This window comes from Lissotriton helveticus, chromosome 3_1 (genome assembly GCF_964261635.1).
Source record: "Lissotriton helveticus chromosome 3_1, aLisHel1.1, whole genome shotgun sequence".
In the NCBI taxonomy this organism is placed as follows: Eukaryota; Metazoa; Chordata; class Amphibia; order Caudata; family Salamandridae; genus Lissotriton; species Lissotriton helveticus.
Window position 1 is genome coordinate 1,757,762,852 of NC_136061.1, and position 72,089 is coordinate 1,757,834,940.

General features: G+C 46.6%; 1 protein-coding gene across 1 annotated transcript; it reads left to right on the forward strand.

Annotated features, from left to right (window-relative positions):
- Nucleotides 1-4,930: 4,930 nt before the first annotated feature.
- Nucleotides 4,931-47,704, forward strand: E2F2 (E2F transcription factor 2). The gene is made up of 7 exons (XM_078682582.1): nt 4,931-5,802; nt 17,657-17,765; nt 18,917-19,136; nt 20,092-20,250; nt 26,171-26,285; nt 38,251-38,407; nt 45,982-47,704. Exons 1-7 carry the CDS (start codon nt 5,560-5,562, stop codon nt 46,284-46,286), a joined length of 1,308 nt encoding a protein of 435 aa, XP_078538708.1. The 5' UTR covers nt 4,931-5,559; the 3' UTR covers nt 46,287-47,704.
- The last annotated feature ends 24,385 nt before the right edge of the window (nt 47,705-72,089 follow it).

Consider the following 72,089-nt stretch of genomic DNA (forward strand, 5'->3'; position numbering starts at 1 on the left):
GCTGGAGGATAAGGTCCTTGATTATGGAGTCATAGAATCGTATTTCAGAGGATTCCCTATTCTCCCTTCATCCGGGCAGCAAGAAAGCTATGCGATCCAAATTCTTGCTATTAATTTTATCAAAGCCTGAGAGGGATGAGCAGATTTGAAGTAAATTTGTCCAGTTCAAAATATCCCAAGGACTACGTGAACTATATTTTGGCTGGAAAATTAGCGCGGGAGGCAAAGCAGTTGATGTGCCTGTCTCAATTTTTGTTTTGCTATGCCCCTGTGCATTACTGGAGATGGAGGAAGAAGCCATGAGAGGCAGTAATGTTTTTTTTGCTTGAGTGGAGCTCTTCTTTGTGTCCATTTTACGAAGCTGGCGCAAGTTGACGGAAGTAGGCTGTCCACGTAGGAGACTGGGCAGGGCTGGTCCATTTTCCTGAAGCGTGCCTGAGGATTAGATTAATTTGCATATAGCCAAGTTCTGAGCTGGGATGGTGCAGTGAGCTAAAAAACGGTGATGGATCAAGCCCTGATCTTTGGACTGGGTAAGAGTGGTCTGCTTAATTCAGGCACTCTGTTCATCACCACCCCCTTTTCTGAATCATTTTGTCCACCATAAGCGTGGAAGGGTATACTCAGATGTGAGTCCCTTGCTCATTGCACCATCAGGATTCAAGCAAGCCGGGCCGACGACGCCTGAAATGGCAGAAACCGGTCCCCTGAAGCTTGTTTCCTTCCCAGTATAAGAATTGGCTTGGTAGTTTGGTTTGCCCTGTTCCCATCATGCACTGGGACAGGAACAGATTAATTTGCATATAGCCAAGTTCTGAGCTGGGATGGTGCAGTGAGCTAAAAAACAGTGATGGATCAAGCCCTGATCTTTGGACTGGGTAAGAGTGGTCTGCTTAATTCAGGCACTCTGTTCATCACCACCCCCTTTTCTGAATCATTTTGTCCACCATAAGCGTGGAAGGGTATACTCAGATGTGAGTCCCTTGCTCATTGCACCATCAGGATTCAAGCAAGCCGGGCCGACGACGCCTGAAATGGCAGAAACCGGTCCCCTGAAGCTTGTTTCCTTCCCAGTATAAGAATTGGCTTGGTAGTTTGGTTTGCCCTGTTCCCATCATGCACTGGGACAGGAACAGATTAATTTGCATATAGCCAAGTTCTGAGCTGGGATGGTGCAGTGAGCTAAAAAATGGTGATGGATCAAGCCCTGATCTTTGGACTGGGTAAGAGTGGTCTGCTTAATTCAGGCACTCTGTTCATCACCACCCCCTTTTCTGAATCATTTTGTCCACCATAAGCGTGGAAGGGTATACTCAGATGTGAGTCCCTTGCTCATTGCACCATCAGGATTCAAGCAAGCCGGGCCGACGACGCCTGAAATGGCAGAAACCGGTCCCCTGAAGCTTGTTTCCTTCCCAGTATAAGAATTGGCTTGGTAGTTTGGTTTGCCCTGTTCCCATCATGCACTGGGACAGGAACAGATTAATTTGCATATAGCCAAGTTCTGAGCTGGGATGGTGCAGTGAGCTAAAAAACGGTGATGGATCAAGCCCTGATCTTTGGACTGGGTAAGAGTGGTCTGCTTAATTCAGGCACTCTGTTCATCACCACCCCCTTTTCTGAATCATTTTGTCCACCATAAGCGTGGAAGGGTATACTCAGATGTGAGTCCCTTGCTCATTGCACCATCAGGATTCAAGCAAGCCGGGCCGACGACGCCTGAAATGGCAGAAACCGGTCCCCTGAAGCTTGTTTCCTTCCCAGTATAAGAATTGGCTTGGTAGTTTGGTTTGCCCTGTTCCCATCATGCACTGGGACAGGAACAGATTAATTTGCATATAGCCAAGTTCTGAGCTGGGATGGTGCAGTGAGCTAAAAAACGGTGATGGATCAAGCCCTGATCTTTGGACTGGGTAAGAGTGGTCTGCTTAATTCAGGCACTCTGTTCATCACCACCCCCTTTTCTGAATCCTGAGGATTAGAGTGCAGCAGGTTCTGACCATATCCTGCCTGTTGGGTCTCCCCAAGCTGTGCAAGTGAGGAGCAGTCACCTCCCCAGGAATCGCGATGCCTCACAGAGCTGGTGTCATGGGACGTGTCCTGGTTTGAAGCTGTTTGAGATGTAGTGGGGAGACGATTTCCTGAGTGCTGATTTCTAGTTTTCGGATTGTACTCTCAGTTTGGCAGATACTTGGGGGCAGTGGGGATAACTGGTCATTAGGCTATTTATCCAGGTTTTTTGCAGATTTAATTGCCTGTTCTTTGGGTGGCAATGTAGAGGGTTCCTCTCTCATCTGTTTTGAGACACATAGCTTAATAGATGCTTCTGGGTTCAGGTCATGGTTGGTTGTTCCCTATGTACTCCTGAGTTCATGCAGGCCAAGACTCTGCATGTCTTGGTTTCTTGATGCTTGTCTAGCCGTGAAGTTATCTGCATTGATCTGTGTGCCATATTGTAACAATGACCTCTGCTGATCCGCTTGATAGATGTCAATTTGACCAGGCTGCAGCTACAATACTGGGTTCTTTCTGCTGCATAGGTCGGTGTCCTTGTTATCAAAGAGTTCGGTTTTGCCATTTTTGCTTCAATTGCCAAAATATATGACGTCATTGTCTTCAGAACTGATATTTGTATATCTAGCTTGTCTGTGTTCATTGTTGTTGCTGTTGTGAAAGCTGTCAGTAGACTGTAGAGGGTGTTCCTTGGCTGTTCCGTTTCTCAGTGCGGCTCTGCACCTTGAGCTCACTCTGTAAGTTGGAATACGGGCTTCTACATGTGGACCTCAAGAGTGCGGGTGTGGTCTGAGATAGATGAGTGCCGCTCCAGTCTGGCCCCCTATCGCTCGTCTTCCCAATTTGATTCTACGCCTCAGACCCACTTTGTTCATCGGAGGCCAGGATTTTGTTTATAGATAGCAGGGATGGTGGCGAGATTTGGTGCCATGCTTGGTCAGCCTGAGTGTTTTTTTATCTGCCAGGCGGTTTCTCTTCTGGCGTTGTCTGTGCTTCTGTGCTGCTCCTCTCATGAACTAGTACTGTGTCTGTGGGTCCGCTGTGTCTTTCCTGATCTGGTGCTGTGATTAAGCACCTTAGTACAGGCTTGGGGTTAGTGGAAAATGCTCCCTTATGTGGGGGGCTGTCCCCTGGATGATTTAGCTGAGAGGCTGATTTGTGCTGTAGTTCTCCCATCCAGAGGTTGATTGATTCAGGAGTATTTATTAGCTTAATCTCTGGGGATAGCGGGTATCCTCGATTTTGTTGGCGCCTGGGAAAAGAGGACTCCAAGCCATTAAAGACATTTGCAGCCTCTAGGTCAGGCAGAGATCCCTAGAAAAATGAAACAGATTACTACTTTCAATTTCCAGGTGCTGTCTGATTGCGCTGTCACTTAGAGATCTTATGACTGGGCGGTCTACAATTTCCTCTAAGTAGTCACTCTCCGTACAGTCAGTGCCACAAAATCAGTAACGCTAACAACATCCAACTAAAAGTCTAAATGGACCCAGAGGCAAAAAGACAGACTTGAAGACCAAATGTAGCTTGAGTGCTTTGCAACACAACTGGGAAATGGACAGAGTAGATTGGTATGACATCAGAGGGCCTGCAATATGAACTGGACAGAGGATAATCTTGAAGAGAAAATGTTGATCTTTTCTTATATATATGTTTTTCAACCCGCAGTAGTTTCTTGTCAAGGGCGGGGGAGTGTCACTCCATGCCCCCTCCCGCTGCAAGCCACACAATAAAAAATAAAATGGCAATGAAAAGATTGATTTGCTATTTTATTTTTACCGGCGCAACATGAACTGCCACTGCGCCAGCCCCAAGCCCGGAGACATGCTGGATGTGTGAAGACTTTAGCAGGGCTGATTGGATGCTCCAAAGTGCTCATGCCACTTGGCCGTCTGTTTTGTGTTGGCCAAAGTGACATGCGCACTTTGAAGCTTTCCACCCAGCTTTTCTTAAGAGAGCTTGGTAGAGACCAAGCACAGGCCTCCTGGGCTTGAAGGAGCGCACAGTCGCTCACTCCATCCAATCCAGGTGCTTCTCTCATTCTGTGTAGCAGTATGAGTGCAGCATCTGGATTGGTTACGGGAGCTCTTCATGCATCGTCGTAGGAGGGAGAGGGAGAAGAACACCAATGATGAGTGCTGTTTTTATTTTATTTGATATGTGAAATGCATGTGTGTATTGGTTGTGTTTTATTTTGTAGTTAGTGTTATGTTTTTATTTGGGCTTTTGGAGGGAGTATTTTATTTTGGGCTTTTGGAGAATGGTTGGTTTACTTTGGAGTTTGGACAGAGGTTTTTTTTAATTTTGTGTTTTGGGAAGTGTTGAAGCACTTCTGCTTCACTCACCGTACCACTTTCAGAGGATACCAACTGCTCGTTTTCAACCCAGAATGCGTTTCTCGTTGGTTTAGTTTTTCCCCCAACAATTCCTTAACCATCGAAGCACATTTAAGTTAAGGGGCGATTTACTTGAGTTGAAATTTGTCTCATTTGCCATTCGTGCGCATTTTCTGAATTACATCTATTTCAAGTTCGAAACTAAATAAACATCGCAGAGACTATAAACTAATTAAAAATTTCTGAAATGAGTGTTGTCTAAAAATATAACAAACGTCCACAATGTAAAACGGACTAGCATTCACTAGCCCTTTAATTCGCCCACCCACTTTTATTCATGCCCTGTGCATTAAGTTATAACCTCCCCCAGTTCCCTTAGATCGCCCTCCTTTACGTGGCCCTCCCCCAACACCACCCTATCCCTTTTAATGTGCACTATGCCTTTAAGGGCAAACGAACCATCTGTAGCTGTTTTGTTTCCCTTCGCCCCTGGGCGGGGCCTGCCGACTTTTCCCTTTAGGCTTCACAGCCAATCAGCGGCCTCCCATTTCCGCGGGAGATCCGAATTTCGCGGCACGCAAGTTTGGCGCTAAAAAAAAGAACAAGAAGGAGGAAGAGGAGCAATCGAGCGGCCCAAGTCTGGGCCAGAATCCACGTCCATCCGGGACAGAGCGAGCCTTCTACCGCCACCTACGTGTTCCTCCGCCCCGACGGGACCCCCCCAGCTCCGGAAATACCCGTCTGACCCAGCGGCGAAATTCAGGGGGGCGGCCAGGGCAGTGCTAGGGGGGGTCCCGGCCGGGGGAGTAGGGATCGTGGCACAGTGCTTCAGAGCCTAGTCTCAGGGTCGTCCGTGGGGGTCGAGGGGTCTTGCAAGAGTAGCTACACCTAGCGTTGGAGTGAGGGGGCTGCTGTATTGTTGGGGTGCTGCTTGTGTGCGTTGGAGCCGCTGCCTGCTAAGATTGCGTGCATACTGCTCCTCCTGTGAATAACTAGTTGCTGCTGTTTGCTAGGGGTTCCTGGCTGGTGGTTGGTTTGGGGGCGCTGCTGTAGGGTATCAGCTAGTAGGTTTCCGATTTAATGTCAGTGTGCCACGTCTGGGAGCAGGGCGCGGCTTAGTAGGGGGGGTGACTGCGTAGGGAGAGTGCTACTTAGTTGCAGGGGTGCGGTCCCGGAGGGTATCTTTCTGATCGCGTACCCCCTCCCCGCCATGTTGAAGGTACCCCGGGGGGTGTCCCCCGCTCCGGGACGGGTGCTTGTCTCTGCCCAGCCGCAGAAAGTACTGTCCTTCGTGGGCCCAGATCTCTCCAGCCCGCAGCTGAGGCCCGGCACCTACTTCACCCAGATCTACCCACAGCCGCCAGCGGGGACGACTTTGGGGGGCTGCCTTTACACCACCCCCAACGGGCCCGAGCTGAAGCCGCTGAGACCCGCCTCCCTGGGGAGGCTGCCGGTAAGAACCCCCGGTCCTAGGGGCGTGATTGAAGGTGTGGGGAGGGTATTTATTTTGGGGTGTCCTGTGGGAACTAGGGGTGCAAGGGTGGTGGGCGACAGCCCGGCGCTTCTGTGAGCTTTACCCGCGGGAATGTTGCTAAGTTTTGATACATACAAGTAAGGGGGGTTGTGGCACGATGGTCTTTGAAGTGGTGTGCACAAACAAATGACAGCTGGGTGTACAGAGTGATGTGTGGTGCACAGGTGTGACGCCCATTTGCACCCACACAAGCCAGAGTGATTACACTGCTTCCGGGTGGGGTGGGGGGATTCTCACTGTTGCATGGGTGCTTCAGTCTTCAGAAAGGGAGGGGTTGTGCTGTTTTATTGGCACAGCGTGTGAAAAGGGCCCATGGCAGAATACGTCCTTGAATGGAAGGCAGCGGGTCACTGGGTTATAATTGCAGGGGAAAAGTTTAAAGGTGCGGTGAGCCCTTTTGAAGTCTACCTAAAGCGGGGGCAGTGTCAAACGGATGACAGTTCTGGAGTGGATGATAATGAACGTGCACGACTGGTGTAGGGCCTACATGTCATACACCGAAAGCTGCACGGAGTTGGTGAAGGGGTCCTTGGGTGGTGACGTGACTTTAGTTGTTCTTTTAGCGTGCCCTGGCCTGCCACAGCAGCAGATATTGTATTCTGGTGTAGTCGGTGTGAGGGGCCGGCCTTGGTGGTGCTATCAGTTTTTCACGTGAAGTGGCTGGCAAGGTTCTTGACATTACATAGCCTGTCTGGGTGTCGTTTTCCTTTCAGATATCTGTTGTGGTGTTTTACCAGTCGCTTTAGTTCGTCGGGTTGTTGTGGAAGAGGGCAGATTGTTTTGTGTGGTGGCTGCTGACGCCTGACTGAGGCCATCTTGAATCTGGGAAGTCCCTTTGTCGCTGGCAGGCCTTTGCGTGAGGTTGGCACGGGTGCACTTGTTTTGCAGTCAGCTGTGGGGTGTGTCGTCAGCTTGTCTGCGCGATACCGGCCCCACCCATACCAGGGGCACAGCGGTTAGAGGGTGGTCGGCGTGGGACTGTAGCCTTAACTGCAGCAGTCAGTGTGTGGCCTTGACCGGTTGCAGAAGATTGTAGTGGGTGGTCGCGTACGCCTGGGAGGAGGTGGGTTGCTGCATGTTTAGGGTTGGTAGTGGGTTCACTGATATCGACGGGTATTTTCCGGATATAGTCTGCAGACTGACAGGTACTTGTGGTAGAGCTGCATTAGCAACAGGAAGTGAGGTGTGGACTAGATATGTTAATGGTTTTACATGTTGGGTGTGGCAGGGTGTGGACACAGCTGGAGGACACTGGGTGGATATAGCTGTCATACTGGCTCATCCCGGACTGTTGGACATGGCTGTAGAAGGGGCGGAGTCAGTCACTGCAGACTGACAAGTAGGAGTTTGCAGACTTTGCAGTGCTGGAGCATTGCTTGATGTGGGTGCACTAATGCAGTGGCTGGTGCAAGCTTACAGCTAGGAGATTGAGTGACGCAGGGGTGACACTCTATTAAGCCTGGATGGGGGGTTGTCTACAGGCAGCAGGTGAGTTATTGAGACTGTTGTTGGCCAGTTTAGCACTTGTAAACCAGAGTTAAGATGCAAGGTACGTTTGGCAGGAGCCGACTGGAAGGCTGATGTGCTTGCCAGACTGGTTTGTGGGACTGTCCTTGAATGGCGCAGTGTAGCACCTGAGAGCGGTCATTACAGATGTTGATGGGCTTGCTGGTGGATGCATGGTCTGGATGCTTGCGGTGACATGGTGGTAAACATTGTAGAGAACTTTCTAGGGGTTGTTAGTGGTGGTGGTGGTGAATTCGAGAGGTGGTGCTCAGGAAAGCAGCACCCACCTGAAGCAGAGCAGCTGCGGCCTAGCAGAAACACATGCAGGGCGACTGAGCAAACACATCCTACACCTAAGACAGATCCATGACATACATAGCAGGCTCCTACCCAGCTGAGTCCATTCCATCTTGTTACCCTTTATCTAATAGGACTCCAGTATACACAACCAAGTAGTGTCGACAGACCAGCTGACGCTGGATTCCGGAAGTGTTTCAGGTCTGTACAATTGTTGGGAAGGTGCTATGCAAACTCCATGTTATAAAAGTGGTTGTATGCAGTCGATCGCTTTTGGTACACGCTTATCGCAAGGCTTCTTTGAAATGTGACCATCTAGAAGTTGTGGTGGCACACAGTTTCTGGTAATTACCCGAATGAAGTTGTTTGCGGTCAGTCTGGGGTGTTTGCAGATTGTAGCAATCTCCAGACTGGACGTGGAGGCGGTGGTTGCAGCTTTGGTGGCCACTGAGAGTCCCCTGCTCTGTGGTTTGGGTGTGATTAAAGGAGTTGGTGAAATCGGTAATGTGGTCCATTGTTTGGTTAGAGCGTGATATAGATAACTCTGTATGCAGGGCTACTGGAGTTATGCGGTAGGATATGCAAAAGTATGCGGCAAGGACAGGCAAAGTATGCGGCACGTTTTGTGATGGAATTGCCTCGCTTTTGTCATTTTGACGCTGCTGCAGCCTTGCAGTAGCTTGGGGGTTTCAAGCGTTAATTGCATTGTACTCTTTTATTCCGAGGCCCTGGCGCGAGAGCTCCTAACAGTGCGACCCCACTGGGATAGCTACCGGTACTGACGTCACTTTTTTGTCCACAGAAGTGGCGTGGGGTGTAATAGACATGACTCGATGCCCTTTTCTGTGTCTATGCGTCCTATGTAAAACACAGATGTTTACTCAAGTCGTAAGCAAGAATAAGTTGTAGCTCTGCGGGCAGCATGACCAGCTTAATTGCTTCAGCAAATGGTGTCCTAGGTTATGGGGGAGGGTGAACAACCCCTGCTCTTGTCCCCACCGACGCCCCCACTCCCCTGGGAAGACAGCTGACACCTGTTCACACCCCTTGCTTATGTGTCCTTTGTTTGCGTTGGGAATGCGTCGGTGGTAGGTGCAGGGTGGCCCTAGAGCTGTAATAACTTTTTATTCTGCCCAGCTGTGATTAGTCCGATGGCAATGGGGAGTTCCTGGGAATTGAAAGCGGTTGACCAAAGTAGGTCGGTGCAGGAACTGAGTTCGAAGTGCATCTTGTTAAGCTGATAAGTTATCGTATGCTTTTACTGTAAACCTATTGGCTCTCGAGTCCCGTGGGTTAAAAACTGTGCCTGCAGCTCCCTTCCCGTTAGTCCTGACCCCTGCCCCTACCTTTGTTCATGCTGATCAAGCAAACCTGGCCGAAAGGCAGCAGTGTTGTGCGGAATCCTAGGAAAGGTTGGAGGGTTAGCTTATTTCTAAGAGCGAAAGTGAATTCTTACTGCATCATGGTTGTGTTGTGTGTTATTTTATTGGCCACGTGCAGCACTTTCCTAAACTGGTTGGGTATATGGCATGTCGTTTTCCTTCCATTATGTATTACATGGGTACTGCATAGATGGGCACTGCCCATGGTCATATAACCAATACCATATTCCATCAGGTGCGTGCGCAGACATAGCAACTTGCCTCACTTCAAGTAGTTTACTAGTCTGGGGGCATTTCCATTCGCTGTAGCTTTTAAGAATTCTTCAGCCCTCGGATTGTATCCCCTTTCTTATGAAAATGTGGATCACTTGGCTGTTGGTGTTGTGTACTGCTGTCACAAGGAATTCCTAATGTTTTTGAGAAGGTATTTCTTGTGCTTTGACTCGGTAGGTAGCACATTTAGAGATGGACTCTATGACAAACACTGAAAACAAAGGCTTGAACAACAATATAAAATCCTGACTGCTGCATTGCAAATGTCACCCACCCTGAAGCCAGAGCACAGACTCCAACAATCTGGGCTATGTAAGCAGCCCCACACAACACTGCACAAAACAGTTGCTCCCCATCCCGAGGTTTTCGAAGGCCCGACAAACTGACTAAAACAGCTGACATGGTTGAAGCATGGGTCAAATGGCCCTCGCCCCACTAAAATACATTTCCCCCAAAGACCATCCGTGAAGCACTTTTAGTCTTCGACTGCAGGTGAGACAAAACTCAACACCAACTACTTTTAATATATTAGGGGCGCTCTGCCCACAGTTCCTCGCCCGAACCTCCATAGAACGAAAATGGAAAATGTGGCTAGGGGGGGGTCAAGTAACTTGTGCCATCCATAAACTCATAACCTCGGGGCTTACTAGCTTTGTACTCCCGAGAATAAAATGCAGCCTTATGACAAAGGCGTTGCAGACTTCTTGCGTCAATGCCAGTACAGACTTGGCACACTAAGTGTGCTATATAGAAAGCGGCCCGGCGAACGACAGATTGCACATCACAGGCCACACTTGTCTGAAGTGGCACTTTGACCTAAGTCGCCCAGCTGCATGCAGCCTCTGCTGAGGAGCAGGTACATACAGGACCAGTGCAAGCTTCCCTGACACAGTAGCTGCAGTGCTAGAAGCGTCGGCCCTGCACGCCTCCTGACGCAGCAGTAATGGCAGCCAGCCCCCTCCAGAGCCCCTTCCCCGGCTGCTCGCACGAGACCCGGCTTTGTTCCTCTTGTAAAGCTTCCCAGTGCCGGGCCCGGGGTGGCAGCTGTCGTGTGGCGGGGCCTCGCCCAGCGGGTGGGGGCGCGGGATGCTCTGCGCCATTGGCCGGGCAGGTGGCAGGCTGTGACGAGGCCTCCCAGGGGCTTTTGTCTTTTCCCGCGGTTTTCAGACACTGGGCTCCCTTTGTGTGCATGCGTGCGTCCTCTGGGTGCCTGAGCTAACCCCTACCGCCTGGTCTTTAAATTGTTAATTGTGGCGCCGCCCTAGTGCAAAAGGAACACTTGGGAATACATGCGTTCCTCAAAACCAGTGTCGTGAGTCCTAAAACAATGAGAACTTTGCATTTATTTGCAGGTGTTCAGCTCTCCCCGTGCGCCTGAGACGTACTGCCCGAGACCTTTGACCTTGATGCCTGGCTACAGGAAGGTCAGGCAGAGTTCAGTGGCATCCATTCTCCCCTACAGGTGCCTTCATAGCACCTAGTCAGAATTTTTCTTTGGTCAAACTAATTTAGCGGGTTTGTAGGCAAAAGTAGGGGTGCTCACACCCGCCTTTTTGATCGGGATCTGCAGACCTGACGTGCCGGGTTCCAACCCAATGTGCTTATCTGACACTTTGGTGCGGACTCATCATATGCAGTTGAATCTATTCTATCTTGTTACCCTTCATCCAATAGGACGCCAGTAAACACAACCAAGTACAGCGTCAACAGACCACGCTGAAGATCCATAAAATTGTTGGGAAGGTGATATGCAAGCTCCTTGTTATGGAGATTATAAAGGTGGGTTGTAGGCAGTAAATCGCTGTTGGTACACGTCATCGCATGGCTTCATTGAAATGTGACCATGTCGAATTTGTAGTGGCAGTACATTTGTGTCCCCTGGGGCACAAATGTACTGCCATATTTGGGCACAGATGCACCCTGGGTAAAGTGGCTAAGTGGGTGAGGGTAGTTTCCTCTAGGGATGTTTGATATTGCTGCTGGGTGAGCAGGAGAGGCTTTGTGAAGCTCAGGCAGGGTGTTTATGCTGCAGATCTTGGATAGGGACCTGGCCTTTCATCCTTTGAAGAGCCAAGGCAGAAGTTCTTGCAGGATAACGGGTCTTGGGGGCCTGACTGGTCCATGTTAGCCCCTCTGTGCGTGTGTACCTGTGTGCACACGGTCTCGTGCCAGTTGTTCAGTAGTGTTTGGGCGGCGTCTCGCGGCAGATGCTTGAGGTGAGGCAATGGCTCGGGACTCGGGAGGCCTCATTCATTCTCTTCTGCGTGGGTGTGGCGGCCGCAGAGGACGCGGGCGGGGCAGGTGCGTGTGAACACCACCCCAGGTGCTTCCCGGAGGTGATTAACGCTCGATCTGCCGGGTTGCTCGGCCCAGTAATGTGCCGAGATTAAAAGGACCCGGGGAGGGGGGGCGGGGGCATAAGTGGTTACCATTTTACCATCTCACCCTGTGCTATGTGCCCTCAAAACCCATGGATTAAAAAACAACTTAACTGCAGAATGCACACTATTGTAAATGGTTGTGTAAAGTCATCACTGATCCAACCACTACATCGGTCAAAGCCGAACTCTATATTTCCCTAAATTGTACATTTTAAATGTAAATAAAATTCATAACTTCATGGGATGTTCTTTGAATACTTGAAGAATCTATGCCTTTGTGCGTGCTTGGCTGTGGGTCTCGACCTTATGATTATCAAAGTATGGGAGGTTATAGCCCCCTGCGTGAGCACTAGAATTTGCAGTGAGTTTGAGGGGTCCCCAACTGAGCAATGGTTGGGGTGTTTATAGTCGGAGACCCTGATTTGGGGACATACATTGTGAAGCCTACAGTGAACGTTTTTGTATGTTGCAGACTTTGAAGGGTGCACATACCTCAGGGGCCTGATCCAGGCCTTGATCCAACACATTTCTGAAAGGCCATACACTGCTCCGGCTACATTTACCGAGCTGAGAGCATACCAAAGCGGTTGAACTTTTCACAAAGTGCTTAAGAGAAACTTGCTAATTGGCCGAGTCCGGCAACTCATACGCTCCTGGCATTATTCTGCAGTTGGCCCTGGTCTGAAAGACAGTTGGTGCAGAATGTGTGGCTCCTCCATCACACTCGACACTGCTGCTCCCAAAAACGGGTGTTCAGTTTTAGTGCTCAGGATCACATGTTGGCCCATCTGATGAAGGACGTACAGCTTCTGGTTGGATTTTTTTTTTGTCGAGCTTTTTGGGTAAACTCATTCTGATGCCCTCTCTTACAAGACAGGATCTATGAGGCATAGGTCACCAGTCTTATTGGCTGCATTGCCACCACTAGCGGTTTGCCCCCGTTGCCATTACTAGACCCTTAGTGGCCACCCTTAGCTTGCCTGTCTCCGAGTGTTGGTTGGTGTCGGAGGCAAATTACCAGTTCACTGATGTATTCAAGGAAATTAGTCTCCCAATGCCTGTGAAGAGTTCTGATCAGGGGCGTCATGCAGCCAGAAATCACACTATTTCCAACAGTGTCCAAAAGAGGCTTTAAAAGAGGGTACACAGCATGTCTCCACCTGCCTTCTATTTAGGGTGCTGCATGGTTGGGGTGTTAACCACATGCCGGGGGTATAGCCACCTAATGGCGCTCCTCTGCTGCGTGACTGCTTCTGATATGGTTCGCTGTTCTGCTTGCCCCGAGCACTGCAGACAGGTGCGGTCTTGCTTCTTGTTAATCTGATACCAGATGATCTGGCTTGCAAAGTGGACTAGTCCTGCTCATCCGCTTGTGTCCTCGGGATTGGGGTTGCTAGCGCCGCTGCACCTGTTCGTGTCTAGAATCCATGCCAGTGCAGATGACATGAGATGTCTCAATGCGTCATGGAGGAACGTTCTTACAGTGAAGATAGCAGCCTCCCATCATGCACCTGTAGCTTCTTCAATGAAGTTGCAGACTTGCCTGATGCTATGCACTGAGAACTAAAGTACTCCTTCGCTGGCTCTGCAAAGACTGCATACTTTCCACCTGTGTCCATAGGAGCGGTTTTATTCCTCGGCAGGAAGTGGCTTCTGATCTCCCTGTATGATGTATCGATTTGCTCTCTTCAGCAAGTACCCTGAACCCCAACACTAGGATTCCTTGTTCCAGGTTTTCTATGTAGAACAGCATCTACTATTTACATCTGCCTTATAGTACTGGTGTGCACCAGCATCGTGAAGCGTTCAACTGTAATTGTTTGCCTCTGTGTACACTACGCTCAAACTATGCTTCCTTCTGCTAAGAGCTTGAAATGCTTTAATCTAGTGTTACTTCTGTTTGTTTCCACTTCTTTCTGGAAGTGTTTACTTTTACCTTACTGCTGGTTATTGCTATGGAGCAAACCATGTAGAACTGAGTTCTGGCAAAACTTTAACCCTCCAAGCCTAAACCCACTGCGCCTTGGTACACAAGCCCACTCAGAACAAATGCTCCATATCCAGATAAAACCATTCTAAACTCCCAGCTGACATCATCCAAATCGAAGCCATAAACTCTGAACCTAGATGCTTCATTGCTACAATCAATGCCACATTCCAAGTCTCTGTGAGGCAGCCAATGGAAGCAAATACTTTTCAAATAAAGGAAAACACTGTTAGTCTGTTGCATGTCCTTTCAATTCATCGGTCAACAAATGCAGCAACATGAAGCACTTCCTTGTGAAAAGCAACACAATATGTGCCTCACTTACACCATGAAATGCACTTCTATCCCACTTCCTAATGGATACCTTCAGCGTCCAAGATCACGCTGATCTCCCCAACACAACTCTCTCATGGCCCCTTGCTACAAAGGTGACTTTTGTCCATCCTTTAAAAAAAATAAACTTTAAGAAATTTCACACCAACACTGAGCGATCATACACACTTCTTCGAGACCATATCCATTCTTATTTCCATTACATACATTAGAGTCCCAAATACATTGCACAGTTAAATATACTTTATGCTGTTCATTGGACTTTTGTCTATCCTTAAACCTCTTCGTGATGACCAACTCACACACATCAACATCTGTCTTCCCTCAGCCACAAAATGTTCCCATATGCCTTCAAGGCACTTCAGAACCTACTAATTCTCCTCTTGCCAGTTTCCTACCCATCACACACCTACATGGGGAAAATCAACAGAGCTGCCTTGGTCAAACTACAGGGATGTCATAAACACCTACAATACAACCAGTTAGGTTTCAAACATGCTATTCAAATAGTCCACATCTCTTACCAAGATTAATTGCCCCTGCCTGCTCATCTTTGTGACCTCTGCATCTTGAGGTTTGACCTCTGCACGGATCCTCATCTTGGAAATATGCTATTGCTGGCAGTACTGCCATGGTTCAGATTCTACCTCTCCAGCCACTTCCAGCTTGTATAGATGGTAACTTCAGAATTCTAGATACTTGAAATCCTGGGTTCTACCCTCTGTCCAGTCATATCCAACCTCTGATTGGAACATCCCAGAGTTATATTTAACGTGGAGTTCTTAACAGTACGCCGGCAATATTCAACTTTAACTCAAATCACCATTCCCATAAAGTTTTTTTTTAATTGGAATTCTCAGCGTGGGGTAGGTCAAGCAGACAACTACACGGGTGATTATAACCAAAACTGTGGATATCAAAACCCGATGTACAGGCTGCCGGGGTACTGTTACTTGCACATTTAACCCATTAGGTAAATGAAGCGCAACACAGGTATTACACATGGAGCATTTTCTATGGTAGATAATTTAATCTCTTTGTAGTAGATACTCGGGTAGATCTAACTCACGTAGACAGTTTCTTCGAATACTATCATTATATAGGTCCTGAAGAATCGCTAGTTAATATGCACAAGCGAGAAACATGTCGACCGTCTAGAGCACACACTAAACTGACTCGAAATAGGAAGCATAACCTTCCAACGAGTACCGGTTAGTCCTTATTTTAATTAGAGCAGGGGACCCCCAGAATAAACTTGATCCTGGTACTCCTAGCTCTATTTTAACTCGCATAATACGTTTACGCTATTCTGGCCCCACACCTCACTTCACCAAACGATAGTTGGATAGAAGATCTCCGCCAAAGTGCCCCTCTTTGAGGTGTCGCCCGTTGGGTATAGCACTGCCGACCCAACGAGGAGCAGCCCAGATGATGAAGCATGACACCTGAAAGGGTGTGTGAGGGCATTACGTCCAACAAAATGGATGTCCAACTGTAGGACCCACAATACCCTACAGCTTTCACAAACACCAGCGTGACACTACATTCATCATTCCAAGGAACAGTTCAGTCTTTTTTGTATTACTCTTAATTCTAAGATTATACCATCAAATTACCATTCCTGATGACATTCATTCACTCTGAACATGCTTACAGCTAATCTAGGCCCGCCTTTCGAGTACCTATGTAAAGCGAAGTGCCCTTCAGTTAGCTGTAGCTTCCAAACAGATCTTATCCTGTGCCTGAAACTAATGGTTCACCTTTATCCCACCTCTCACACTACTCTAAATCACTTGTATGTATTCTTTGAACGCAAAGTCTGTCATGAGTAAATCCAAGGCAGCATAGTGGAAGCGCTATCTTCTGATGAACCTGAAACCTGTTCTTTTAGACCCTGGTGTAAGAATAGTGCAACCCCTGGTCCTCTAGCCCAATGGAGGCAATGCTATGCTTTGTCCTAGACACAATTGTGGCACTCTAAGGATTTGTACAAACAATGGCTAGCATCAAAGCTTGAATTTCTACTCAATCATTCGTGCTCCAGGAACTACATAGGCATCCCCCCCTTGATGCCAACATTTCTGTGAGCTGCATCTCTTATAACGTCCTCGTAAATTACACCCCTACATACTTCTCCACAAAACCAAATGCTTGAGGTGTACTGTACACCCATAGTTAGAACATCGCAGGACTTAACCGATGCAAAAGCGCCCACTCGCACCCAAAAACAAGTTTTTGTCCCTGAATTGAATGCCATATCAAAGCTTTAACTGTTCTGCATTTGGAAAGCTGAAGCTGCCTTTCTACAAGAATCAGTACTTTCTCCCCCACCAGTTACACTCCATGTAAACGGCTTGAGTTTCATTTTGGGTCTCTTATTTCTATTCCTAAATGTTACTTCACTGCTAGGTAAGCACTACTATTATAGACTTGTCACTAGTTGTAGCCTCATTGATGGCCCATGTTGACTAAGGCATGTTTTCAACAAAGTGTGGCTGCAGAGTTGCCTCTTGTCCTTCAGTTCTATTCTGAACCTTTACACCTGGTCTGCGTGAACCCCATGTTAAAATATGTGATTGTTTTGATGGAGAGGTGAAATGCATTGGAGTCAGTGGTGCAGTGTGATTGGGTGTCAGCAAGGTGCAATGGTGAAGTTGTTATAACACAATCTGAGTATGTTGATCAGGTGTTTCATAGTGCACCATCCTCTAATAGTAGGTGGTGTGCTGTGCTAATTTCTTTATTGGGTGGGGTCTGGTAACAATCATATGGAAAGTTGCTTGCTTTGTCATGGTGTTTCATGTTGTACAGTGAGGTCCTATAAAAGTGTTTGCAGAACATTGTTTATGATCTAGGGCGATGTGACGCAGTATGATGTGAACGTAATGTGGCATTGAAGATTTTGAGGGATTATATTATCTGGTTTAATATGGTGTTAGTCAACTGCTTCAGATGGAGCAGTATTGCTGTGGGTTTTAGATGCTGTAATCTGGTTGTTTTGTTGTGTGATATGTTGTGCTGCTGTAATAGTGAATGGTGCAGTACAGTTGACAAAACGTTATGGCACCTTACCTGTTGTGAATAGCATATTTGGAAACCAGGAGAATACTAGCAGTAAACAATTATGCTTTTCTTGTATTGTGTGCTGTTGAATTGTCGGGAATTTGGTGTCTGTAGAGTAGTTTGGTATTGTTTTGAATTGCATTTATGTAGTGGTTTATCGTGAGGTTTCAATTTCGCCTCTGAAATTTTGCTTAATTGGTGTTTAGTATGAGTGTAATGTTGACGTCTGAGGTGGGATTGTATCGTGTGAAAAGGTCCTTGTTACTGTGATTGGTGGTCTGGTGCTGTTGGTTTAGTGCACTCAACACGTTAAGGCATGTGCTTTGATTTAGTAAGATGGCGTTTAGTTTGTGTGGCTGAGTTGTCATTAAATTTGTTTATCTTGCACCATAACCTAAGAGTACTAGTTATAAAGCGTGTTGTAGTGCTTTACATGTGAAGGTATATAATCATCGTAAAATCGCTTGTCTCGTCGTACATTCTCGTTGCATGAAGTGGAATGAATTTTACCTCCAGTGTAACCGTGCTTCTCTCCTCCCTTATCCCTTAAGGCCAAAAGAAAGCTGGACCTGGAGGGAACAGATCGCTGTGTGCCAGAGTTTCGCACTCCGAAGGGGAAAGGCCGGTCGGGAGTAGCGAGTAGGCTGCCCAGCCCAAAAAGTGAGCATCTTGCACAAGACCCACCTACATCTTATGATCCCTCTACCTCATGGTGCCTGTACCATGATCCAGAACCTTTGCACTTCTCAGAGTGCTGAGTTGGTGATATTATTGGAGCAAATGTTTCTTCTTCAGCTTCTGTGAAGACTGCCGCCCTCTTATAGATGCGTATTTTTTGCTTCTTTCCATTATGTAACTAGAAGACCGGCATGTTCTGCATTCGTACTTTAGAAACTTGAATGGTCCAAGGTGGTTCTTGTCATTTTTTTTTTTTGTCCTCATTATCTTGTATTTTTGCTTGCTTCTGGTTCATATGGTGGTTACATAATACCTTCAGACCCCAGTGGGCCGGGATGGTGCTTGACATTCATGGGGGACCAATGAACTAAAGTACATTCCATGTTTTGTGCTGATTCCTCTGTTTGGTATAGGGAGAAGTTGGTAATTTATAGATGGTTATTCGCTATGACATCTCAATATCCCTATGCCATCGCTGCCAGGCTGAACTGTTGCTTTTTGAAGGAGCTCAGCTGTCTCCAAGCGTATTTTGTCTTGTGAAATGGCATGTGATCTGTGGTTTCGTTTGCCCTCTGCACCCCTCGGACAACAATTTTTAGTTATTGTCACATAGCAGTCATCAAGTAGGGGTGTATTTATAGGGTAAGATTTTCTTTCCGCATGTAGACATTTAAAGTCCGAGCTATAAGTCCAGGGACTGAGACACTACTCATTCTTTAGTTCCCTTGTACACTTGACAGAGATGGTAGGGTACGCCATTGCGGTGTCTTCCTTGGTTGACTATCTCCCTGATATTTTGAAGTGAGGACGATTAACATGCCATTTTCGCATTCAGAATGCAAATGCTTAATCTTCCGTTTCTTCCTCGCAAGAGTCCAAGGCTAGGTACAGTGTTATTGAGCCGTCCACTGAGATGTGATGGATTTGAGTAAGAACACTTCACCTATATGGCTCTTCATAATTCCTTCTTGCTCTCCTTTTCTCTCCATTAGTTCTCCTTTTCCGTCTCTCCTTCTGTCCCTCCTCAGTGGTTTAAGGTAACCATAGTTTACTGCAAAGAACTCTGCAGTAGACAGTCTGGCAGAACTAACACAATCTTCTTTTGAAGTTATCCTTCTCTTGTTTTGCCTCAGCCCCCAGGTCTCCTGGAGAGAAGACTCGCTATGACACCTCTTTGGGCCTCCTGACGAAGAAGTTCATCCAGTTGCTGAGTGAGTCAGAAGATGGGGTGCTGGACCTCAACCTGGCTGCTGAGATGCTGAGGGTGCAGAAGAGGCGCATCTACGACATCACTAACGTCTTGGAGGGAATTCAGCTCATCCGCAAGAAGTCCAAAAACAACATCCAGTGGATGTGAGTGGCCGGTGCAGGAGTGGGATGGTCCTCTTAGTGAGGCGATTGTGTGGAAAGTCAAGTAAAAACGCACATCTGTGTTCTGGTGGGGCCATTGCCTATAGGATATTGTGCACCTTTTAGAATCTCTTCAGGAAGTCTAAATATAATTCAATTCTAGAACTATGTGCTCCATATTGGGAAGAATGGACAAAGTTAAATGTTCTTCCTAATAAATACGGGAGGTGTTAGGTATGTTCAAAGCCCCAACCTGTGGAAAGGCAGCGCTGTTGAAACTAACTTGATGGATTGAGGCTCAATTTACAGTTTAAGAAATGATCATTGTGACATCTTGTGAAATGCAGGAAGTGAGGATACAGTGGGAGGGGTCAAGGGAGCAAGCTTCTTGCAGCTTTTGCTGCTTTAAGGCTGTCAAATGGTTGCAGCCCACAGGGGGTAGTCTAACAATTCATAGATGGGGGAGTCCATAGCAGATTGCTTGCCTTATCCTATAGCTTCTGGTTGTAGTCTTTCACCCATTCACAATGAGCAGCTGCCAATATTGGTATGATCATCATTTTCATATTTCAAACAATTAGAAACTGGGGTGCTATCCCTATTGCTATAGTGTACAGTGATGTCTGCAATATTACTTGCAGGTGCAAAACATACCGATGTAGTGCCTACGCTGTGGTTCAACCCAGTCATTACCTACATCTGGATAATGAGATCACATTGGATTTGAAGAGCTATATGCACAAGCATTATGCTTCTAGAACTAGGTGGTAATGGTGGTAGCAGTGTACAGCGGTAATGAAATATTGGAGAAGATCACAAGGATGTGGCCAAGCAGAAAAGCAGTTTGGCCAGTGTTATTCGTCATCATTGAGGTGCTTCTTCGGCATGAGAGTAATACCTAAACGTTTACCTCGTGGTTGCCATGCTCTGGCTCACTAACCTCTATTTCCTTCTTTAGGGGCACAGGGATCTTCAGTGACCCTTCAGTGGGCAGACAGCAGCAGTCCCTCCGGCAGGAGGTGAATGACCTGACCAAGCAGGAGCAAGTCTTGGACGACCTGATTCAGAGCTGCACCCAGCAGCTGAAGCGCCTGACAGAGGACGAGGAGAACCAGAGATATCCTTTCCTTTGAAATGGATAAATGGGGGTGTATGTGTTGGGCTGCCGTGGTTGTTCAGCAGGTTCTAGAGATATGGTTTGGGTGCATGTGTAGAAACTTATTCAACGGTTGCTTGTTTTGTCGCGACTCAATTAAAAGGGTGCTCGCGCACACTTTTCTCAAAGTGTGCACTGGCTACCGAAACTGCTTTTGTCTTATTCTGGATAGTATCTTATGCAGTCAGAAGCATGAGTTAGTTGGTTGCTTTCATTCCTTTTCAGTCCCTTCCCCTAACATTGTATCAATTTGTTGTTAGTGTGGCTTGGCCTCTCTGTGGTGCTTAAGAGGCAGCCAGTGTATGGTATCCTATCAGGGGGGTAGTGGAGATTTACTGGCTGCAGTGGTTAAGTGAACCATTGTCAACAACGCTCAAGATCTTGGCTGGATCAGCGCAAAGGCTAAGGAGGAACAGGTCAACTGTCGGGGAAAAGGATGTGATTAGACTAATTTGTGATTCTTGCAGCTCCGGGTGCAGCTGACATTGAATTTAAGCATGGTATCCAGTGTTTGTTCTTATTTTTTCATCTTTTGGGAGATTCACAGGTAAAAATTTATAAACCTATTTGAGGAACATTGTAACTGCATCAGATTGTTTTTAAAATCTAGGTTCCTAACCATGATGCATCCTATCTGGGCCTAGTGTTGCGAACCTATGCCCTCCTACAGTCACTGGAGTTCACGGTTTACATTTGGATCTAGAATTGTCTCGTATCTTCTGTAAATAAGGGCCTGTGTGGACTAAGCATGAATCTGGTAATCAGCCCACCTGTAAGGTCCTCTGGAAACCCACAATGTCCACTCGTGGCAGCGTTCCCCTTGTTTGATTCCTTGTGAGAACCAGTTCCTATAACCTGGAGCAGCCCAATAAAACTGGATTTCTTTTTGGGGCTTTAATTATTTTTGTTCTGTTGTGGAAGTGGAGTCAAGCTGTTAAATTATTTGAGTGCTGATCCAACTTTGTGCAGTTCTGCCTTAGTTGTGCCATAGGCACTACGCAGAAGGCGGATCATGGTGCTTTATGCTATCCTGAAGATTTTTTCTAACTTTTGTGGGAAGAATGTATGGTGGGAGCCATCATTGACCACTGAGGTCCAAGCACCCTGAATATCATTGCACCTAAATTGGATTTTGAACTCTTAACATAGCTTTCGGAGTGTTAATCTCCGGATAATGAATTAGCCTGCATTCAATTTGTGAATTCACAACATGCTTGGTAAAGTAATTGAAATCGGGTTCTTATTTTCTCCTTATTATACATCTCTGTTCAGTTTCAATTTGGGAGTCCTGATGTCAAGGTCTCCCACGTCTCCGGCACACAACTGTAAGCAGCTTTGTGTCCGGATTCCAGACTATCTGCACCTTTCCACAGTTCCTCTCTCCATGTTTGTACATTCGATGGTGAATGCATGCTTGCAGCTTTCAGCTATAGTAGATGGGAGCCTTTAAGCGAGTGTCTCTATCAATCATAGCATTTGTAAAGCGCACTACATACCCGCGAGGGTCTCAAGGCGCTAAGAGGAGGTGGAACGCTGCTACTGTTCGAAGAGCCAGGTCTTGAGGAGTCTCCTGAAGGTCAGGAGGACTTCGGTCTGCCGTAGGCGGGTGGGGAAGGTGTTCCACATCTTGGCGGCGAGGTGGGAGAATGATCTGCCGCCGGCGGTCACTGTTCGGATGTTGGGGACGGAGCTAAGGGGCGTGGTCTGCTGAGCTGGTGGTGTAGCGGCTGAGTGCTGTTGAGGTACGCTGGGCCGGTGTCGTGGGGTGCCTTGTGGGTGAGGAGCTTGAAGGTTATCCTTGTGTTGATGGGGAACCAGTGCAGGTCCTTCAGGTGAAGTGTGATGTGGCTGTGGCGGGGGATGTCGAGAATCAGGCGTGTGGAGGCGTTCTGGATGCGTTGGGAGTAGTTTAAGGAGTTTGGCCAGGGCTCCTGGATAGTGCGTTGCAGTAGTCCAGGCTACTGCTGAGGGCCTGGGTGACCATCCTAGTTTCGGTGGGGATCCACTTGAAGATCATGCGAAGGGTGTTGAAGCAGCAGGAGGAGGCGACTGCGTTGACCTGCTTTGTCATGGAGAGTGTGGAGTCTAGGATGACCCCTAGGTTTCGTGCATGGTTGGTGGGTATGGGAGGTGCTCCTAGTACCGTCTACCTCCAGGAGTCGTCCCAGGCTGAGGAACGGAGGATGAGGACCTCAGTCTTGTCGGAGTTCAGCTTCAGTCGGCTGTTCCTCATCCAGTCAGCGACTACCTTCAGTCATTCATGAAGGTTGGTTTTGGTGGTGTGGGGGTCCTTGGTGAGCGAGAGGATCAGCTGGGTGTCGTCTGCATAGGAGATGAAGTTTAGGTCGTGCTGCCGGGCGACGTGGGCGAGCGGTGCCATGTAGACATTAAACAAAGTTGTGCTGAGGGATGAGCCTTGGGGTACGCTGCAGATCTCGGCGAGGAAGGAGGTGGTCCAGTCAAGGGCATTCTCTTGGATTCCGGCGTCGTGGAGGCGTTCTCTTAGTGTGCGGTGGCAGACTGTCGAAAGTGGCTGACTGGTCCAGGAGGATGAGGACCACAGTTTTTCCATAGTCTAGCAGGATCCTGATGTGGGTGGCGGCGATGAGGGCAGTTTCGGTGCTGTGGTTGGGGGGGGCTTCGTGAGCAGGACGAGGGGCTTCTTGAGCAGGGCGGTGGTGTTGGCGCAGTCGTTGATCCATTGTCTGAGGATGCGGCGTCTGGGTTGGTCGGGTCCTTGGGTGGGCTCTGGGCGAGGGCGGCGGTTAGCTGGTCCTAGTGATCTTGCCCCAGCTGTGGCACGGCATCTCCTGTGTGCTGTGGTGTGTGGTGGGTTTCTGGAACGTGAAGTGGATGCAGCGGTGGTCGCTCCAGTGGAGTTCGGTGGTGCAGTCGAAGATGTGGGTGCTTGCTGAGAAGATGGGATCAAGCGTGTGGCCGGCAGAGTGAGTGGGTGTTGTGACGAGTTGTCGATCAGGGTGGAGGAGTTGGCGGCGTCGTTGTTGTTCTTAGGGTGGAAGTTCAGGTCCCCGAGGAGGATGTAGACCGTGGAGGCGAGGGCGTTTGTGCTGATTAAGTCCGTGATGGAGTCTATGAACTGCGGTTGGTGTCCTGGGGGGTCTGTAGATGAGGGTGCCTCTGAGGGTGGCGTTTGGGTCAGTATGGATCTGGAAGTGCAGGTGTTTGGCAGTGCTGAGGGTGTTGTCGGCGTGTGTTGAGATTGTGTTTCTGTGGAAGATTGCAGTTCCTCCTCCTATTCCATTGGGGCAGTCCTTGCGGGTGATCTTGTAGCCTTCGGGATGGCTATGGCGATGTCTGGTGCAGAGGAGGGGGTCAGCCAGGTCTGTCAGGAAGGCGACGTCTGGGGCGTTGGTGTCGAGTAGTCCCAGAGTTCGTGTTTGCGGGTGTTGAGCAGGAATTTGGGTTCCTTGTTGGTCGGGTTGGCAGGCCGGATGCTGGTGAAGCTGCAGTTTCGGCAGGAGAAGGGTACTTTGGTGCGCATCGGGGCGGCCAGGCAGCAGGTGCATTATTGTCTGGTGTTGAGTGTGTGGAGGGTTCTGGAGTCGTAGCAGAGGCGGGCGGTCGGAGGGGCCAGGGGTCCCAGCGTTGGGCACAATCCGGATGCAGACTTGCTTGCCTTAGGCGCGCCTTCGGTGCGACAGCAGCACGCCCGCTGTGCACGTCCACTGCGCGGCCGTGCAGCAGCCGTCATATAAGGGGAGGTGGAAATCTGGGCTGGGGAAAGGCAGGGAAACAGAAGGCAAAAAAGGTGGGGGGGCACAATGGATACAGGGGCAAGAGAGAAAACTGAGGACAAAACCAACAGCAGCACAGTACAATTTACACAATATGCAAGATGATAGAAAATGGAAAAAGCGAGCGGGACCTACGGCGGCCTGCGAATCTGGCAGCAGAGCTTGAGATGCAGGCGCAGTCAGGTGGAGCTGCGCGGCGTGGGGGCGCAACCTGCCTGGGAGCCGGGTCCAGGGTTGCTCACTGCCGTGCAGCGGCCTCCATATAAGGGGCGTGGGAGGGAGGAGCAGCTGGGAGGGAGGAGCAGCTGGGAGGCAAGTGGATGGCGAGGGAGGCGGGCCGCAGGCGGCAGCGGGAATCTGGGCTGGTGAAAGGGAGGGAAACAAAGGTGGGGGGCACAATGGGTACAGGGACAAGAGAAAACAGAGGACAAAACCAACAGCAGCACAGTACAATTTAAACCATATGCAAGACCATCACAGTGCACAATAAAAAATGGAAAACGCGAGCGGGACCTACAGCGGGTTGCGAACCTGGCCGCAGCAGAGCTTGTTGGCGCAGTCCGGTGGAGCTGCGTGGCGTGGAGAGAGACCTGCCTGGGAGCAGGGTCTCGACTGTTTCCCTACAAAGATTCACTCTACATGACCCTACTTGTAGTAACTCTGCTGAGCTCCTATTTACATTAGTCATGCCAGTCTGCTCCTAAAGGGTGTCTGTTCACTGCAACTTCCCTCCTTGGTCCCAGTTATTCCACTTTCCATTGTGTTCACACATTTGCCCTTTGAAATCTTTTCAACACGAAAGTATACATAGAGTACTTTTGCTCTGCATGGTTTTGCATTCCCATCGTCCTAGGCCAAATGTTCTGTTGCTTTTTATCTGTTGTTGGTGACATGGTCACCCACATCGTGTTGGCACTCTCACTGCATGAATATATTTTCTTGTCACTCTGAATGTACTTCTGCCACAGCCTTCAACTCTGTATGTGGCTGTTTAGTGACACTGCCTCATTTCCCATTCTCAAGACCCTTGTTGCCTTTCGATAGGAGGTAAAGCCATCCATCTGGATCAAAGACTGAAGGGCAAGGGAGACACCTGTATATTTTCGAGAGGTTAGTCTTGATGTAGGCTCAACTCAAATGGCACAGGTTTAACATATCAAAGAAGCCTTTCATTTATACATAATCCAACCTCCCCAGGCATTCTTTGGCAGCATTAACACTTACTCATTTGATACCAAGATAATTTCCTTTGTTCTTCATATATAGCCACTCTGCCTCCCTTAGTCTTAAAGGGGCAGATTTATGAGGCCCTTGCGCCACGTTTACGCCGCTGTTGCGTCACGCAAGGCGGCGTAAACGTGGCGCATCCCTACGACAGATTTACAACGTGACGCATCTAGGCAGATGCGTCATGTTGTAAAGCCCTGCGCCGCTTGTGGGCGTTCCGGTGCAGGGTGGGCGTTCCGGGGCAGATGCGCCTCGCAAAAGTGGCTGAGTGAAATCTATAAGATTTCACTCAGTCACTTTCAGGCCAATGCTTGGTCGAAACCCTGCGCCTGCTTGAAGCAGGCGTAGGTCTTGACGCAGCATTGCAAAGATGGGGCACCCCCGAGCTTTGCTGGAGCTGCGTCGCGCTTGCGACGCAACTCCAGCAATGCGCCACCTTACTGGCACAGATGCGTCACGCATCTGTGCCGTTTTTGCCCCATGGTGCGCCGCATTGTAAATGGGGCGCACCATGGGTGGCGGAGCAGCGGCGCAAGATAACTGGCGCATCCCTGGGGATGCGCCAGTTATCATAAATCTGCCCCAGTGGGTTTTGTTAGAGCTACTCTGTCCATGATGTAAAAAGGAATGTGGATTCCAATGCGATTGGTGCTTTTTTCTGCCTCCTTGGACATGCATCTAGTTGGCATCCTCTAAACTATTCTAAATCCAGCAATTTGGTTACAGGAATTAACAGCATGACCATGAAACCACCTGTTCGGATGTGGCCTAATTCATTTTATAGACTGAGTGCCCTGTTTTGCAGTCATCTGGACTGCAATTAACCCAGTTTTGTGTCATGAACTGGTTTTTTTTTTCCCCCTTTTTTGTATTTCCTTGTGTTCCTTGACTCCATCCACGCTGGCTTTTGTCACCTACCAGGATATTCGCTCCATTGGCAACTTTTCTGAGCAGACGGTCATTGCCATCAAAGCTCCACCTGAAACGCGACTTGAGGTGCCGGACCTAAATGAGGTGAGTCTTCCGTTCCACCTTTCCAGAACCACAAGCCATGATTGGCAGTTAGGGAATGTATACATCTCTACCCTGTTCTCCTGACTCATTTGTGAGTTCTTTGGGATCCTGTACAGACAACTGCCCACAGAAATAAATCTAATGTAATCAAATAACTGAGACCAATAAGTTGTGAATTACAATGTGATCGATATGTTGCTCCTGTATCTGCCATGTGCACTTGCCTTTTGGTTCCCTTTCCATTTCTCATGCTACAGTTCAACACATGGCTTTTAGAAGCAGGATGTAGGGGTGAAGTGATGTTTAATGCTTGTAGCTGGTAGATGTCTCCATGAGTGAGTGTGTTGGTGCTGCCTCCACCCTGGTGGGACTCGCTGTCCCAGGGCTTACTCTTGCTGGCCGCACCTGACTGGGGGAGTCGCCCATCAGTCGTTCCACTAAGCGCAGCCTTGACCTCCGCAGACCAGGACGCGCCCAGGTCAAGAGCAGGCCCGTCTGTGCCTGTCAGAGGCTGAGGAGGCCATGCCCATTCCCACCTTTTGGGCGCGGTACTGTTCCGGCATACTAGCTTCTTTCATTGTCAATACTACAGGAGACTGCTGAGGGGGTCAGATAACAGTTTAAGATTTGGGTGCAATACTGATAGTGTAACTAAAGCATTGAAATCTTATTTGATTAAGCCAGCAAGCTGACCGCATACACTCTGAATAAGGGAAGCGTAAGGCAGCAGAGCAAGCCCAGTAAACAGTAAAAGCTAAGAATAAAGTGGAGGGAACAGGAAAGAAGTACTCTAGAGGAAATGCATAACTTGATAGAGGAAGTAGAATCACTTATGTCCCGACTAACCACAACAAAGTATGACCTCTAAGGAAAGGCACTCTAATCCTAATCATGCAGAAGGTGCATGACTAACTATGTCCAGGAAGAAACCAGTTTTAGGGCAAAGGCATACTACTATAAAAGGCTATTTAATAATATCTGTTCAAAGGTCAAAGCCCACCGAAAATCGAAATAATGCCAGTTTTAACAGATGCTATAGAACCTTACCCCTCTTTGCTCGAACGCACAAAATGATGTTTCTACCCAGCCTGCCTCTAGGGGTGCTTCCTGCCCAATAATACCAGTACAATTGCTAAAAACTATCTTAAATCCTACACAAAACCAAGAATTAGCATCTATGACCGATCTCAAATGGCAGATTAAGGACTTTTCCAGAGGTCAGAGCACTTAAAGCAATGGTTATCACCCTATCTCAATCCCTTAACCATGCACTAGTAGATACAGGATCATCTGCTTAGTTCTCCAGTCTATACACAAGGAATTGTATCCCGGATGAGGTCCATAGACTGTGACCTTGTTGGAAAACCATATGATTCTTTTCCACAATAAATGTACCCAATTGATCAGACATGTAAGGGTCTGAATATCAATTATTAGGGAAGACCTAATTGCGGCTTATGCCCCCCCCCCCCCCCGAGTTGCTTCCGACTTAATGTATAGCTCTGACATTCAGCTAAAGTGACCTAGCTGAAAACCTAGTGACATTTGGCATTCTCACTTAACAACAAAAAAAAAAAATCCGGATGAAATCGAACCTCCGGATCCTTTAGTTTTAGTGGAGCCTGCCAACCAAAAACCACCCCTCATCTGGAAGGGATCACCCCTACGTGAGACTGATGGTATTGGAGGCCTCTCCGTCAGTTTCATCAGGAATCCGTTCCAGAATGTACTGTAGAGGGTTCCGACCTTCAACCAACTGCACATATTCCATTTGAGTCTCAGCCCCTTAGTAGCTACTTGACCCAGGAAAGGAAGCCCATAGCTTAATGGGAAATATGTATTTAAAGTCAACCCAGCCTATAGACATCCCAGATCTCTCTCGTGTCATGGAATATCTCCTGATTAAGATAAAGGGTAACTTTTTTTGACTGGACTACCTTATTTGCCTGTTTTAGGAAAATTGGTCTACAGATCCAATATTTCTCCCAGGGTACCTGAATTTTTTACAAACCGGCAATTCGAGTTTAATTAGTCACCACACTGGGTGTGGATAACCATATGGATAAAGCAAGAGTTAAGATATAGGTTATAGGTACTCCATATCAACAGCCCAGATATTCTGCCAATTCGTATGCGGACTACCTCGCAGACCTATATAACAATCTTTAATGTATTTGCTAGAGGAATAAAAGATGTAAGAAGGTCCAACACTGTAGCCATTCTAGACTAATTCCTGGAGAGTAATCCATATATTGTGTATTTAGTAATAGCAGAGGATTTCAATACAGCTTTTGAGCCCTTTGATTATGAAGATAGCAAATTAACAGACGCTCAATGGGGTATTCCCCAGTCTAGAAATGGCACCCATTAAAAAATGGACCGATATAGCTCTGCAATTAAAAGCCCTGTGTATTGGAAAAGGGAAATTAGGGCAGTAAATTGGAGAACAACCTCTTAGAGGTTAGGATTAAACCTGTTTAATAGTGGCCATAGCGCTAGTTGAATTTATTATATATTAATAAATCTGGAGTTGTGGCCTGCTCAACGATATGTAGGTATTAGAAAGAGTTGAGTGACCATAACCCCTTGTGACTTGTAGTGAAATTAGAGAACCATAATGGGGGCATTTTCCCCTTAGAATAATGTACAACTAGAGATGTCTTGCTCTCTAATAATGAGACTGGTTAAATGGGCCATGGTTATCGAAGCCAGAAGCAGTATCTGCAATAAAGTCAGATGGTATGGCTCTGGAAAAGCAGCATACAGTGCAAAACAACGAAGAGTTAGTCATATTTGGGGCCCATGATACTTTTTGATAAAATAAAGACCTACTTTCTAAAGCAGGCTTGTCAAACAAACCCATAGCAGTGCAGTTAGATTGGTACAATAAGGACTGCAGGCAAGATTGTCAAACAAGCAAGGAAACTGTATAAATCCTCTCAGTGTAGATCAAAGAGAGACTGGGATAATCAGATGGCAGGATCTGCAGATGGCTAGCTCAGGGAATTTTTTTTGGGCACTTGGTAAAGTGGGGAAGAGGAGGGCAAGCTTTGCCCCCACAAAACAATGTAGCACCAGAGCTATGGATTGTGCATTTTTCAAATCCGTATGTAGAGGAAGAGGCGAGTGAGCCCCTATTCTCCCCCACATTTCAGCTTTGTTCTTTGACCTCTCAGATGAAGATGCAGCGCTGGGTGCAATCAAGGGGGTGGGGAGCAAGAGCCCCTGGTATAGACAGCATTCCAGCAGATCTATTTGTTAAAGATATTTGGTCAAGATGCATATTGATGCCTGCTGATGCCTGCTGATGCAATAGCCCGCGGTGATCCCATCTCAGAATCTTGGCGAGGTGCCGAGATTATTCCAATTTTTAAAAACACCCATTGATCAATTCTGAGCAACTATAGACAATAAGCTTCGTCGATTCAATACAAAAGGTGCTGGTAAGATTCGTTTTGGTAAAAAAAAAACGGACTGGTTATCTGCAAATGACATACTTATGCCTATACAGGCAGGTTTTCGCGTTCATAGTCGCACCATTGACCAGGTCTTTTGTTTTAAATTAATATAGTGTCTCACAGTATTGATCGCCAATGACCGCATTTATGCTGCCTTTGTAGCTCTTAAGTCTGCATTGGACTTCTTCAATCAGAAGAAACTCTGGATGGACCTATGAACACCTCCAGATCTGTTATCCCTAATAGTTGGACTTCATGAGGATAACTCTGCACAGGTGCACATGGTAATACAACTGATAGATTCCTAGTCTCCAAGGGGGTTCATCAAGGGTGCGTTATGGCCCCAACAATTTTCTCTATTCCTGAACGGAGTAGTGCAATTCTTTGACTACCTAACCGATGCCCCGGTCCTAGCAGGTATAAAATACCAATCCTCATGTTTGCAAACGACACGCTTATTTCCAAAACATTGTGGACTGCAGGAAGCACTTTTCTGATATTTTAAATAATTTTGTAGGATGCAAGGACTAGTGATCAACACCAGAAACTAAATTTATGGTTTTATGTAAAGGGTAATTGTGTTTAATTGAGCCCCTAGAACAGACAGAAGTTTTAATTACTTAGTCACCTTAGCTCAGAAACTGACTTGGAATGCCCAGATCGAAACCATGGCTTTAAAGCACCATCAACTGGGTGGAGCATTAGTGAAAGAATTCAAAACATGTTTGACAAAGCCAATTAGCCCTGCCCTACAGATGTAGAGTAACAAAATTGTGGAATCGGTATTGTACGGCTCTGAACTCTGGGGCTGTGAAAATCTGACTCCACTCATCCTTCTTGAAAACAAGTTTTTACGATGTATTATAAATCTTACACAAAATACACCATTAAAGACCCTGCGTTATGACTTGGGTTTTAATTTATTAAAATTCAATTTTATGTATATCACGATCTAGGATCATATAACTTATGTATAATTGTACATTTGATTTTGAGAAATTGACCCTGATATTAACTGAATGTTTAATGTTTTTACGTGTATGTTCTTTTATGATCCTGGAGATCGAAATAAAGTAAAGATGAAGATAGTGGGAAATGAGTGAGTGAATGAATGATTGTGTCTGACTTTCTTAGTGGATGAGTTGGAGAATGCCGGAGTGGGTTGTCTGTGTCAAGGGGTGGATAGGAGTTGTCAGGTGCACAACTGAAATGATGCCTCATTGGATGGAAGTGTACTTCAATCCGATTTTGAATGCCCTGCCTCAGTTCTTTGTCTAAGGATGTGTTCATTTTGAAAGAAACCTGTTACTCAGCACTTTGGAGGTCAAGACCAATAATCTTCAGGTGGTGCAAAATGGGTGGAGACTTTCGGTTAGTTTTGTCCACCAGCTGTGTAAATGCCATTGGCTTCCTAGGGCGCTATTCCTGCACCGTTTGGGATTTTGTGACTCAAGTCCTTGCTGGTATTCCTTAAGATGTGATCTGTCCTTGCCCAAGCTATCCAGGACAGTCATGACTCTGCCAAGTTCACAACTCCCTGTGGGATGGATACCACGGATTCCATAGGGCAGGCCATTGGCATCAGGCAATGTGTAGTCATCCTTACAGACATCCATTCGGGGACAAGGTAGACTCTGCTCTTTAGCGGTTCAAGGTAAGCAGGGCCACCGCTTGCTGCCTGAGATGATCTGCTTCACCTTGCCAGCGGCATCAGCCCTACTGTTGCTTTTGCTGCTTTGGCGGGAATGTAAAGTACTGCCTGCCAATCCAGTTCCACAAGATGCCCAGCAGGTTCGCATTCGAGGCAATCGCTGCCCCCCTGGTCCAGGTAAATGGCTGGCAAGTCCACTACTCCCTTCAGCCATACCTGCTAAAACATTTTAGTGTGCCTTTAGTGGAGTACAGCCACTGTGAGGCATGATCTAAAGATTCTAGTCCGTGTCTGCAGGCCGTAACCTCAAACGTTAATCTTATGATGCTGCACTTTACACTGTCCCCCAGTGACTGACTGAGGACCGGCTGTCCATTCTGTGGCAGGAAGTTCAAGCCATTTTGGCAGAATGGACTATTGAGCCTGCCCATGCCAGAAGTAGGGCATAGTTAATCCCACTACTTTCTGGTGCCCAAGAAGGATGGAGGCCGTCATCCAATTTGTATACCTGCATCTTATCAACGCCTTCCCCTGGAAAGAGGAATGCTCACACTGGCCCTGGTCTTGTCTGTCCTCAACACAGGTGAGTGGATGGGGATGTTGGATCTGCAGGATGCTTATTTCCATATACCCATCCTGCAGGCCCACCTGTGCTACCTGGCATTTGTGTTGAGACTGGAGCATTTTCGGTACACTGTGCTCCTCTTTGGTCTCACCAGTGAACCGCAGCTGTTCACAAAAGCGATGGGGACAGCATACCTTTTTGGAGGTCAGGCGTTCCAATGTGAGAAAGTGGCTCTTTTGACATGGTTAGCCCCCAAGTTGTGCCTGGTTTTGGTGTGGTTTAGATTGTACCACACAGGGTCCTTGCCAACCAGGTCTCCTGTGCCGGTGCTTCTTCCCTAAATCATATCCACAATTGGTACTTCTGCCCCCTGTAAGTCCCACAATTAGTACTTCTGCCCCCTGTAATTCCCTAGTAAGTGGTACCCAGTTCCTGGGAGCTGAGGGACAATGCCACTGCCCTTGCAACTTGCAAGTCCTTGTGAGGCAGTAACGACAGTCAACATGGCACCCTGCCTGGATGCCATGCCAGCCAGCACTGCCTGAAAGTATAGGTTAGTCCCTCCTCTAGCAGGCCTTAAACCCTAAGGCAGGGTACACTATAACACAGGTGAGGGCATATTTGCATGAGCAGATATTCCCCTGAAATATTAGGGTCCATTGCTTCATGTAAGTGCCTAGTGAGTACATGGGCTGGAAACTTGAGTTCACAGCACCACAGTGGCTTCACTGGACCCAGGAGTTTTTGGTACCAAACTATTACTACTCAATAAATCCACACTGACGCCAGTGTGAGATTTATTGTACCATGTGCTCAGCAGTGCCCCCTGAAAACCTACTAACCCTGTAGTAGTCTCTGACCAGCTGTTGGCAGCCAGCCACCACCAGACAGGTTTCTGAACTCCTAGGCAGCGAGCCCCTGCTCTCTGGGACCAAAAACAATTAACCTCTTGGGCAGAGGTGTCAACCTCCTCCCCCAGGATGGGCCAGTGCTTAAAGGCGAAGCTTCAAAGGCCTGCTGCCTTTGAATGCGACCTCCACAGCCTTTGCTGCTAGCAGCAGATGTCAGCCCCTGGTTTACCCCCTCTGCCCCACCTTCCCTCCTCTTTGAGAGAGAACCTAGAATAATTGGTGTGCCCACCTCTGCCAGCTCCAACTGTAAGGTGAGGAGGAGAGGTGAATCATGTCTTTCAGTTCCCACCATTTTGAAGATGGGGAGACTCCTCCAAACAGGGCTAGGGCTATGTCCCCCTCCCACAGGAGGGTGGCATAATTGATGGTGTAGTCACCCCAATTAAGGTGCCCATTGGCCTTACCTGCTACTCCCTTAAAACTCCCCTAAATTTAGTATTTAGGTGGCTCACCCAGACCTGGAAACTAGATCTGCGATGACTTAAGAAGACATCCCTGCAGAGAAGACTGAAGATGTCTGCCTTGGCCTCAGCTCTACTGGCCTGGCTCTAGCTTTGACAACCCTGCAACCTGTCTTGCAGCCAGTGACATCTGAAAACACTGTGGTCTACTGCCTTCTGAAAAGACTCCTATCTCCCGAGGACAGTGGCCCTGTCCAGAAAAATTCAATCCAAGGACTCCAGATCCAGGCGGATCAGTGTTTCTTACCCACTCTGCACTCGACGTCCATGCCCAAATCCTTTTTTTAATTTTTTTTAATTAAGATATGCACTTTACATACACAGTATTGAATATCGCATAAATCCATATGACCACATAAGCAACCCGTGGCAATATTGTACATTGTTACACACATTCTCAGAAATCACATGCGTTACTTGTAATACATTGTTAGAGATGGCAATCTTGTACAGCATTTGACCGCAAATACTGCGGTAATGACTCCCAAATGTCATTGGGCCTAGAGGTGGGGTGCAGCTCTTCTGCATAGTGCCAAGTTGTCACGACAATATACCATGTCCTTAATCCACTGTGCGGAGGGGCTGGTTTTACTCTCCCAGGTCACTGCCACCTGTCATGTGGCTAATAGTGCTGTTCTTGCCAATTTACCCATGCTACCCTTCAGAAACGGCACCATGCCTAGCAAACACACCTGAGGAGAACAAGTTAGCATGGAGTGGGTCACTTCTTGCAATGCATTGATGACCGCAGTCCAGAACGGCGCCACCGTCCCACATTCCCAGGCCCGATACCAGAAATCCGCCCCCCATATTACCACACCGCTTACATTTATCAGTATCAAGAAGACCATATTTAAATAGCTTGTGTGGTGTATGGTAAACTTGATGTAGATATTTGAAGTAGATTATACACAAGTTTCTGTTCGATGTGAGTGTGCTAGTGAGCCGACAGCAATGTTCCCATTCCTTCTGTGTGATCTGTGGATCGAATTTCGCGTTCCACTGTTCCATACTCCTGTTGTGTGGTGATGGCGTTTCATCTCTTGTAGTTCTATACAACTTGGTGACCATTTTATGTCTTGTGGGGCTAATATGCAGGATATGCAAAGATTGCAGTGTCGGGGGTTCATTTGGAAATGTGGGGTGGTGTTTGCCCCGCCTTCAGTCTGTAGGGTGAAAATAAATAATGGCGTTTGCTTTAGCACATAACTAAGATCCCCGTTCATTAGAAATGCACCCTAGGAGAAGATGTCTTGCATTTAATCAATTCCAGCTAGTGTCACGGTGCGCATGGCTCCCCTTTCGTGCTTGACCGATGCTCCTGCATGATATGCAAGGGGTAGAAGCGGGGAATATAGAGGCGATTTTGTGACTCTGCAGTCAAGCGCCTGCCAGGCCGCGACAGTAGCATCAATTGAATTAATTTCGGTTTTGGGCGTGCCCCCTATGAGTGGAAGTCAGCGTAGAGCCCAAGGGGATGGGATGAGCAACCCCATCCTCCACTGCGACATGTGGGATAAAATAGTTATCCAGTAGTGGGCATATTGACCTTGAGCGCAAAGGTAATATAAATGTCTGGTACACCAAAGCCCCCTTTGTTGTAGTCTAGTGTGAGGGTTGTCAGACTCACTCTAACTTGTTTACTGCCCATATCTGCCTGATTAGCAACGATCGTACTGGTTTAAAAAAAAACACGTGGGTAGATGTATAGGTATGTTACTAAAAAAGTAGAGAAACTTGGGCAGCGCGACCATTTTTATGAGTGGTATGCAGTCCACCAGCGATGGGGGCAGGCGTACCCACCCATTTATCTGCTGCTCCAACCTTGTGCAGGCTGTGCCATAGTTGGGATCTCTGTGAACCCACACCCTGAGGTATTTGACAGACTCTAAGGACCATATCAGCGGGAATTCAAGCTCATGGGGAGAAGTGGACTCCGTTAGCTGTACCACCACTGATTAAGGCCAGTTTATGGTGAGATCCGAAAACTGTCCAAATAGTATGTATTCCCTTAGGATCGGCACCATAAAGGTGTGCGGTTCTCTAATAAATAACAGCATATCGTCTGCATATAGTGATATGCTCACGGGGTGATGAGCAAACCATAACGCTGCTGCTCCATGTCTCTGCCTAATAATGCAAGCCAGTGGCTCTAACAGTACCGCAAACCAGAGTGTTGACCAGGGGAAGCCCTGTTTAGTTCCCCTGCTTATTTGTATAGAATCTGAAGTGTGCCCTCCATGTGTATCCGTGCTGTAGGATCGGTATACAGTATCCACACCAAGTTGATAAAGATTAGAGGAAACCCCGTTCGCTGAAGTATATGAAATACAAATCCCCATTCTATGGAGTCAAAGGCTTTGGCCGCATCCAGCATCACGGCCGCCACCTTTAAATTCGGGTCCAGAATAAGATACATGGCCAAGACTGTTTGCAAATTGTGTGAGGTGGGCCTGATCCGGTAGGACTACATTTGGCATTGGGGGTTGAAGTTTGGTTGCTAAAATTGTTGCTAGCATCTACGCATCAGTGTTTGACTTCTACATATCCATATGTCTTCCTAAACTACATGAAAATGTACCGTGTAGTGAAATGGTCCACGCCGGAAGTATCAGTTATCTTGGTAATGGTGTGCCTGTCCTCCCTAGCCTTTATTTTGACCAAGATTATGCCGAGGTCTACTGCCTTCCCCGTATGCGCGGGCAACATGTCTTTTGGACAAAAAGTCCACGCCAGAGTCTTAGTGGGCCACCTGCCCAGTAAATTCTCCCCAGCAATCTGGACCTCAAATCCAGCGTTTGCTGCCCTCTTGAGACCTCCACACCCTTGGGCTTTGAGCTTGCCCAGTAGTGCCCCTGTGGCCCCCAAGATCTCAACTTACCTGTGCTGGGTTTCTGCCTGCACCCTCTGGTTTGATGCCCCCAGCCAGCTTCCTAAAGGATTTTCCACTGGAAAGCATTGGGTACCTGATGCTGAAATTGCACCATGCACCTGGCAGCCCCTGTGCTGCTGGTGGTGTATGGTGCTGCTTTGCTCACTAGCCCCCTTGCTGGTAGTAACCCCAACGCTTGGCCCCTGCTACTGATCCACTTACCTGCAAGCAGTGTAGCTCCATGCATTTCCAGTAAAAGACATTGGGCTGAACTCCGACTTTGACCTGTGCACCTAGCTGCCCCTGTGCTGCTGGTGTGGTTTTGGTAGTCTCCTGATCCTTCCTCCTTGATGTCCTTTGGGCCCGAAGACTGGATATGTAAGTGTTGTAGTTACCTGTTAAACCACTGTTTTCCCCTTGGGCTAACATTGTCTTCCCCTGGGAGTCCAGGACATTCAGGCTATGATCCCGATCTTGTTCATTACTGCCATGAACCCACAATGTCCGCACTTTCGCCTGTTAAAATCCTGACGGTAACTGGGACGCCGGTATGCCTTCATGCTGGTATCACTCTTGAGTTCCCAAGAAGGTCCGGGCTGGCCAGACAAGTCATCTTAGTGGCCCAGATTAGGCACAGTGTATGGTATCCAGAACTCCTGGGCTTTAACATCTGGTCTCCGGTCAGCCTGCCTGAGGATCTGTTCTCACAACGGGGCAGAGTGATGCACCCAGGCCTTCGCAATATCCATCTTCATGCTTGGAGACCGAGCAGACAGCTGACCACCTTTGACCTTCCTCTGAACGTGGTTGTCTTCTTGGCAGCCTGGCATCCCTTTACAATAACTGGGACAAATTTGTGGCTTTGTGTTTTACTCAGCACTTTGTTCTTCATACCAAGGAAAGGACAGTCTGCTCCTTGTGAGGCTCTGGTGCGACAAAAGACAAGGCTGTGCAAAAGAGAACGACCTCATGCTGAATCGTGTACTGCATTAATATCGGATACACACTTGCTAAAAAGCATCCTCTAGAAGGACTATGCTCTTTCTACCAGGCTAAAGCTGCTACCACTGCATTGGCATGTTGAGTCCCTGTCCTGGACATTTGCCGGGTGGCCCTAAATAAATTCATGAAACACACTTGTCTGGACATAGTGGTTCATTGAGAGGGGTATTTTGTCTGCTTTGTCCTACAGGACTTTCTGGTTTGAGTCCATCCACAGACCCTCATCTAGATGGGTAATGCTTTGGTATCTGTTTAGGTGAGGAATCCATGGCTAGAAGTGTGTATCAGAAGAACAAGTTTGTTACCTTCGGTAATTCTCTTTCTGGTAGAGAATCTATCTAGCTGCAGACTCCTCATCAACTCACCGGTCCTCCCATTCTGTGATTGAACTCTATCCAATAATAAGATGACAAGTTTTGGAATCTGCACACCGGTCACGCAAATTTGCTTTTGGGGCTCTGTGGCTGGGTACGTGGACAGACTCGAAAACAAATGACAGCAAGTTCATTAAGGTGGTAGCTTCATGGTGCCAGCTACCGGTGTGCAGAAGTACTGCTGAACTAATTTCCTGATCTATTTTAATGCTGTGGGAATACTCAAAAGGTGAGCAAATTGTGGCTATAAAGTCTATACCAGAAAAGTGCTACTGAAGGTAAGTAACTTCAGATAGACTTCTAGCAGAGGATTTCTCATTTGAATAGGTACCAGCTGTTGGGCTGTCAGTAAGATGGTTGCTCTTTCCTGTTCACTCGGTACTATATTACATGCAGGATTCCCTTCAAAATTATGTTTTTTTTTTGTATATTACACTTTAGTGTTCTAGCCTTTCTATTCTTACCCCTTTGTCTGTCTCCCCCCCCCCCCCCCCCCTCCCCCAATAGAAAACAAAGAGAATAAACCGTGCGGACAGGGCTGTCCAAAGTACAAACCTATTATGTGAAAAATCATATTTGTTTGTAATTTTGCTGTAACCTGTCTAACTCTAGGGGGGATTTAAGTATTCCCTTCTTTATTGTGAACTTCTGAATGTTTTCTCCTTGCGCAGGAGAACCTGCAGATCTACCTGAAGAGTTCCAACGGACCCATTGAGGTGTACCTCTGTCCGGAGCAGTTAGCCGAGCAGAAGCCCAGCCCATCTAAGATCAGCAGGGTGGCCAGCACCATGCCCCAGGAAAGCTCTTCTGTCTGTCCACCACAAGAAGGTACATGGAGGGGATCAAAACTATTTTTAAGAGGCGGGCGGGGGGCGGCGGCGCAAGTATGTGGTGTATTTAGAACATTGAGGTTGTCTGAAAGAAACAGGTTAGTGTTAGATTCCTTACCTTAGAATATCCCCAGGCGTCAGACTGGATCCGGAAAGTTTTGCGTAGCAGTACCCCTGCACGTCTATAGGCGTAGTCTGCGGCTCTGCGTCTGTCTGCGTTGTGATTGCTGGGATGACGTTGTCGGAATACTTAGATGCCGCCCTCGCGCGCTGACGTCTGTTCTTCTTTTTTCAATCTCTTTTGGATCTTCTCGAGTCGATTCTCGACTCTCTGTGCCGATAGGGATGCCCATGTTCAAACCCTGCGACGACTGGAACTGCATGATGTCGGTTACCAACCCCCACCGTCGGTGCCTTTACTGCCTCTGAGCCGACCACGATGACCAGTCGTGCCCCGACTGGCAGTCCTTGGCGTCGAAGGCTAGGCGGGAGCGGTCCCGCAAGCGCCTCGAGCTCAGGCAGTTGGCCCTGCACCGCTCGAGGTCCTGGTCCAGGAGGTGGTCGAAGGGACCGGTCGTGCGGCCAGTCATCACAGCTCTGCGAGTCAACACCACTCGGACTCCAAGTCCTTGGGTAAGTCAAGGCACAAGAAGTCGAAGAAGCGATATCGCTCTTCTGACTCCGCTCGTGCGACCGGAATGTTCAGGCAACACCACCCGTGTGGCTCCCCGTGAGCCGCAAGTGCCGCGCCCAGCTCCACACCCGCCGGTCCCTGGGCTGCACGCAACTTCCGAGGAGATCAGCGCCTTCCTCAAGGCCATGAGGTCGCGCTTCCCTCCATTGGAACCCGCCGAGGCGCCTTCGGGCCAGTCTGGGAGCTCAAGCGGGCCGGCGGCTCCGGTGCCGTCAACGACTCCGGTCCCAACGCTGCAGGGTTCCTCAGGATCCAGGCCTGCATCCGTGACTACACCGGTTGACCTTACGACCCCTCCGCTGGCGCCATCACCATGGGTGTCGCCCCAGGTGCCGTTCCTAATCCCGCGCTGCCCAGCCCAGTCTTCGACACCGATCGGTGAGCCCTTTACCGACGACCCGGCTCTATTCCTGACTTTCAGGAGATGGATGACATAGGGGATTGGGAGGGGTTTGAGGACTCTCTGGCACTGCAGTGCCAGTTGAGCCAGGCTCCGGGCGACCCCAGTTTCCTGTCCGTTCACCCCACCCCTGAGACCCTGGTGATCCAGGCCTCAACCTCCCAAACCGCATTCCCGACCGCCCCTCCGGATCGGGAATCCAAAACGTACGATCCGTTTGGGAAGAAACTGTTCTCCTCACTGAATTTGGGGTTGCGGTCTGTCAACACCACTTGCCTTTGAAGCCGTTACTCCCACTCTGTGGGATACGGTTGTGGAAGTGCTGCTGCAGTGCCCGGCGGAGGTCCAGGCAAAGCTTGCCCTAGCAGAGGGACGGGATTCAGCACGCAATTCCATTTGGTGTGAACTGGATACCACGGACTCGTTAGGCAGGGCGATTGCAAAGACTGTGGCGGTTCGCCGCCGCGCCTGGCTGAGGTCTGCCAATTTTTCAGGGGATTTCCAAGCCTCTCTTATGGACATGCCCTTTGATTGCTGTCACCTCTTTGGTGACCAGGGGGACAGTGCGCTGGAGCGTTTCTAGGGCTACGGCCAAGTCCTTGGGCCTCTGCCAACGCCAGCAAACTTCTGCTTTTCGTCCCTTTCGTGGCCAGGGAAGGGGCACCCCCTCACGTCCAGCTAGCCACAGGCCGCAGAACCAACCTCAACACGGTCGCGGTACCCGCCATGGCGGTGCAGGGGAGGGGGGGGAAGAGACACACCGGCAAGGCCAGTCCACACCCACCCCTGCAGCATCTGCTTCAAAATCCTCCGAGATGTAAGGCCCATTCGCCAGTGGAGGGTAGGGTTCGCCATCACCTCCTCCACTGGCGCTCCATCACGTCGGACAGGTGGGTGCTGCAAATCGTCCAAAGGGGCTACTCCCTCCCCTTTGAGGTCCCTCCAGCTGTGCCACCGCATGTTGGGGGATCACTTGCAACTTCTGCAGGAGGAAGTTATGGCCCTCTTGGCCAAGGGGGCAGCCGAGCGCGTTCCTGGGCCAGAAGTAGGACGTGGTTGCTATTCCCACTACTTTCTGGTACCCAAGAAGGGCAAAGGAGGCCTACGCCCTATCTTGGACCTACGGAGCGTCAACGGCTTCCTCCGGAAGGAGAAGTTCAAGATGCTGACCATGGTTCAGGTCTTAGCTGCCCTTGACCCAGAAGACTAGATGGTGGCGTTGGACTTACAGGACATGTATTTCCACATCCCAGTCATGCCAGCCCACTGGCGTTACCTGCGGTTCACGGTAGGCCACGAGCACTTTCAGTTCACCGTGCTCCCTTTCCGCCTTACCAGCGCCCCATGGGTGTTCAGGAAAGAGATGGCGGTGGTCGCAGCTAATCTGCGCGGGTTAGGGTTTTCAGTCTTCCCCTATCTCGACGATTGGTTGTAGAAGGCGGGCTCACCACAGATAGTCTTCCGCCTACGGCCGACCTCCTGCACTCGCTGGGGTTCTCCATCAACGTGCCGAAGTCACACCTGTGCCCCTCTCAGAAGCTTCTTTTCATCGGAGCAGTTCTGACTCAGCGCAGATTTGGGTTTATCCACCCCCGAACAGCGGGTTCGGGATATTCAGGCTTGGGATTAAGGCTGAAAGACCAGAATCAGAGTCTGTCAGGTTGACGCTGGGGCTGATGGCCTCCTGCATCCTTCTGGTGCATCACGCCTGGTGGCGGATGCGGGCTCTGCAGTGGGACCTGAAGTTTCAGTGGGCACAGCATCAGGGCAACCTGTCCGACCACGTCCGGATCTCGGAGGGTACTGCAAAACAGGTGCAGTGGTGGCTCACGAACCGAGATGGGGTCAGCGGCAGATCTCTCTTCCTACCCCAACCGGAGCATGTAGTAGTGACGGATGTGTCCCTCCTGGGATGGGGGGGAGCCCACATGGGCGAGTGGGAGATCAGAGGCCTCGGGTCTCCGGCGGAGTCCCGGCTCCACATCAACCTTTTGGAGCTGTGGGCGATCCGGCTAGCACTGAAGGCATTCCTTCCCTCTGTCCAGGGAAGTGTAGTGCAGGTGTTCACGGCCCACACACTACCATGTGGTACTGCAACAAACTGGGTGGGGTCGTGGACCCTTTGTCAGGAGGGTCTGTGCCTTCGGCAATGACTGGAACACCAGGGCGATTCCCTGGTGGTTCAACACCTGGCAGGTTCCCTGAACTCCAGGGCTGACTAACTCAGCCGCCGGTGCATGATGGATCACGAATGGCGTCTGAACTCGGACGTGGCGCAAGGCCTCTTTCAGCAGTGGGGAGAGCCTTGGTTAGATCTATTCGCCACCGAAGAGAAGGCCAATGTCATCAGTTCTGCGCGTTGGGATTTCCAAGGCGGCACTCGCTCGGAGACAATTTTCGTCTCGAGTGTCGCTGCGGTCTGTTGTACGCCTTTCCGCCTATACCACTTCTGCCCAGAGTGCTGAAGATCAGGCTCGACTGGGCCCAAGTCATCCTTGTGGCTCCAGACTGGACACGAAGATTCTGGCAACCAGAGCTACTCGGCATGTCAGTCGATTCTCCCCCCGTTTCGTCTGCCTCTTCAGGAGGACCACCTGTCTCAGCAGCAGGGGACGGTCCTCCACCGAACCTGTCCAGCCGCCACCTCCATGCGTGGAGATTGAGTGGCGGCAGTTGAGGCAGTTTGACTTGCCTCCTGAAGTTTGTGATGTGATTCTGGCAGCCAGGCATCCCTCCACAAAATCTGTATACGCCTGTAGGTGGAACACATTTGTGGCATGGTGCACAGCAAAGGCTGTGGATCCACTCTCTGCCCCCCTTTCTGAGGTTCTCCACTTACTCCTTTCTCTTGCCCAGCAAGGCTCTGCTCTGGGCACTCTTAAGGGCTACCTCTCTGCCATTTCAGCCTTCTTGAGGCTTCCTGTTCAGCCTTCTCTTTTCAAGTCCCCTGTTGTAAATAGATTATTGAAAAGCATCATGCACATGTTTCCTCCTGTTCCTTTTGTGATGCCTCAGTGGGACTTGAACCTTGTTCTATCCTATCTGATGTGCGCTCCTTTCGAGCCACTTCACAACTGCCCTCTTCGTCTCCTGACCTTTAAGACTGAATTCCTGGTTGCCGTTACCTCTGCCAGGGGAGTTGGGTAGCTCCAGGCTCTATCTTCTAAGCCTCCTCTCCTTTGTCCATCCGGACAAAGTTGTTTTAAAAACTCGTCCTTCTTTCCTGCCCAAGGTGGTTACAGCCTTTCACATGGGACAGTCTATCACCTTGCCCACCTTCTTTCTGCTTCCGCATCCTTCAAAGGAGGAAGAGAGGGTCCACCGTCTGGACCCAAAACGTGTGCTCTCCTTCTACCTTAATCGCACACACCAGTTCCGGGTGAACGACCAGCTCTTTGTTGGTTACGTGGGCGTGAAGAAGGTGCACAAACAAACCATCTCTCATTGGGTCGTGTTGTGCATCAAGGTCTGTCACGCCTTAGCTAGAAAGGAGCCCCCTGTTGGGCTGAGGGCCCATTTCACTCAGGCCACGGTGGCTACTACTGCCCTGGGTCGAGGAGTTCCCTTGCAGGACATCTGTCAGGCAGCTACATGGGCCTCGCTGCACACGTTCGCTAGACACTACTGCCTGGACAGCCAAGTCCAGAGAGCTGGCTTCTTTGGCCCTTCCGTTCTCCAGGACTTTCTGGTGTGAACTTGGTTCGCAGACCCACCACCGGGGTTGGTAATGCTGGGGTATCTATTCTAAGGTAAGGAATTTAACACTAACCTATTTTCTTTCAGATGCACATGTTACTTACCTTCGGTAACGATATATCTGTAAGAAACAGTTAGTGTTAGATTCCTTACCGCCCCACCCATCCTCCCCGTTCTGCGAACCGATATCTAGGGTTAAGGGCATTCCTTTCAGGGCCCTAGTTTCATTGCACTAGTGTCGGTCTCTGGCATGGCTCTGCGTTACTGGCGTGGAAAGCTATGTACAAGAACTGACGTCCGCGTGCAAGGGTGGCATCTAAGTACTCCGTCATCCCGGCGATCACGACGAAAGACGCGGAGCCACAGACGCCTATCGACGCGCAGGGGTACTGCTACGCAAAACTTTCTGGATCCAGTCTGACACCAGGGGATATTCTAAGGTAAGGAATCTAACACGCACTACTGTTTCTTACAGATATATTGTTACCAAAGGTAAGTAACTTGTGCTTCAGATTAATAGTACCATCTGTTTTGGAAATTGAAGGGGACAGGAGTCCTTATTGAAAGATTCCTCAAGCACACGAATGATTGGTGCTGCTGTTGAGCTCTTGAAGGGACACTCAAATTTGGTGTCTGTGGCAGCAGTATTTTCTGCATACTTATGGATTTACCGCATGTGCCCATCAGATGCTGCATATGCAGATTGTAATAGTTTCTAGTCTGCGTGCAGCAAAAGTTAATAAAACATGATGTGCTGCGGCACAGTGGATAGCCCATCTTAGAAGTTGACTAGTTATATTTAAGTTATCTATCAGTATTGTTAACAGTTGCTAAAGTGGAAATGGTTCCCAGATAGTGTTAATGTGTTTTTTAATTTTTTTTCATTTAAGGTAAGGTAATGCTATAATCCTGTCCCAAAATGTTCTGCGCTATGACGCATACTCCTCTTCTTGCCCTATAATTTAGTCAACCCTGCCCTGTAATTTGGTCCTCCCCTGTTGAGAGCTTCCAGGGTCCCAAGCTCTCACTGTTGGTTCCTAGGTCTTCCATACTGAAAATTGTAGGCCATTTTGTACTTGTGTATATTTATTCTGCTTCTTGGTAGTTCGACACCAATCTCTTCCCCATAATACTAGTTTCTGCTTAGTCACTTTGATTTGTGTACTCCTTTGTGTTTTTAAAAAAAAATTAAAAAAATTGGAAACACCTGAAAACACTTCATTTTGGGATGGGATACTGGGGAGTAAGATTTATAAAATTGTCTCGCCATTGCTGGGTGCACCCATAACTTAGATTTCTTCTCTCACACACCCCTACCTGGACCAATGCTCTTGTATTGTGGATGCTTCTCTTTTGCTCGGACTACTTATTTCTGAAAGATAATCTTTGCCGCCCTCCTTTTTTTTTTTGTTGGCATGGGGTGGGTGAGGGGGTTGCAAGTGCTCTGCTATTGGCAGGTGGGGTGGTCATTCACCCTTTGACAAGTCAGAAATGGGCTAACCAACTGCATTGCAATTGTGTAACATTGTTTGACTAATGTGATCATTTGAAGACTGGTTTCCTACCATGAGCGACTTAAAGACTAGTTTTATCTTCCTTGTTCCTACATCTGGTAATGCCCCCATAGTCCAATATTTTGCACGCTTAGGATGCAGTTTACATGGCGATGGTGTCCTCTGCTCTTTCTAAATATAGGATTTAGTGCAATACGTTGTTTCTCACCAAACATGCGTGCAAAGTTAGAGCTAGATTCTGGATGACAGCCACCACAATCACAGCCTTGTAAACAACTCCCATTAAAAAAACACCCTGGCAACGCTGTCATAAGGTATATTGTACACTAACAAGTTATGATCATTAGTAAAGTAGCCGAATTTAAAATAGATTGCATTAAATTTCTTTACAAATGCCAACCTGACAAATCTTCCAGTAAAAGGTTCACCATGTGAATTTGCAATTTTTTATTGTATAATTATCCATTTTGACATTCCTGTACTAAATGCTTAATTATGAAAAGTGCTCTTGATATCCATAACGTGGGAGCCTATGCTACATAAAACCATAACCTGTTTTTTTAGCCTTTTGGTGTTTGTTGCTCTGGCAATCAGTATGTCCTCTTGCACACTAGTGAGTGGGTCTGTGCAATGGGTCATAGCGATCTTTGCATTGTTGTCCATTCTTAAAAAGCCCCTACATAATATGCCTCCCTATTCAAACTGCAGCTGGCATGTCCCCACCCCAGTGGTGATATTCACTAGACATTGTTTGGCCCTTGTGTTGTCTTACTGCTTCAGTTGGTGACTTAGTGAGTTCCTCCTGAAGTTCATTGCTGCCTTATGTCATGTACATCTGCCCTGCTAATTGCTGCTCCTAACAAACTGAGCTCTCCAGTTTCCCAGGTCCATGCTTGAGTAGTTTATATAGTCCACATTTTAGCTTTACATATATTGGAGTTGTGTATTGAAGTGCCTCAAGGGGGTCTGTGCCAGATTCACTATTTTCCATGCATTTAGGTGTTTCTCTCACCATTTAACAGCTGTGAGCTGGACTACCTGTGTGCACAGTGCTAAAGCAGGCTGAAATGAGGGGCACCAGCAGTCCCAACCTGTCTGCCCCTGGTGGCTTTTCTTTTTAGTTAAAATGGGTGTAGACCTTGCGGCCAGTACACATGAGCTGAAACATTGATGGCCTATTGCATGCATGCTTTCACGGGATACTGTGGTGCGCTTGGGTTAATTTCTGGTGCCTGCACTAAGTCTTGTTTCCTTTTTCTCCCCCACAGAAGTTTGTGTGAAAACAGAGGTCTGTGTAAAGACTGAGATGTGCACGGACTTGCCGGTGTCTGTGAAAACTGAGTGTGCCTCCCCTCTGATGGATGTCGTTCAGGGCATGCTGGACTTACCACACCACTTGCTGCAACAAACTGAGGACCAGCTCCCTTCCACTTCCTTTGATGCAGACACTCCCTTTGTCAGTTTCTTGCCTCCTTTAGACCAAGACGATGACTACCTTTGGGGGCTCGAGGATGGGGAGGGTGTGACTGACCTCTTTGAGTCTTATGACTTGGGTGACCTGCTGAAGGATTAGACACCTGACTTTGGGGGGAGTCTTCTACTTCATTTTCTGATGGTGCTCATGTGGAGCTCTGAAGAGGAGAGCCGACCGTCCAGGTTGTGAGATGTGAAATCATTCCAGACTACTCCCGTTCCGTAAGGAGATTTTCCATGGGGCGATTGCATCTCTTGTTTGTGATCTGGAACCTCTTCGCTCTAGAAGCAAAAATCCCTGAACGAGCTGTGGGCAGGCCTGCATGAAGTCTGATGTGTGTCCAAGGTTGCTGCATAGGTGTGATGAACTATAGAACTTCAGCCTTCACTATATCCATCAACTAACCCTGCTTCAAACACAGATGAAGATGTCATCAAAGGAGCCATTGGGAAGCTTTATGTTCACCCGGCGAGCCCATCTTGGCACAGTTTCGATCTTGTTTGAAATTTGGCATGGTGATGGTTTTAGGAGGCTTGTATTCTTCGATAATCCGATCTGGGTCCTTGTAGCCTCAAGCCTGCTGTAACATGCACCACTTTCTTCTGAAGTCTCACTTGCATTCTGCTGTTTGTGGTCCTTTTTCAAGGCTATAGATGTTTGCTCTCCTCCTTGTGTACTAAAAAGCCAATAGGATTTAAGTTTCAAAGTGCTGCTTGAATGCCACTGCATAAAGTGCTAGCTGTCCCTTTTCCCCCACATTGCAGTCAAACTGCCTCTTGTGGGCTTGAACACTTCCAACCGGCCTGTAGGTCACCCTCTCCTTCCTCTTAATCCAGTTACTCTAGATTTATGATCCTCCTGCATCAATGAATGGACTTTGGAAATATTTCCTCAACGCTATAGTGTCCTGCAATTGTCTGAGCTACCGAGCCGAACCTGTGAATACACTTTCTTTCAAAGATCTATGGCCTATGAACCCATCCGTTTGTATGCCATAGACCTTTGGGTCTATGGCCCGAGGTGTCTCTGGTCCAAGCTCAACTGCCTGCCAGTATGCGGTTTTCACAGTGGGTTTCAGGTCTGTACTGCCCATGCGTACCATTCTGTTTATCATTTGTAGCCACAAGTGTAGTAGGGAGATGCAAGATATCTGTTATGGAACCAGGAGGGCTAGTGTTCCTATTCCAGGTTCTCCACTTGACCAGGCTTTGAGGTCCTGAGACTATTACTTTACTTGCATATCCGCGCTTTCCTCTAGCTACCCAAACAGGTAGTGCTTCAACTAACCACAGTACTCTGTGTTAATATTTGATATGCACATAACTTTTTGGGAGGGAGGGGGGCAGGGGGGAGCAGTGTACTGCTAAGAGGAACCACTGAGCCTTTAATTTGGTCTATCTCCTTTAGCTTAAAGTCTACTTTGAGCTATGACTCTCTTCTCTCCCTCTCTGGTTGCACCCAGGTACTGTAGTAATTAAATTTATAAAGTTCTTCATGGAATAAATGTATTTCAAATCATCCTGAGTTGACTGACGTGCACACTGGGAGGTGGAGTAATAAGCCCGGAATCCCAAAGTGTGATCAAGTGGTGAAACTGGGATTAGAACCCAGGCCTCTTGGAAACAAAGCAGAATCTTTGCACTCACATCTACATTAAACAAGTTGTGGTTAGGGCCAGGATCTCCAGCTAAGACCAGGGAGTGTATTATTCAAAGTGTCCAGGTTCCGCAATGGGCGTTTGTGCCCGCTATGCACACCCCCTAGGGCACTTGGTATTACAGAAGGGGCTGCAATGCTTGTGCGGCCCTTTCTGTAATACAGATGGCGCGCACATAGCACCAGCACTATCACCAGAGGGTGTTCCCTCATTTGCACGGGGGGTGTGGACCCACGCAAATGCTCCATATTATAGACACCGGCACAAAGGGCAAAGAAGTGGTCGGGAGGTCCACTGTCAGTGCGCCTCCTGATGGCAACCCTCTGGAAGAGGTGAAGGGGTTCTATGCCCTTGCAGGTGGGTTCAGTCACTCCCTGCATCCGCCTGCAAGGTGATCTCCCCCTCTTAAAAGTTTGTTGCCGACAATGCAACACAGAGCGGCTCCATCAAAGCCACTCTCTATTTCACTTTAATACGCTGCCACCAGAGCAGCACAAGTTCGCGGTTGCCCCAGGGGCAGTGCATTCCATCCAATACGGCGTATTGTCCTTTTTGGCGCTAAGTGCACCTTTTGAAAGGTGTGTCCAGTGCGAACACGGAAAATGTGCCGCATTCTGTAATATGGCCCCAAGAGTGCTAGGATTGGTGTAAGGCATGCTAGCTCAGTTTCCTGTCCTGCGGCTTAATTGCTGCCCAATTCCTTTTTGTTCAGAACTGAAACCTTTGCATCATTTTCGTGTAGTTCCTGCGTCTTTCAGGAAAGGGTGTGTGTACCGAAGGCTAGATTATTGCCATTCCTTTATGGTAGCACATTTTATATGCAATTAATTGGCATACAATTTGTATAAATGATCGCTGCTTACCCTTAAACGCCGGCATGGAGCCAACCATCCTGGACCTGTTGGGCACTCCTGATTTAATGCTTACTGCAAACTGTTTAACCCTTTGTCCTGCTGAAAACAGGTGTATTTAAAGCAGAACCTCTGGTCTATTTAAGTGGCTGTGCTGGTCGTCCTGTATCAAAGGTTGAGAGCCCTAAGAAAAAACATTTCCTCCCTTCACCTCGTACACTTCACTAACAAAACGGGTGGCACTACATTTTATAGCAATATACGTTTTTTGCTGCTGAAAGCCACTGAATGGAAGTGTTCTAGTGTGTGAATGGTGTACAAACAGAATCTCACTGCTTAAAAACTGCACAGAACCCCATAGTCACCTTTCAGATAAGTAGCACCCACAATCCCGTCTCCACTGTATCAATTGGGGCACTGCTCGCTTGAAAAACGGTGCTGTTTTTAAAGCATAATTGTGAAAATGTATTTGCTGTTACAATGGGCTTTGGAATGTACAGGCTTCTGTAGAAGCCTGTTGCCTTTAAGGCAAAGTGCAACCTTAAACATTAACATATTTGGAATGTTTTCAGTGTGTAGTCTTAGGCCCTTGGCAATAGGCGGAACGGCGCAGAATGAGCAGGCCAGTTGAGAGGAAAAAGTTGCTTTGTGAGGGCAGGTATGCAGCTAAACTGATGAGTATCAGCCATCCCATCTCGCTAATACAAATCATCCTATCCATGCCCACACTTAAAAATCCCCCTCTTCACAAACTCCAAATAACATTCAAACATTTTACCCCATCCCCCTTTCGTTTCATTCACCTGGGGTTTAGACCAGACCCATGCATTACTCTTAAACTCCATCTGTCAACTTCCCCCTGTCAAGGCCTCAGTCCTTCTGGGCCTAGTGTGTGACTTATTTCTGCCACCTCTTGTGACCACTAAATCCTAGCCCTAACTTAAATCCCCATAAAGTGGACCAAAAAACAACACCCCAAGAACCCTGCCTATTACCAAGCAATAAAACAACTGAAGATTGAAAGAAGGGTGGTGGACAGAACTGGCTATATATCTCTCCAGGACCACACTGCTCCTTTGGTGCCATCATTCAGCCTAGTGCGTTCCAAATTACACCTGAAAGTCCACACTAGACCATAAACTCCTCAGTAAGGGTGCCCCACTTGTCTGACTTACACCATCTGTCTAAAGCATCCTGGGGGTGGCTTCCCCACCTGGGAAGCCACCCTCAGGAGGCCTCTTTTCCCCTGACCTGTTGCTTTTAAAGCTGCTTTGGTGCAATACCCTTAAAGTGCTGGTAAGCTGTTGTGGGTGGGGGCTTACGTTTTTTTGGAGCAAAGTTTTGGCTTTGTTAAAGCAAGGTCACTGAATGTAGTGGGGCTTCCTTTTTCAACCTCTGATCTTTTAGCATTTTCTGTGTCACATGACCTACAGAAAAAGGAATGGTCTTTAAAGTATGCAGCACTGCACTATTTCTGTGAGGCCGTCCATCCTCCCTTCTGGAGATTGTTGCAGGATTCTTAATTGCAGGTGTACTTTAGGCTTCAGGCGTTGTTGAAGCACTGACTTAAGGATTCAGAAAGGCACCAGCAGTCTAGTACTGTCTAGTGTCTTTGGGACATAGCACTTTGGGGCTCATGTTAGCACTTGCATCGTAGGTTGTCGGAGCAGAATTGAGAGCATCTTTTCAAGACCAGTAGGCCTAGAGTAGTTTAGCAGTCACTCCATTAGAACTGGGGGCAGTATTGTACGTGTTAGGTGAGGTTGTCATGGGTAAAACAATTTCCTTCCATTCAGCTTCCCCAAGAAGTTGGATGCAGTGAAAACTTTAGTGTTAATATCTTTCTCCACCATTGGTGACGGTGTTGACCAGGGAAGTCAAGTAGGTTCCTATCTGTTTATACCACTTCCTGTTAAGGGATTTCATTTAAATTAATTGCTTGTTGATTTATCTAATGTGAATACCTTGAATCGATCTTGGATTAGGAACTCTCGGACATACATTGGACTCCCCGACATAACTTCCTATTGATCAATTGCCACATGTTGTGCTTGTTGTTTGCTTCAGATCTGTGCTAGTAACTCAATTTTTCCCTTCAGAATTTAATGACTGGGTCTGCAGTCATTGAAGCATTTTTGTTTGCATTGGAGACTTTTTTTCCCCAGCAAAGTGGCAAAATGCTTTAAAGGGGTTGCATATACAAATGCCAGTCATGACCTGGTTGACCAGCTAGCTTCTGGTGTGGTTTTCAAGGGGTGGTATTGCTTAATGTGAATGCTCTCCCCTTTACTTTTTTGTCTGTTCTTTGGCACAGATGGATTCTGCCTGGGCTCCTCCTCCTAAAAATGACTTCAGTAGAAGGCTTGGATTCCTCCTCAGGTTTTCTGATTTGTAGTCTGCAAAACTGCTCGTGAGCTGAGTAAATGTTTTTCCCTCTGATCTGTGTTCTGTCTGCACCTTCATCATGCTCCAACCCAAGGTCCCAGTAGCTGCTCAGTTTCAAGCCTCAGCTGGTCTTAGTGACTAACTGGGCTAAACCCTGACGAAACTTGAAGTGTTTACATTAGGCACTTGCCAGTGTGGTACCCGTGTTGTTCACCTTCCCCATCCTCTGTAACAGCTTTGATGTGACCAAACTAGTCTCTGGTTTCTCTCACCAACTTGCACCCTTCGTTTATTTATCCAAAGGTTTGCCTCTGAGGACCATGAAGCGGTCACTCTCCAGCCTTTCATCTCTGGCACGCTTACCTAGTTCCCCCTCCTTTCTTGGCCATCTTTGTAATAAAACATGCCAGACCGCTTCTGGTGTGTCCCAAAACCTAGCTCTGGCTACATAGGGGCTCCTGTTTGTCCTGCTATAGCGGAATCCTCTTTTGAGGAGAATTGGGGTAGCATGTTTTGTTGTTGTAGATTTAACATTTGAAGGTGCATGTGGCCATCTTCCCACTTGTACTGGGGGGATGGGGGGGGGAGAACGGGGGGGGGGGCAGGAGGAAGTCTGGCTTAATCTATGGCCCCTTGTCATCCTGGAAGGTAGCTAACTTTCCATTTTTATTGGTGCATGTGTTGAGGCAGATCAGCCATTCAACCCTCACTGTGTTTCTGGTGAAAAATCAGGGCATTTCATTGTCGTTTGTACTGTCCTATCCCAGGTGTTCAGTATGCAGCTTCACACTTAATCCCTTGCTGGAAGTGGGTTATGCCCACTTGCATGCGCTCAAAGGGGCACATGAGCGGCTCGTTTAAGGATCTGAAATGCTCCTAATGGTCAAGTAAAGCTTCACTAGACATGCGACTTGCTCTTTCCCAGACCTCAGGCATCCCCGCGTCTTTTAAGGAGACTGGTGTCTTTCTTGATAGGAACCCTGGATTTAGGTGTGTTCTTTTCTGGGCAGGCCTCTCAGTCTTTAGTGGAAGAGGTACAGGGACCCGATCATTGTCTTATTGGGCTTGCACTTTTACTCTCTCATCTTTGCACGTCATTTGTTGCCACATGTTTGTAGAGCTGAGAATTTTTTGGAATGCATTTGTCACCACACCACTACAGTCTCATCTGGGCACCAGAACTGTGCCAGTCCTCTTTGGTGGATTAGAAAGCCCTTAAACTGTACTAATCATCCTGTGGGAGAATTTTCTGAGAAGTGTCCCTTCATATGTTTGGAGCAAAGATTAGGTCGCTGGTCTACTTATTCATTTTCTCTGAATAATCCATATTTAATAGTTGTCACCCTGCTGTCCCCCTTTACAGCATTACTTCATTGGTTATTTTAAGTTGGCTACTCCGGAGTGTGTGGTGATCCACTGCTGCCCTTTGATCACCAACCCCTGTGAGTGGAGGCAGAGATTTTCTGGTGTTGGTTCAGTTCATGAACACTGTCTCCAGACCAGTGATACCTTCTGAAGACTACGATTGAGCTGTTGCCAAATATCCCCCAATGGGCAGGCAGCCACCAAAAAGTAAGGCTCATCAGACATTTGTTCATTTGGTACCCCCCTTTTTTTTACAATTTGTTATAAATCTCTCCATGCACTGTCCTAGGTCACTACACTGGCCAGTACAGGACTAATTATTCTGCCTTCAAATGATCCTTGTACGTTGCTTTCTCAGCTGCTGTGTGTGCATGTTGGTGCTCAGCTTGGGCACAGCCAGTCTGCTTTTGGCCCTTTGTATACAGCATTAGTCCTAGTACTTGGCTGGCTCCTATTGAGAGTGCAATCCCAAAGGGCCCTTCTCATGTTAAGTGCCCTAACTCGTCATCAGGTTCTCAATGTCTTCGTTTGTGTATTTCATACTCCTTGAAAACCATTACCTGATTAAAGCAGTACTGCCAGCACTTTAGCAATTGTACACAACTAGGTTTCCTCTTCATTGGAGAAATTCAATCCCTGCATTCTATGCACCCCTGATCCCTAGAGTTGCTATATTTTCATTCTCAGTATCTGAGATATTGACTCCATCAAACTGGCTTTTGCTGTCTCTTAAGTTTGTCGGGCGTCGTGCTGGGTCTTAGCTGGACAGACAATCTCTTGTCCCCCAGTATGGCTGCTTATTGACTGATCTGTTTGGTTTTATGTTGTCAGTTGCAAGTTCCAGGTCCTTTCCAAACTCTTGCAGTACACTTACTGTACATATGTTAATGGCCATGTGGGCATACACTGCCCTGAAAGCAACGGGAAACTCCTCCAAAGCAAGTTTGGCTTTGCCATCCAAAGAAGTTTGATGTCCTGTCTCTAGTCTGCTGCTGATGGGATTAGATTATCAGGCCTGCATCTTGTTTAATTGATAATCTATCTAGAGGCCCAAGAGCATCAGTCAATTGCAGAACATGCTTCTCTCCTCGCAAAATGTAATTGTGGAACTAGAAAAGTGTTCTTGCAGACTCCTGTGTGTTATTGAATTGTTTAACTTAATAATTCTAACTTCCCTAAAGACAGAATATTTTTCAATCAGTTTAAACAACTGTCTGCAAAATATTTGCTCTTTGTGAAGGGAGTAGCTTCAATTCATCTTCCCATTCTTTCATACATTCTTCTGGCTTTTTAGCATGTGGTCTTAGGGACTTGCTCGCTTTCCTACAGCCAGCTAAATTATGTATTCCTACAAAGAATACATGGCCTTGCAGTAGAAATTTTTTTTGTCTCTATACTCTCTCAAAAGATTTGCAAACCCACATATTTCAATTGAGGTCTGATGGATGTGGGCATGGCTTGGGCTGGTTTTCTTCTTGCATCTTTAGCCCCTGTATGATCCTGGAAGTAGTTACCTGCTCTCATAACCCCCCCCCCCCCCCACTCACCCCCAACCCCCTTGGTTATCCATAGGCACTTAACAAACATGATTTGCCATTTCCATGAAGCTGTGACATGGCAGGCTTGCTTTTACCTGTGCAACATGCACAGAGTACTATAATCCTTTTTGCAAGACTGTAATGTGTGCACCCCATTCAGTTTTAGACAGAGTATATTTTGGAGATTTTAAACTACTGCAAAATGGTGTTGCATGAGAAATTAACTGGGTTTCTTTTGATAGTGTCATTGATGTGGGCCATGCTACAAAATCATGATGGGTGATGCTTTAACTCTTAAAGTGTATTGTAGGTTGTATTACATTACAACAAATGCCTTTATCATGCAGTGCCTTTACCATACAACTCTTTACCACGCATGCCTTTACAACGAAATGGTAAGTATATATCCTGTCAGTGAAACCCCTATTTTTAAATATCTATATTCCCTCATCGACCCATACCCCTAAACTCACCCACCACATCACCCTAAAAAGGCCCTTACTACCCAATAACATTACCCACACGTGCACCTTCACCATCCTTTATCCTTACCCCTATACCCTAATTCCACCTTTACCTCCCAATACCCTTACCTCCTGCCAAACCCTAAAATATCCCTACCCACCCCTAAACTGTAAATACACCACCATCCTATAGCCGTAACAATCCCTAACCCTAAATATGCCTTTACCACCCAATACCTCCTGCCAAGCCCTAAAAATAACCTTACCCACCCCAAACACACCCTTACCGCCCAATACCTTTACTCACCCCTAAACCATAATACGCCTTTATCTCCCATTACCCACTGCCAAACCCTAAAAATATCCTTACCCACCCCTAAACCGTAAATACACCCATACCACCTTATATCCTTACCCACCTTGAAAACACTCTTACCACCAAATACCCTTACCCACCCCTAAATCCTACAAATGTGTGTATGTATATAAATTTTTTTTTTTGCTTACTTGGAATATACTTACCATTGCGTGGTAAAGGTATTGCATGATAAATGCTGCGTTGTAAAAGATTTTGGTCTTCATTCCATATGCTAGTTCAATTTCTATGCTTCTCTTTTACTTGTACCTTCTCCAGATAAAATCTTTTGGGATAAACTGAAAAGCTAAATCTGAAATTCCAAATAGTTGAATTGTGCAAACGTGTTATGGAAGACTATGTTTATAAAAATGCTTTATTTTTCTATTGAAGCGAAGTGTATACTTTTTTTTTTACCAGTTTAATATTTTATTTAATGTGTACTAGCTTGCTTTTTGTGCGCAAGATCAAGCACATGCATTAATTTAAAGACCTAAATTATATATCGCTATCCGCTTCTGCTTGCTGTAAATTCAATGTTTTGTTTGTGCAGTGTATAAGCTCATGAATATAATAGGCGCGGGCATTTTTGTAATAGCTGTGATGTAAATTGATTATTTTGATGGATACTTGTGCTTTAGGCTAACATTGGAAAACCAAAGCTCCTCTCTCCTCCCTTGTCCTTCAGCAAACCGCATTGTATGGCAGACTGTCACCTTGAACTGAAATTGCATTAGCTTTACATATGAAATATGAACATTGCAGACAGAGAATGCATACTATATTTATAAAAAAAATAATAATAAATCGTCCAAACACTTAAGGAAAGGTCAGTTCTGCACATGGATTTTGACTGGTTTGCCAGAGGTGCAAGAGAGACGGGGAGCCCAGCAGCTATATCCACCAAGCAGTCTGGTCGCTATACTTCGGACCTCCCTCCACTGAAGTACATCGTACATGATCGTTTTAGCATGCAAGTGTACGAGGCGATCACTGAAGTTTCCACTCTGTCCTCTTTACTCCAGCGTGTGCACGCATAATCCAGGTGCGTGTTGGCGGTAGGAACTGCTAGTATCTGCAGATATGGACATATTTGCTATGCATGTTAGACCTGGATTCCATAACTGGCAACCTAGAAATCACAGCCTTGTCTTCTCCCATGGACTTTTTTTCTTCTTTTTTTTTTTCTTCTCCCCCTTTTCTTTCATGAGGTAATCTTCCCATTGCTGAAATAACTTTATTTCTAGATTTCCATTTATATTCCTCCTGGAGGGATTGAGTGGCCATTTTGCAGTCTATGTTGATTTTACTGAGCAAGATCAGCTGTGATACTTCAAAATGGCTGCCTAGTCCTCCAGAGGAAGCTATCGTCCAATTCATTGCTTTGCACCTCTGTCCTTTAAACATCTGTGCAGCTGTTTTATTGTAAATGTGTACATAGGTATTGCACTGTATTTATAACGGAAGCCTTATTGTACACTGTTGTAACGGGTGTATTTAAATTTTTTTGAGTGAAGTTGGGATCTGCCTTGTTTTAAGGAGACTAAAGGGTGCATTTGTCGACTAACCTAAGGCTCTTGATCTGTTGAAGTGTTGTAATTAAAAATGTAATTAAATGTTTGAAATAAAGGTTTTGTGTTTGAAAAGTTTAGTGCTGAAGGATCCTAGCAGAATGTTCTATGAAACTGGAGTTTAACTGCATGCTGGGTAATGTAGTCTAAATGATACTGGTGGCTGCTGCTGCCTTAGTTACTTACCAGTTCTCTTCATTACATTGAGTCTTATTCTTTCTCGTCCCTGTTCTTAGCTGAGGAGTAACCTGTTCTCCAAGGACTGGCACCTAAAAGCCCTAATTACTTTTATAAGAAAAGAAATACTACCGCTTTCAGCGTTATACCTCTTAATTAAATTCTGTAAATTACATAATTGATTCCTTTAGCAGTAGTAGGACCAGGAAAAAAGTGGTCTGAAATGATTACAGGTAAGTAATCGAGTCTTTATCATTTCGTCTCACTGTGTCCCGGTCCTTATCTGCAATTAGTGAGAAGGGCAAGAAAGAAAAAAGACTCAAACAAGCAATGCAGTATACTTTAAACTATTTTTTTAGCGTATAGCAACCGAAGAGAAGTAGAGCAGTACTGAATTCAACACTAGAAGGAAGTATCTGAAATTTTTAATGCTTTACAGAAGTCACCGGTGAGTCCTGAGTGGAGGTATGACACACCTTCAGAAGACCCTCTCTGAACCGCCACTAGAGAAGCTGCCATACTCCCGGAAGGAACAGCCCTGAGTGCAAACTGGCAAAGGAACCCTGGACTGAGCATACGCTATGCCACTGGCTAAATGTAACCACCTGCTAAGGAAAAACAAAATGCTTTCTACTCTGGTGAAAGTAGCCAAAATTTAGTCGGACAAATGAAAAGAGTAGGAATGGTTGAGAAATCTGCACTTCGTTCATCGAGGGAATGGTGTGCTATCTCTTTAGCTGAAAGGGGTGGGGGGAGGAGATAGAAATCTACCTCCCTTCTAAATATTGAAAGGGAACATAATGGAAAGCCTACAGGACAGTGGATAGATCCCAGATAGGGCCAGAGACTGGCCCTGAACTTCAAAGCTTCGAAGGTGAAGTGAAAGGGATTTCCGAGTGAGGGAAAACCATTTGAGTGCTGGTTGCCAACAAAGGGAGGAGACCATTAAACCCAACTTGGAACACATCATGCAGAAAATCTAGAAATTGAAAAGTATTACAGGAGACTGGACAAATTGTGGGGATTTTCAAATGGGAAAAGGACACTCTATGGCAGATGCTAGACTGAAGAGTAAAAAGGGCTATGGGAGAGTTGGAATCTCAACTGCAATACGAGAGTGAATTAGGAGTGCCTCCACATGCGGTGCTGTCCACCCAAATGTAGTTGTGGAAGAGCAGACAGATTGGGTGGCACCTGAGAAGGTCTGAAGCACAAAGTAGACCTTACTCTGGACATATAGAGTTCCAGAAAGAGGGGGAAGGGGCACAGATATCACCTTGCATGCAGGAGCACCTAGGCCCTGCCCTCTGAACCCAGTTTAGAGTCTTTTTGATAAGAGGAAATGGGAACCTAACAGGCAGATGGTATCTACTGGAGAACATAGCATCCATATTCTTTGCCCCCTTTGCCTGAGTCCTGGATAGTTTCAAGTACAGTTGAGCATCCTTGTAGCTTGTAAAGAGGTCAATAGTGGGTTGACTGAAACTATGGCAGCTCAGTTGGAACAACTTCAGGCATAGAAAATTAATTGAAGTCCAATTTTGCAGTAGTTAAATAAAATTGTGTTTAGTATTCCTGGTGGGCTGCAGAGTCGGTTAAAATTCTGTCTGTGAGCAGATCTGATGACTGGGATCTCGTCCCCTTGGTGATTAACATATGTCACCCTGACCACCTGATTGTCTTCACCATAATTGAAGTGCTTTGAGAATGGGTAGTAGCTCTCACAGATGTACCTAAAATAGGAAGAGTGGGGATACCTGAGGATTTGCTGTCCAGCACACACTCTGGCCATATATATGGTAATTGAGCGTGCTGTTCCGTGGTCAAGGTCTAGACTGTTTTTGGTACATAGGCCTTAAATGATCATGTTAAACACCTTCTTTTCGAAGCACAAGCCCTTACCACCAAAAGGGTTATTTGTGCACTTGTGAACTATACGCCCGAGTCTGGGATGTACGTTTTGGAGAGAAAAAAAACACCTTCTGTTTCCTAACACTAAATGCAGATCACACTTCAGATGGAGAACAACCATGCATAGAATGGGAATCGCACTAATCTGAGATTAGGTTAAATTGCAGGTCCTGATGAATTGCCATTAATCATGGTTAGGAATTTAAGGGCAAGAAACATGTAGACTAGTTTTTTTTTGTGGAATTTAAATAACATTATTATCCTGAATATTCCTTCCGCACACTGCCCTTCTCCCCAACCCCCTTGCATTTAACCTTTAACAGAGGCCCCTAGAATAAACGAATTATTCAGGGGACTTGTAATTTAATTTTAAGTTTCTCTCTCATACACCAATCTACCTTTCTCATCACATAGTTTACTACTTTCCCTCTGTGTACGTTGGAGGACATTTAGTCTTACAGCTGAAGACCCTGAGGCAAGTTTAAAGCTCTACAACAAAGAACTCCCTTGTCGGGCCTGTTAGTCATGGCAGCGCTGGCACACTGAGAACAGCCCAATTATGAAATATGCCACGTTTTGGTGGAGGAGGGCTTGTATCTCCTGCCCCCCTCCTCCCCCTAAACACCCCCCCCCCCACACTACTACCTGTGCTTATCATAATCTGAGATAGGAGATCCAGTTCTGGACAGATGTTCTGGGACCAACCACTACAGAAAAGAGCGTCAAATGTTATTGGCACTAGACTCTTTAGATCCACAGAGGGTGTATATCTGTGGTAGATATGATGCAGCAGAAGCTTCATGCAGAACCTCACCCAGGGTACCATCACAACTGATGCATCCCTGTCACCCAGTTTCAAGCTGGTGCTGTTGATCTTGCTGGTAACTCAGATGAAAAAGTAGCTGCTGGATCTGTGGATGAGAAAAACACCCTTCCAATGGAAGTGTTGAAGTGGACGCCTATACATTTGAGAAGATGACTTGGTTGTGGATGAGATTTTTCGATCTTGAGAAGACTATTGTATACTCTGAGAAGGAACGGCAGATTGAGAGAAACATGGACCAGCACATCTTGCAGATCAGGTTGAATATGAATGACCTCCCCCAAGACTGATGGCCTCGAAGGCAGTCGTTCCCTTTGATGGAGTTGGAGTTGGAGTTGGAGGAGGGTTTTAGATCAAATGGTAGGACTAGCAATCTAAAATGTCTGATCGGTAGAGCAAATCCCAGCAACTGTTAGTGCGAAAGTAAGCATCAATCATATCTAAAGAGGTCAAAAAATGTCCCAGAGCTCAAGGGTATGCATTGGAGAGCCTCAATTTGGAAAGTTGTGGACCGAACCTAAAAATCCACATCTATTTTTTTTTTTATTACATTTTTATTGAAAACACAAATCGGAGCACATTTAGCAATATAAAAGCACAAAAGCAAGAGGTGACCATGATACAAACATTGGGACAATTCAGAATCATTTGTGGTAATCAAGGATGCGATAAAAAATCAAACCACATACAATCATACAAAACTTATGATGACAAAGAGGACAGTACACACAATAATACAACAATCATACTTATCAGTTTGGGTCGCAATGCACATTTCTCAACCTGTCCATAGCCATGTCCGTAGTGGGAGAGCTACAGCCAAATTTTTTTTTTAATTAAATCTATTTTTGCTTTGGAGCTCAATTGATGGGTTTGAATTTAGAATTGGAAACGAGTAGGCTCCTGTTCAGCGGAAGAAAAATAAACACAGCAAGCCTAACCTCCATCTACAATGTTTTGAAACTAAGGGGTGACGCAAAACATGACTTCACAGTGGGCATGTCAGCAGATTTGTTGCAATGCCTCCTCCTATGGTTTGTTTATCGATATGAAATGTAAATGTAAAAATGTAAATGTAGTATACTTGTAAAGCGCACAGCTGCCCCAGCAACGGGGCTTCCCGGCGCTGTATAACTCTGGGGAACCCGTCCTGGCTTTCCCTGTGGGATGGTCCCTTGCTGGGAGTCCCCAAGGTGGAGCCAGGCATCCCCGGAATTGGTGGGGCAATTGTGGAGATTAGGCAAGCTAATGCCCAGAGTTGCCGAGTGGAACCCCTGATTAGAGTAAGCACCGAAGCGAGAATTATCGAGTCCGCTGACCAAGGTCCACGACCCTGCCGCGTCGGGAATTGAACCCTGGTCCCGGGCTGACTTCTGCTCTCAGGCCTGCTGCCTCTAACCAGTGAGCCACACTACTCCACAATGTGGAGCTGGCAGATGAGTAACAGCTAAAGGTTCCCCCCACAAGAAAGCAGCCCTATGGAGACCGAGGCCAGGAGTAGTCTGAGGACACTGTGTCCAAAGGAGGCGGATGACCCTCCCCACCCGAAGAGTAATCTGTACCCTGGTTCGAGGTTTGCCCCTCAAGTAGTGTCCACATGAAATCGGAGTGCAGTGGCATGCTACTTCTTGTATTGTGGTGTTAGTAGGATCAGTTCGTTGGCCCTAAGTGCATTCACTTAAAAGCATGGCAATATTGCTTGCTCTGCAGGTAGAATCTTTGTCATGACTGCCCACTGATAGTGGGGTTTAGTCTAGTGGAAGGAGTGTTGTGTGTGTTCTCTTAGGGCATCAATCGGGTGCCTTATCCTAGCGCCATGAGTGCATTTTTGATCATTTTGCTGCAAGCTGTGGTTCAGGAAAAACTCATCCATAATCTTGCTCTACTAGAACTTTTCCTTTCTTGTTTACAAAAAAAAAATCCAGACTCTTTTCTTTAACAAAGTTGGATCCCATTTCTGAAATTACATAGGAGAATAACTTTTGTTTTTGTTAAAGTTCATCCGATTCCCAGTCTATCATGATGGAGTGTTACTTCTGATTTAACCATTTCGTGTTCCAGGTCATTCGTCTTCCCAACCATAAAAGGGAACTGCCCAAGGTGACTCTTGCCTGTTGCATACACCAGTTTCACTGGCAGTGCCCATGCCTCTGATATTTTTCCTCCAATATTTTGTTCTTTTGTTGTCTTTCAAAATTGATCTGTATGGATACTTTTTTTTTTTATATAACCTACCTTTTATTTAACATTTTTGGTTACAGCTAAGTCCGGGGGAACTTGTGGAGTTACAATAAACTCAGCAAGATTCAGCAAACGGGTGGAAATGGGCACGTCACACTGCAGTTTAGCACCGGGAGCTCGTTTTATGCTGGAAACTCAGCGCCAATGGCACCACATGGCGCGCTAGAGGATGCAGCTTGTTGCGTTGATTGTGCTGGTGCTTGAGTAGTTTTTCTACTTGAGTGACTGCCTTCTGTCCGCTAATGGTCGCGACTTCCTGTGACCACCCTTGTTGGAGAAATTCGACGGGTGCCCTCCTATCGACCGAAAATCGAGCTTGGGGTGCCAAATCTTACTTGCCAACTCACCATTGGTGAGCTGTGTGTGGGAAAATACTCGGTAACGCGGTGGTTGGTGGAATTTAGCCAGAGCTCTGCATTACAAGTGTGATTTGGCCAAAATAGGCAGACCGAGCAGAACATATTGCCCACCCTAGTTACAGCAACAAGAATAGCTCCGTACTTTGTCAGTTTCACATTAACACAGTGGTACTGAGATTATGATGCAGAGCTCTAGGGTAGCTAATCATGCCATGCCCTTGCTAAGGAGGAGAAAATACTTTTACAGTTGATAAAACTTGATCACCACGTTCATGTAGGGGAATCGGTCAGTGCCCAATTCTGCCTTTCTAGGCAAGTGGGATGAATATGGAAGGGGGTTGGAGAAGTATCTTTTTCCTCCCCCATTATGTCCTGCTAATGTGTTCCCATTATTCCTTCCCCTTGTGTGATTTTTCACCCCAATGAATGCGTTCCCCCAGGTCCTCTTCCTCTGTGTCCCCATAGCCTCTGTCACCCCTTCCATCCTGTCTAGCATCTCCACCCCCAAACCAGGTCCCTTTCTGCAGTTGTGTCCCTGCACACCTGTAGCTGTTGTTTCTCCACTATCGCCCGTTCCAAGCACCATCGCGCCACAGCAGGGTGAGGTGGGGGAGGGTTGCACCAGCCAATGGATAGCAATTCGCAGTTTTGTCAGGAGAATCCCCAGCAATGCATATCTGGTGTGCATTTAGATCTTTACTTTGGCAGTCGCACTAAACCTAGCAAACAGCGTTTCTCGGTCGTCTCCAATCGTACCCCCACTATCTCAATGAGTATGTACAGCACCTTCTTCCAGAAATCATGTAGGGCCATACGTTCCCATGTCATATGCAGGAATGTTGCCGGCCCACAATTACAGCGTGGACAAGTCTCAGATATTTTTCTTAGGAGACCTTTTGTGCTGCCAAACTTGGTGCAGCTAATAAAACTGCACAAGCATAAAACTGGCATTGGTGGCCACCTTCACTTGCGCACATGCTTATTCCCCATCTGTCATTAGTTCTGGTTGCACCGTATCTCAGTTAGTTTGGCCCTTAGTGCAGCAGGGGTTCTGTTCTCTTTCAGTGCTGTGTATAAGCGCAAAATGAGTCCTCTGTGGAACCTTTGGTCAAGTACCAATTGAAGCATCTGATTTTTCCGGTGCCTGTGGGAGGTCTGTCCAGATCTCCCAGACCGTGCTAGACATTTTGACGAACTGCAAGAATTACCCTGACCTAAATTGAATATGTGCTGCGCCTCTGCAAATGTCAGAAATAGCCTGTTCATGCAAAGATCGCCTCTTGTCCTGCACCCCTTCCCTCCTCCTAATCACCATCGTCTCATATTTATGGGCTTCTGTATCTTCCTGACGTTTTTCAGCCACCACGGAGTTATCATCTTGATGCATTATGGGGGTCTCTGAAGCATCGTTTTAACTGCTCTTTCCTAGACCTTCTCCACTTGTCTTATCACAAAGGGACCGTTCTTTGGAACCCATGACCCTTCCATTATCCTCTCGCTGAGCTTTGTTTCCCCTAAGATACCTGCCAGGAATTGTTTTTCCAAATGTTGTCCCTCATCACAACATTGCACTGCATGCTGCATTAATCCCGCCAAATAATACAATAGTACGCCTGGGAGTCCCAGGCCACCTTTCACCTTATCCAGCTTTAGCATCTCTGGTTTTACTCTGCTTGCTTGCCTGTACCACTGAAATCAAGAGGGTGGTTAATTCTTCAAAGGCCATTCTTGGTATAGAACAGAATGAGTTCTGGAGAACATCTAGGTCTTTAGGCAGAAACACCATTTTGCTAATAGCATGCCTGCCAACTCGCATGGTGCCGCCATGTGACGTACACTATCGGCTCCCATCACATGGTTCACCCGGTGAGGAGCTGATATCCCATGGTGGCAAGGAAAACTAGTTGAAACCAACCCAGCTCGTTTTCCAAGGCTTTGAACTGCCGCCATCCATTGAGGGGAGTGAAAACACCACAGGACATCGACACCAGGCTCAACAAGCTTTTTTGGGGGGAGGAGTGGTGGGGTAGAAGGAGGGGGCTTGTGATCAGGGTGGGATTCAAAAATGCTGTGTAGTACTTCTTGCACAAGGACCTGCCCCCTCCTCACATGGTAAGATTGTTCTTCAAGTTGGCAGGTATGTAATAGCTACCCTGCCCCTAACCGATTACAGGTGTGTGTTCCAGAACCTGCCCGAGTTTCTGAGCCCCTCCCACCCTTCCCATATTAAGGTTATCTGCTTGGCAGGCTTGTGTGCTACTTGTATGCCCAGATATCTGAATGCCTGCCTTTCCCATTTAAACTCTGGGTCTGGCAGTTCAACTCCCCCGCTGTTGAACAATCCGACACACTCAATTGTGAAGAGCACAGTCTTATTTTTTTTGGAGCTGCCTGGATACCTTAAAGGGGTTATTGGTGCTATGGATTATTTACTCTAGGAAACTGAAGTTTTCTTCAGTCTGCTTATTGATTCCTTCCGGCTCGTTTCTCAAGCCTTATTTTGGCGTTGAACTGCCATCCATGCCAAGGAAACAAACTTTACATGCAGGGTATTTAGTAGACAGCCAGCATGAAGATTCAGGAGGAGGGTGTGTAAACCAGGATGACCAGCTTTTGATCTTCAGGGGCTACCAAGCCTATTCTGATCTAAGAATGGAAGCTTTTAAGAAGTCTTCCGAAAGCGAGGACTTGTATCTAGCTGCACTGCTGACACAGCCCCAAGAAAGGAAGTATTCAGGATATCAAGCACAATATTGGATAGAGCTGCTTTTATATGTTAATGAGATTTATTGAGCGTGCGAATACCCGGAGGTGTCTCGGCGGCTAGTAGGTTTGACTTGTTTGTCTGTGGATCAGTAGGAGATGCATCAGCAGAAGTGATCAGACAAAGCAGCAGAGTCGACCTTCAAGAGTTCATCAAAATCCTGAAACGGGTATAACTTGGACTAAGAGCATGAAACATTTTCAGGTTCCTTCCATTCCTGTAAGATGACCTGTTAGATTCCTTTGTCTAGCAGGCTAAGACCAGAGGCTAGAATGGGTAGATGGCAATTAGGAGTTTTTGCATCAAGTGTTTCCTTAAATAGAGTCTTGAGGACTGAGGAGTCTGCTAGCAGGAACACTAGAAGGCTCAGGAGAGTGAGGCCTACTAAATATACCTGACTCTCAGTGAGGCAATGAACTAGGATCCTTTAAAGATGGAGGTTTGCTCTTGGATTCTTTTTTTTGGGATTCGCCACCATAATGTAGGTGAGGAAACTGATCAGGGTGTGAACAACACAACTGAAATATTAAATTGTAATATGTTCAAAGTCACTTGCCCTGTTCCAGAACCGGCGTCCAAGTTTGAATTGTGTAGCAGAAAAAGCAGATCACATACCTGCTTCCGGTTCAGAGATGTCAGACTTTAGGACCTGACTAGAGCTGGACAGTAAAAAGGAATAGAGGCCAGGCCCATCTGCAATGGACTGTGTGGTCTTCCTTTCAGGTGACACTAGCCAGAACTGTTAGCTGGAGAGAAGGACAACCAAGGACATAAGGTGGAATCTGGTCACAGAAGATTGACTCTTGCTTGAACTAGTCATTCCCACTTAATGACTGGGGAGAAGAAACAGACCCCCGCCAGATGGAGGTTCCCTAAGGAAACAAACCACAAGCATTAGAAAAGGCTATAGGTGTTACTTACAGGAGGTATTGGTTTGTCATTGTTTTAGAAATGTTGCACAGCAGCGTGAATGAAACTACAAAACAATTCTGTTGTGACCAGTGCTGGCTGTCGTAGTGCTTTTTTTTTAGTCTTGTCTAGACAGCAAATGATCTGTCTCTTCAAGACATGTTGTTTATTTTTAGTGGGCCTGAGTGTCGCCCATTACTTACCATTGGTAGGTTTGAAAGCCACTCTCAATTGCTTGCTTCCTGCTGGTCGGCTCTCCCTTTGGCACCTCCTTCTTCTTGCATGTGATCTTCTCCTAGAGCAAGTACTTGTGTCCTCGCGATTTTTGGAGCTATTTTTTTTTTATTGACCCACTTTACAGAAAGCTTATTTTGTAGCTACCTCGTCTCCCCCCAACTGCCTGCTTGCTTCTTCCCTCTGTGTTGCCCCTCCCTCCTGTTGTATAGTTCCTAACAATCCGTAGGATCTGCGCATTGTTTGGGCAACATAAACTTGGGGCTTTGTGCCATGACTGATATCTAGACACCCCCTTAGGATACGTTGGCCTATAGACCAGCTAGGTCACAGTGACCCTGTAAGCCCATGTAACCTATCAGGGAGCAAATGATTTCTGGCAACCACTGAACATGACCACTCTGACCCCTCTGTGATCGTGGAAACCGTACAGAACCTTAAGCTCAGTCACTTGTGCTCACTTATCCTCAGAGAAGTATAGAGAGAATACACGGTGGGACGGTTTCAATAAATGTATTGAATTAATGTTATTCTTGTATAAAAGTACTGCAGTCATTATTAGATTGAAGCAGATAAACGTGATTACAAGCACTAACAGCATGAATAGTAGATAGAGTTCTGCCATGGTGCTAAAACAATGTGTATATGCAGGCATATAAAACAAGGCAGTCATTGAGTGTACTCCTACGATGCAAACACTACTCTAAGTGTACCTAGAGTGTGTGTAGGTGTAAAGCCAAGAATTCCCCACAAGGGACGATCCAACCCCATTCATTTTTGGGATAGAATGAAGGGCCCCTTCTTGGACACCCCTCACGAGATAGACCACTGCATGGTGATTTCTCAGAATGTAAGGATCTATAGAGATGCCAATCTTTTAAATAAGAAAGCAGCCTTGCGATGTGCGAACAGATTAGTGATGTTATGGATATGTAGATAGCCCTGTCGCCCCGTGGATGAAGGTAGAGATGATATTTGTACAAAGTGTGAAACGAGACCTTGTACATTATGCTCAGGGCATGGTGATAATGTTGTGTGAAGCTAGATGTGTAAACAAGTTTAGTTGCAGGGAAACGAATCCAACATTCTTGTGCACGCAACCGGTCACAGCTGAAATTTTTTCATTTGCGAGGAAAAAGAATGAAATACGCTGCTTTGCTACATGGGCCAAATTTGGGAATACAACACACTCCTATTGCCGTGTTGGCCTTCCACCCAGCACAATAAATGATCCGAGAAGCCAGATGTCTTCATCTTGTCCTATTACATGAAAGTCTCGGACTATTGTTTTTGTTGCTGTTTTTGTATTGTGTGAGCTCGACCCGGTTGTATTGTGTGAGCTGGACCCGAAGATATTGGAGCACTTTAAACCAGGAGACATTAATTTTGTGTAGACATGGGAAGATTAAGTGGTTTGTCCATTGTCACAGGATGTTGAGCCGGTGCGGAGACCTGAACCTGGTTCCCCAACTGCAAAGGCAGCAGCTTTTTCGGAGCATCTTCATCTCACTATAGCAGGTCGCGTGCGCGTGGTGCTATGAAGATTTTTTACGTTCTGATCCGTGTTCTCTTTTGGCTAACGATCTGAAGTGCTGTAGGCAACGTATCACTTTATAAAGCTTTTTATTAAAAAAAAAAATAGGCTCTTACATTTGTGTTAGCATGGATGGTGAAAACTCAAGGAAGCTGTTATATACTTATCATGTCTGCTCTTGTTTTTTTCACTTACTTTTTCACTATCTCTCCCCCCCAAAAATAATATACCAGCATTTCGTTTATTTCTTTTTGTGTTTTCTGTGCCCGTTTGTTTGCAGCTTCACTGAAAGAAGGGTGGCCTGCTCCCATAACAGGCAGAGGAATGCCTGGAATGCGGGGGAGGCTTCAACAGTGCAGTACGTGTTTGGCTACAACCACAAGCTTGGCAATTCCTGTTTACGAGCACCTTTGCAGATCGGAATGCACCGTTTTTTATTTGTATTTTATTTTATTACTTCCGTCACGACAAACATGTTATCATAATTGAAGAATGACTGCAAGGTAGCTAGCCTTGTTGAACAAATATGGTTCATGACTGGAAAGCAAATATATTGTTCGAGGGGGATGTTCCATTAAGCACACTTATAGTTAATTAATCCACCTTTCTGTTCAGCACCTCCATGCAATTGCCAAAGCCAATAGCTCACCTATAGGCCAGGCCTGTTGGCTTTGCCACGGCTTGTTTTTATGGCTGGCAGGACGGAGGCAACACAGAAGGCAGGTAGAGAAAAATGCTCTATGAAGCGGCCAGTGCTGTTTGTGTCCTAGTGTTTAAAAAAAAAAAATGTATATTAAATTATTGTGGGTGGGGAAAGTATCTGCGTCAGCGTTTTTTAAATTTTTTATTGGGGGCTGGGATTTTAAGCAACAACTGAAAGGGCTGGTGAAGGGTTATACGCAACAACAAAGTGAGGAAATGCAGGTGGGTGGTTTTTTTTTTTAACAGAGCGAGAGAGGATGGTGCCTTTTACACAAAGAAGGAGGGTGTGTGTTTCCAGGGTTTTAAGCAATAGCAGAGAGAGGAGAGCTAGAAGATGGACAAGAGAGTGGGGAGGAGTAAATGACTGGAACCTGCTGAAAATGACGCAAATTGATAAAGTGCTTAAGCTCAAAGAAGAAAGTAGTGTGTAGTAAATTACTTCTCTTCTGTTCTCCACTAATTGGAATGTACCATGACATCATAGAATGCCTGGGTGTCTCTCTGGCTCATAGTGTCAGTTGGTCAACTCAGGCTGAGCTGCTTGGAGCTTGCTCCTGGTGGGGTTTTACCTATACTTCCTATCTTCTCCTACTTACCTATCCTAGAAGGAATCTACAATAAAGGATTATCTAACCTACACAGTTGGACTGTGCATATTTCTTTACTACATAGTGCCTACAAAAGCGAGCAGTGAAGAAACATAAGTAATGCGTCCATGGTGAGGGACAAACACATGAGCAAGTAATCCTACAGCAGCTGAACAATGAGAAGCAATCAGGTGAGTGACAAAGCCAAATAATGGTAAGCAATGAGCAGCCTATAAGCTTGCTGATAGAAAACAAAATGCCTCAAAGAGACTGTGCATGCGCTGAGACAAAAAAAAATGACTGAATGAAAGAACACAACATCGGTGGCAGGTCCTGAGACTCCAGTTGCTTCTCCTGTACCCTGGAGGAGTAGGGGAAATAAAACGGGATTTAATAATAGAGTATGATATATATACATTCTCTCTATCTCTCTTTCTCCTTCCTAATAAGAGGTAGATGGATGAGATCTACATGGAAGAACTACTTCATATAGTCCATTATATAAGTATTTAAAATCATTGAAGTTCAAAACACCATTTGTTAAAAAATAAATTCAGATTAATGTACAGCCACAGCGTGTTTTGTGGTAAACGGACTGCTTCTTCAGAGCTGTAAAGAAAAGCATACATTCTACAGTAACACAACACCAATTGTAATTATAATCTTGAAACATTATTTCATACATGTCCTAAAACATTTATCAAAATCATTTTTATTCTCGTACCTTTTTTCTATCCATTGATTTAATAGTCTTTACAGCTCTAACAACCTACACGTTAATTCTCTATAAAATTCAAGTGACGCGTGATTTAACACGATTAGCAATTATTTTCATGGGAAAATTACAGACAGTTTATGACTGTTCTCACTGATGTCTCCTATACACATTCCTATTGATACTTGCTAAGCCTCCAAATTAAATGTAACTATTTTATACCGGGGTGTCGATATATATAGAACCCACCTTGGTCTAAAGGGGCCTATAGTTTTCTATCTCAAATCCAACTGATAGTGGTGTTGCACCCATCTTTTTCAGTTAAACAGAACATGTTCTTCAACACATATATGACCCCACTGGACAACATCGTCAGATCCCATGGTCTGAACATGATTTCCTACGCAGATGACACTCAACTCATCCTCTAACTCACCAACTATCCCACCACTACCACCACTACCAACTTCCGAGTATGCATGACAAACGTTGCTGACTGGATGTAGAACAACTGCCAGTAGCTGAACACAGACAACATGGAAGTACTGATCTTTGGCAACAGCAGCAATACATGGAACAACTCCTGGTGGCCAACAGACCTAGGACCCGCACCAATTCCCTCCGACCACACAAGAAACCTCGGAATCATCAGTGACAACAAGCTGACCATGAAATGCTGTCTCCGTCTGTTTTCTCACTCCGTGCATGCTATGTAAGATCTTCAAGTGGCTACCCCCACACATGAGACGCACTGGCTCCCCATACAGAAGAGCTGCCAATTCAAGCTGTTGACCCACGCACACAAGGCTCTATACAACCAAGGACCTACATGCATTAACTGCCTGAACTTCCATCAACCATCGAGAAGACTACGCTCCTCCTTCCTTTCCCTTTCCCATACTCCCTGCAGCTACGAAAGCAAAAGTGGAGGATGCTCCTCCCACATCGCAGTAAAGACCTGGAGGAGCCTCCCCACGCACCTACGGATCATCCCCTCACTTCCAGAATTGCAAATGGCCCTCAAGACCTGCTTGTTCGAATAAGCCTCTGGGACCTGCAAGCACCTGGATACCCTATCGGGTGACTAGCTGCGCTTTATACATCCTGATTTATAAGGTCCACTATTGTACATTTCTTACCTCCCAAATTGTAATCATTGTTGATTCTGATTTTCTTAGCTCTCTCCATATTCAGCTTATTGCGCTAATTGATTGCCATCACTCTAATGGCGCCATAAATCTACAAATTGAAACCCCCAACATTAATTTCTGCATAAAATGAATCTGTGTTTAATCCTCACAAGCATAGACATGAAAAAATACTCCACAATATTTTCTAATGCGCCTTTCCACAATATCCTCTGACCATCCATTGCTTAGCATGAGGAAAATCGACAAAGTCTACATATTTCTACAACAGCATCATTGTACACTAAACATGTCCCCCGGAGTTGTGAATGATTTTTTTTCTCCATGCCATACTGTTACAACTGACTATATTGCTCAGCTTATTATCTGCCTGTAAATAGTCACTTTAACTACTCGTACACACCGAAGATCCCTATATATTCACCCCAAACACAAGGTTCTTACCGGCGTGCCCACCTCTCACGGACTCTGGTCTCCAAACCGGGTTCGATGATGGTATCATTATGATCAAGAGTTGAACTTAGTGATATAACTAAAGGAAATTATGTAGTTTTGAATGTTAAACATATATGACTGAGAAGAGAAACAAAGATTTTTTTTAAAAACAGTTCAATAAAGAAAATTTGAATGAAAAATGTATGAAATGGTCCAGTAGTCATGAATTAAGATGAAAGATGTCGACTCCCTTCCAGCAAATAATTTGAACATTTTATTGTAACATCTCCATTAAGACTCCACACATATGGGCCAACTAGCCTCATACCTAGGAGACAAAGATGGGTGTATCTTAACTCACCTGGTTGTCTTTTGACCTCCTGCGCCATGGCCCAATATTGTCTGTGTATCTTCAGTCAATAATACTGTAAGGGCTCGCAGTGTTCAGCTTTAAATCACAATGCAGAGTATTTCTTTATATTTTTTCCTGAAGAATATATATATATATATATATATATATATATATATATATATATATATATATATATATATATATATATATATATATATATATATATATATATATATATATATATATATATATATCCATATGCTCTGAAAACTCCCCCCCAAACAGGGAAGGAAGTGGCCGCACTTGCGTGGTCAGTTAAAGAAAATTCAGTTTATTTAACGCACAAACAGGACACGTTTCGGCAAACGTGCCTTTTTCCCCTGTATCAACCTGATTTACAGAGGCTGCCGCCATTTAAATACGATTAAATTTTTTTTGTGAATTCATTAACGCGGAAAAAGGACCAATTAGGCAATGTTACTTTGGCGGCCATTTTAGAGTGGTCATATACAGTTAAGAAATCAATCATATCATTGCATGTAATACCATTATATGACCATGAAGAAATTATTTCAATTAAAAAAATTAATAAATGGTTAACTCTAAGGCCATAATTAACCGTATAAAGTCCTAAGCATATAGATTATGCAAGAAATGACAGAATTGAGCCCTGTATGGGCAACGTTGCTTAATGATGGTGTGTCTAATTAATGCAGATAAATAAGTAAAGAAATGATTGCAATATAGGCATGATAATACATGAAACATTCATAATTGTCAGTCAATAACCATCCTTAATATACACTCAGTACAAGTGTAGTGTAG

Coding starts and splice junctions, on each gene's coding strand:
- E2F2 (XM_078682582.1), top strand. CDS start 5,560: ATGTTGAAGGTACCCCGGGGGGTGTCCCCCGCTCCGGGACGGGTGCTT. Junction 5,803..17,656: donor CCTCCCTGGGGAGGCTGCCG/GTAAGAACCCCC, acceptor TTATCCCTTAAG/GCCAAAAGAAAGCTGGACCT. Junction 38,408..45,981: donor TGTCTGTCCACCACAAGAAG/GTACATGGAGGG, acceptor TCTCCCCCACAG/AAGTTTGTGTGAAAACAGAG.